The sequence below is a fragment of the Syngnathus scovelli genome, unplaced genomic scaffold (assembly GCF_024217435.2).
Source record: "Syngnathus scovelli strain Florida unplaced genomic scaffold, RoL_Ssco_1.2 HiC_scaffold_27, whole genome shotgun sequence".
NCBI lineage: Eukaryota > Metazoa > Chordata > Actinopteri > Syngnathiformes > Syngnathidae > Syngnathus > Syngnathus scovelli.
The window spans coordinates 51,731-123,307 of NW_026061362.1; the positions used below are offsets into that span (position 1 = coordinate 51,731).

A 71,577-nucleotide genomic window follows, 5' to 3' on the forward strand; every position below is an offset into this window, starting at 1 on the left:
CAAGAGAGATGGTCGTATACGCCTCGCGGCCATCCCAGGCGTGGAGCCCATAATTAGGGTGCACGGTCGCTACTTTCTCCTCCGGAGCAGGGACACACACTACAGGTACTGGAAGGAATGCAGGTGCCTGAGGAGGCTGGGCCCATGTTATGGTGGCTGCAGTCCTGACAGTGGTCTTGGCCGTCGTGGTAGTCTGCCACGTTAGCGGCACCCTTGAGCTTGTGTAGAGTGTAGTACGAATGGGGTTTACTGGTAGGCATTTTTTAAGGTATGTTTTAGGAAAAAATGACATTTGTGTTTATCTACACCATCGTAGCTGCCGCACTCATAGCCAGCGGGTCGCCCGTGTTTGTCAGGTTGCTAGTGGCTGTCAGTGTGGTCGCCATGCTGCTCTCCGTCAACCGAGAAAGGCACGAGTGTGCCACACGGCTCGGGAAGAGCCCCTTTCAACGGCACCATGGGGTAACCCTATACCGCGACCACCTCAAACTGCTGAGGGATGTGCGCCTCAAGAATGTTGTTATTTAACGGCGTCCGGTGGAAGAGCGCCGTCTGGGGGATGATCGGCGTCTACTGGGGGAGCGGCGTCTAGCAGGAGAGCGTCGTGTGGCGGGGGACTTTCTCCTGCGGGGGGACATGCGTCTCTTGGGGCTAGCTATCCGGCGCAGGGACCGTGGGCTGGCAGTGCACCTGAAGACATTTGGCTGAGGCATTTTATATATAAAAAAATTGTATTTGTGAAACAGCACAAAGTGCATCAGATACTTAAGCATGCACAATGGACACAGTATACATTTACCAGTGGCTGTATTCAAATTATGAGATTAGAGGGTACGGCCTAACGCGTACATCTAAGGTAGCGTGCGTTAGGATACCCAATTTCAGGCAGGTGGTGTACGTAGAGTGTCTGGGCGAGCCTGTCGAAGTCAAAAAGCTGTTTATCGACCACGGGTTCAAAGTGTACGAAACACCGCTGGCCTGCAACCTGCATGGCGGTAAGGGTAAAGGCACTTTCTTTGGGGCGCGGGTGTCTGGATACATGGCACTGCGTGCCATACAAGAGCACGTAGAGGCACACACATTTAAGTTGCACGAAACAAAGGTGAGTAAGACCCTAGAGTTAACTGCACGCGCAGGCCTACCCTCAGTGGGGTGGGTGGCCGTACAGCAGCGGTGCGCCGTAGCCAGAACAAAGACCATGGTCGACCACGAGTATCTTGTGGCAAACTGGCAGTCGGACTGTTAGGTACAAAATCAGCAAAAGGATCAGCAGACAAAACCAGTGAGGCAGAATATTGAGTCTTTTCTCGCGAGGAGTGCATTTAGACTTACAGCAATCCGACTACACTAAAAATCTGTTTTACACTCCTCGCTCTTTTTATTTGGAATGCCCTACCCACAGTGTGAGACGATTAGCCCTTAAGGGGGGGGGGGGAAGAGATTGTGGCTTCGTCTCGTAAGAAAAGAAACAAAAAGTAACGCACAAAGTGTTGCGTGCAGATATGGCTATATCAGCAAAACAGTTTAAGCAATATTCCGAGAGATAAAAAGAGAAAGTGACGTTCTTTAAGGAAGATCAGAAGGTTCATGACGCATTGTTTGACGTGTTGTTTTCACGATCTGTTCTGGTGGACGCTGAGCTGTCAGCAGCATCTTGTTTGACACAACCGTCATCTCGCCCCTGACCCAGCCGTAATCCTTCTGTTCTATTGTACAAGATAAGAATAAGCAAGGCAAAGCAGCAAGCATACTGAACAGTAATATTGTGAATAAGTACTCATTAGAGAACGCATGATAACATATATATACAATTTTTCTAACACGGACATTGAGGCCGCCCCCCACATAGAGGGCGTGCCGCCGCCCACCATTTGCTACTTTGACATAGAGGTCAAGTCAGAGTTTGCCAATGTGTTCCCCAGTGACAAGGACGACGAGGTGGTCTTTCAGATAGGTATGGTGCTATGCAAGGGTAGTCAGGTACTCAAGACCGACCTGCTCTCGCTCAGGGGTAACAACTATGACAGCACAGTGTACCAGTATGACACAGAGGCCGACCTCCTGCAGGCGTTTGTTGCGTACCTCAAGGATCACCAGGTGGTTGCAGTGTGCGGCTACAACATAATGGGCTTCGATATACCCTACATGATCAAGAGGTACAGCCGGCTGTCGGCCCTGGGCACACTTAGGCGTGTAGGCTGGGATCCCACCAGACTGGCCCTGGAAAAGACCGTGGGTATGGGGCATGCGAGGATAGCCTACATACAGTGGGAAGGCGTGCTCACCATAGACCTGTTGCCCATAGTGACCATGGATCATAAGCTCGACTCGTATAGTCTCAACTTTGTGGCCAACCACTTTCTTAAGACGGGCAAGGACCCTGTCAAGCCCAAAGACATCTTCAACGCGTACGTCACGGGCAACATGGCCACGGTTGGTAGGTACTGTGTCAAAGACACGTTGCTGTGCCACCAGCTCGCCTGCTACTTCAATACGTGGCTGGCCCTATGTGAGATGGCCTCGGTGTGCAACACGTCCATCATGCAATTATTCACCCAGGGTCAACAGGTGCGCGTGTACTCTCAGATATACAAGCACTGTACGCCGCGCTCGGTGACAGACAAGGTATACGTCATACCCGACGGCAACGAAGCCGAAGCGGTCGGCTCGTACACGGGGGCCTACGTCTACGAGCCCGTGCCGGGTGTGTACAAGAACGTCATACCCCTAGACTTCTCTAGCCTGTATCCAAACATCATCATCAGCAAAAACATATGCTACACCACCATAGTAGAGCACGGCGGCGAGGAGTATGCCTGGGAGGAGCACGAGGGCTGCGAGCATGCCCCGCGGTACGCCGAGAAGGAGGCTTTGGGTCGGGAGATAGGGGCGCAGCAGTGCTCGCTCGCAGCGTTGCCGGCCAAAGCTAAGCAAGAGCGCGCCCGTCTCAGGGATCGCATACAACAGCTCAAAGTACGGTACGCAGCCATGGTGCCCGGCAGCACAAAGTGCAACACGTTCAGCTACAGGTTCACTCGAGAGTTTGAGGGCGTGCTGCCCAAGGTGCTCAGGGGACTGTTGGACAGCAGAGCGACCATACGCCGTCGCATGAAGGACATCAAGGACAGGGACCTGTACATGGTGTTGGAGAAGAGACAGCTGGCGTACAAGATCAGCGCAAACTCCGTGTACGGCACCATGGGCACACAGAGGGGATATCTACCGTTCATGGCCGGGGCTATGACCGTCACGTATTGTGGGCGCAAGCTCATCGAGAGAGCCGCCGAGCTTCTCAGGACCGTGGTGGGGGCCACCATGGTTTACGGCGACACGGACTCGTGCTACGTACAGCCTCCCTCGAGGAGCTGTGGGACCTGGCCATCGACGCCAGCGACACGGTGTCGTCGTTCTTCGATAAGCCCGTGCGTCTCGAGTTCGAGCAGTGCATCTATACAAAGTTCATCATCTTCACAAAGAAGAGGTACGTGTATGTAGCCGCGGCCAGGGACGGCACGACCCGCACAGGCAGCAAGGGCGTCATGCTGTCCAGGCGGGACAGTGCCATGTGCGCCCGTAACATATATGCAGCCGTCATGACCGCCATCCTCCAAGAAGACCCCCGGGCCCACGTCACGGCCAGCGACATGATGACGGCCATCATGGTGCCCGGGGCGCTGCCCGACAATGACTTTGTGCTCACCAAGAGCGTACAGGGCATAGGCGGTGAGTGCAATGACCAGGGCTCGTACCGCATACGCAACCCCAAGAAGGCGCAGGAGGTGGCGCAGCAGAGGTGCCGTTATGGCACAGGGGATGCATACCGTGCCGCCCTCAGAGAGGAGCTTGTCAAACAGATGCCTGCCCAGGCCCAACTCGCTGAGCGCATGAGGCTTCAGGGGCGCGCGGTCGTGTGCGGGGCGCGCGTCGAGTACGTCTTGCTCAGGCACCAGCATGGGGTGCCTGAAGCGCCCCTCGGCGGCAGGATCCTAGACTATGACCACTGGAGCGACACCAAGGATGTGTACCCGTTGGACCGCCTGTACTACATGAAGAGCGTCATAAATGCGTGTGATCAGCTCTTTGTCACGGCCGGCTATGGCGCCGTGTGTAGCAAAGTGTACGCTGCGCATCTGCAGGCTGCGTATGTGCGTAAAGAGCTGCTCAGGCAACAGAGCGTTATATAATAAAATGGCAGACACCGAGCAGCCACTGCGCAAAGAGGCCACACTGTCGTGCAACTCAGTAAAAGAGCAACTACTCAGCGCCATGGGCACTGAGTATAGACTGTCCAACAGTGTGCTGCAAGAGGTCATCGCCCACATAAAGAACCAGTACATTGTGGACCTGTGCGCCCGTATCACCATGGGCCTCGACTATAACAACAGTAAAACTGTTACCGAGAAGCTGCTCAAAGTGATCGGCATCTCAGGGTGGCCAGAGGTCCAGCTACCCATGTACTACGTTAAGTCGGGCACTATCATCAGGCTCATGAAGGACAAGATGCCTGGAGTGCGCATCCAGCAGCAGCACATTTGTGTGTACCTGCATATTGTGGGAGTGCTGCTGAGTCAGCATACCAAGGCCTGCGGCACTATGCTCATCAAGCCCGAGCACATGGCATACGTGCTCAAGAACAACAGGATCGACCCGAGCGCTCTGGTGTAGGCCAACTATGGAAAGTACTGCGCGTACACCTCCTGGTACACCTGCAGGTCGGCCGCACTGTATGGGCAGAATGTGATCCAATCGAACGCGTGTGGGTGTTGCCTTACAAAGGCCCGCACACTGTTCATGGCCACTCGCACAGCGTCCCATATGGGATAGTTGTACACACCTGTAGAGATGGACGGGAACGCTATTGTGCGTAAGTGGTTGTTCATGGCCTCGTACAAAGACTGCACGTAGCAGCCCATCAGTTGCCGGGTTTGCTGCGTGGTTGGGACACTGCCGCGTTTCAGCACAGGGCCTACGGTGTGGATGACAAAATCGGCCGGAAGGTTATAGCCTCTGGTTATTTTTGCCTCCCCAACTCGAATATCATCCAGCTGCTGGCATTCTCTTAGCAGCCCAGAGCCCGCTGCACTATGTATGCACACAATGGCCGCTATGCGCAATGTGGATATGTCACACTGCCTAACTGTAACCCGTGTCGGTTCAATGGGCCAACTGGGGGCGTCGATGACGGTGCTCTCGTAACGTGTGGGCGTCTCGATCATGGTGGTATCTAGTTCAGTCGGGCAACCGTAATAGGGCTCTGGGCAATTGCAGAACATGTGCACGGAAAAGGGCATCCCTTACCTGAATGAGCGAGACATGCCCCTGACTAAGCACGCGTTGTGTGAGATGTTGTTTCACCCGGCCGAACGCACGCTCCAAGAGACAGTTCAGCCTAATGAAAACGACCCACTCCACGATGAGGCTGTGGATCGCGTCCTGGTAAAATACAACATTACTCATCTCCAGTTTATGTGCAGCGATCCGGATATTGTGATCATGGACAGGGGCAGAGCCGTTGACAAAGCGGCCATAATGGCCAGACTCTCGGGCTCACCGCAGACCAGTACCGTTACATCAGCCTCGCATCGGCCCGCGGTGGCCAGCAGCAGCAGCAGCAGCAGCAGCAGCAGCAGCAGCAGCAGCAGCAGCAGCAGCAGCAGCAGCAGCAGCAGCAGCAGCAGCAGCAGCAGCAGCAGCAGCAGCAGCAGCAGCAGCAGCAGCAGCAGCAGCAGCAGCAGCAGCAGCAGCGTCCAACGTATTCCAAGTATGCGTGAGTGCATGAGAACGATGTCTATGAGACAAGTGGTCGCCATGTGCAAAGAACGTAACATCGATGTGAGAAATGAAGATACCGGGCGCCCGTACACCCACGCAGAGCTGTGCAAGAAGCTAACGGGCAGTTCTCCCACCATCACGGTACCCGAAACGGGACTGGTGGTGGACCCGGCGCCCGCAAACAGTCTAGTGTACATTAAGATGCCCCACACTATGCTGCATAACACAGTTCGCGCAGCCCACGGTGTCACGTACAGCTTTGTGGCCGTGCAAGACTCTGTTCCGGGCACTTACAAGCCTGTGGATCCGGAGCACTATGTCGTCTGTCACACTCCTCCGAAGGACATAGCAGTGCAGCTGTCGCCCATCGACAGTTGGGGCCCGGACATCAAGTGGACCGTAAGGCGTCCCTCGCAACCCTAACCTTAACCCGAGGTCCCAGAACACTTTACATTGCTCCTTGCGCCTTTCCCCCGGACATCGTCATCAGTGATCTGATGAAGAAGCTGGACATCCTGGGCGATAACGCCGTAAGTGTATGCCGAACTCCTTATGTTCGCACTCCACGAGACTCGGCGGCTCAAATGTGACTTTTGGAAGGCTTTGCGCTGAAAGAAGCTTGTTGATGTTAGAGATTTGCTCACTCCAACTTATTTTGCAAGAACCACACGGGAGACAAGCAAGTTCTTTTAGACACCTGCAGGTGGAGAGATCACTCGCTACAGGAACGAAATCTAAAAGTCTCCTTCCTGCAAGGGCATATTTATTAGGAGGAACAGAGTGGGGGTGAGAGTGGACAGGTTTGGTGTACCCCCGGCCTCTGATAAGATCAGAGCAGGGGGTGTTTTACACTGTTGTGGGAAACAGAACAACTTTGATTGCTTCCCCTGCAGCTGGTCAATCAAGCAGAGGAAGCAACCACTTCATCTTACTCTGCATTGTGAGGGCAAGACAAGATTGATTTAATCATTATAGTTTACATTCCAACATAATCCTACGATAAAGATAACCTGGAAAACCCTAACATCTCCCTCCTGTTTTATCATATGATTATGTCACCCCAAACAACAAAGACAAGTAAGAAAAAACACATATATATATATATATATATGTATAATGAAGAAAGAAGAATAGTAAAAATAAAAACAACAAACAATGATAGCAACACTTTCCAGTGAAGATGAGGCATTACCTCAATACCCCAGATCAAACTTATTGTGTAAGCGAAAAACCTGCTGGCCAGATGTTATTAGCAGGAAAATTCTTAAACGGCCCCTGTGCCACAGGCGACCAGAATGCTATCAATAAAAAATAAAAATACAAACACAGAAACAGTACATCATTGTATCCATCACTTGCGAAGCATTTTCGATGGTTAAATCATCAAGTTTCTGTAAAACATGCCCAACAGAGCAGCATCTACGCAATCCACGTGTCATTATCGTCATCACATCCGTCATCTCTAAGAAGTTGTATATGAACTTGGGCTACAGTAGAGGACACAAACTTCGACACAGCAGACTTCAAACATGGGATAACGCAGGTCGTAAACGAGCACAACACCACCAGCACAACAAGCACAGGAGACAGCAATTTCAACAGCAGTTGCCACCAGTTGCCAGAGAATAGCCATGAAAAGAAATCAAACTGATGTGGGACCTTGTCTTTAGACATGGCCTACTGTAAGTTCTTCAGCGAATTCATGGCGTCGTTTATGTGGGTGTCATTTTCTCCAGGTATGTATGTGCAACAGGAAGTCCCAATGATGTGGCACACACCACCTTGTGCTGCCGTCAACAAGTCCAGAACCATCCTGTTTTGCAAGACCATCAGTCTAATAGCCTGAATCTCTCTATTTTGTCCATCGTTGACTTGCAGCGAGAGATTCACAAAGGATTGAAAACGATAGTTCAGTGTCTCGATGAAGAGCGATAGTTTCCCAACCCCAATCTGAGGGAAGAGCGCAAGGACAACTTTGTCTCCGGCAGACCACAGTTTATGGTCCCCTGGAACGTTCGCACCCCAGACAGGGTCATGAGGGTCAAAGATTGCAACTGCTCTGCGTCGACGTCCAGATGAGTTGTGTGCTCCTGTCAGCAAATGATGTCGTATCCTGTAGGTGTGGTCTGTCACCCACACTGGTGCACACACTCCTGTCCAGTTGGCGGGCAGCATCGGATAAACCTTGTGACCACAAAGCCACCAGCCCTTCTGTATGAAGTATGTTCCGTTCGATGGTGTAGCCATGTTGGTTGGAGAGCCCTCACCACCTGAAATGGCTCTCTTATCTTGACACTCATCGGTGATGTCCAAAGCTCCCATCCAGTTTCCTCCTGGAGAGCAGTCGTCGTTAATGCAGACGTGGGTCTTGTTACCTTGGATGTAACATGTGTAATTCACTCCAGCTGGTCTCTCTGTGTAGGCCACTTGTGGTATTGTCCGTCCTTTAACAGTCACATTGAGATTTGTCCAGAACAGCTGATCACAGGCACCGTCAGCAAGTCCAGGGCGGTAAGGGTCGGCATCTTTGACTGTGACGGCACGGTGCTGATATCCAACTCCTCCCATAGATGCCATACATTTTGCTTCAGTGACATTCATTGCTCTGGCCTCCAAGCGAACTTGCGTGGAGGAAGGGGGGAGTTTCGAACACACATAGCACGCCTCCCGTGTGTGAGCTCTCACAGTGAACCTGACATACCGGTACCAAGTGTTGGTTTCGTATGGGTTTCTGGGGTCCCATGACCAGTCTTCAAAGTTCTCATCATGTGACCATCGTTTACCACGGGCAACATTGTCATTTGGTCTGTTCAGATGAGTCAATAGACCATAGCACGCTCCAACCACAACGCAGCAGAGGATCCATCTGGCATATGGAGCCCCGTTGCTACTAGGATGGCAGAGACACCGGGACATCCCCTCGCCTAGCGGAGTGGGGATCGATGAATTCTTCACCAACATTGAGACGCCTCACCCTAAACGATGGGGCCCCTTTGTAGTCAGCCTTCCCCACCACTCCGAATTAGGGGTCCAGCACTCTCTGCAACTTGCAGTGGCTGTGGTGAATCCAGCTGGGCCGTTGAGAAATTTTCACCGCCGTGGGAGTAGCAAGCAAAACTTGGAACGGTCCCTCCCACCGCGGGCTGGCCCAGTTCTTTCTTTTGATGACCTTGATGTAGACCCAGTCTCCTGGATTGATGGGGTTGTCGACCTGTGAGGAGGAAAGATCAGGCGGCAGTAAATTTGTCTTTGACACAGTTTGAGCGTCCTGATCATATAATCTGCCAAGGACTGCTCTTCATCTGTTGTTTGCAACTCTCGTAGTTCTTATGGTTCTTATGTTCCTGTTAGCCTGCAATTGTCCAAATCAAAAATGTTTTCTTTTGACTGTCTTTCTTTTGAACCTCTAAATCTCTCGTGTTGCTAACCTATCTACACCAGAATAAAAAAAATTACCACAGTATAACACCAAATGTATTCGAAAATTCATTGTCATAAAGTGTTGTATTATTACTATCTTCCACTATCTGTCCTACTAACTCCCTCCTTTTGAGGCTTGGCAACGCCCATACCTCACACCTTGACAATCTTTTTGGGAGAATGCGTTCTTTACTACATACGATTCCATCATCATTTAATTTGACTTTCTGTCCAAAACGCTTCTCAATTTCCCAGTTCACACATCTTCTACATGTGTTACTGGTTCTCCAGTTTTTTTTCTGTAGTTAATTATCAATCCAAAAGCTACGTGTTTCTTTCTAACATTCAACCTGCTCAAAATCACTCTTTCATCAAAGTCGCTCTACTAATTTTCCATAGTAGTCGCTAACGACTTCAACCATTCAACCTGTACCTTTTCATTCAGGCTATCATTCATCAATGTTCATTTGCATCTCACACACAGTCTCCAAAAAGGAGTCTTTCTATCACATTGGTCCCAATTCATCCAAGCTCACCACACAACATTCATATATCATTTTCAACTCAGGTTTCCTGGTAGAACAATCCACCAACTCAAAAAAAAATTAACTAAAACAAACAATTGGCAAATTAATCTGAATTTTTTCTTTGTTTTTAAATTTGAAGAACTCAATCTCTCAGATTTAGCTTGCATTTAGAATTTTGTATAATCTTATAACACAACCAATCAATTATTCCTATTAAATGTAGCATTGCAAAATCTTAAATTCACAATTTAGCTTCTTCCAATTCTTGAAAGCATGTTCTGTCATTTTTATTTTCTTCGAATTTCTCATGTGGGCTCGACACTTAACATGCACTAGTGTGGATTAGTTTCTGCTTGCAAACAGATTTCTCTCTTTTTCCTCTCATTTTTATCTTTCAAAATAATTTCTGTTCTGCGGTGCAAATTGGATAGACCACAGTCTAGCAATTTTTTTTTTATACTAAAACTTTAGCCAATGTTCATCATTTTAACATATACACACACACATGCAGAGCTCTCGCACGCAAAAGGTAGTTCCCAGCACCAATGATTCGTCACAGGCTGGCCATTTCCTGTGGTCGATCATGAGCTGGTCCCTCCCATGCACACGAGGACAGCACATTCTTATTTTATTTATTTATCTTCTAGAAGCAAGTTGCATTTCTTTACCACTTGATTTCTCAACTTCCTTTCTACTCCATACTTTTTCTTCCACTTCGGCATATATTGCATACAATTAAGAAATCTACTCGCCATGTACTTCTCATCTCCGTCAAGAGGTAGAGATTTACCGTTTTTATTTCCCATCTTAATTCTAGTAATTTTAGGTTTTACAATCTCTTTGTCTCAAAAAATATTATTATTATTATTATTACTATTATTACTTATTTATTTCTTTGAGGATCCTCAATGCAGGTTTAAATTGACCTTTCAACAAATTACTAGCCTGTATTATTGCCGTGGATCAATGCTAGAACTGCTATTTAGTCAATTTATCCTACCAGTCACACTCTCAATTACACAAACTCCAGCGCTTTGTATTTTTCTCATGGCTCGGACAAACCAAAGCCGTATCTCATAGCTCGGACAAACCAAAGCCGAATCTCATAGCTCGGACAAACCAAAGCCGAATCTCATAGCTCGGACAATCCAAAGCCGAATCTCATAGCTCGGACAAACCAAAGCCGAATCTTATAGCTCGGACAAACCAAAGCCGTATCTCATAGCTCGGACAAACCAAAGCCGTATCTCATAGCTCGGACAAACCAAAGCCGAATCTCACGTGCACCTGTGTTTTTTTTTTTTTTTTTTTTTATACGCGTTTCACAACAACACAATCACACAACTTCAGGCCTTTAACTTACTTGTCCCCTGGTTCGTTGCACTGCCGGGTCCCGTCAATCCACCTCTGTCAGACGAAGGCAGACCTAAGATGCTGGCCCAGCGAAGAATTTCCTTCCCAGGTCTTTCTTTACCAGGTCCGGCTAATGGACGCTGGCCCGTCGACGGTGTACAGCGCGTCGTCCTCCGTCAGCCAGATGATGGGTATGAGGGATCCCGGGTTTCGGCACCAAAACGTTAGAGATTTGCTCACTCCAACTTATTTTGCAAGAACCACACGGGAGACAAGCAAGTTCTTTTAGACACCTGCAGGTGGAGAGATCACTCGCTACAGGAATGAAATCTAAAAGTCTCCTTCCTGCAAGGGCATATTTATTAGGAGGAACAGAGTGGGGGTGAGAGTGGACAGGTTTGGTGTACCCCCGGCCTCTGATAAGATCAGAGCAGGGGGTGTTTTACACTGTTGTGGGAAACAGAACAACTTTGATTGCTTCCCCTGCAGCTGGTCAATCAAGCAGAGGAAGCAACCACTTCATCTTACTCTGCATTGTGAGGGCAAGACAAGATTGATTTAATCATTATAGTTTACATTCCAACATAATCCTACGATAAAGATAACCTGGAAAACCCTAACAGTTGACGCTGTGCCTTTGGGCTCTTGCAGAATCTCGCCAACGAGGAGCAGGTGGTCATGATTCACGCCAGGACCCTTCTCACCCTAGCCGAGAAGGTAACGCGCACGTCCACGCACGCTCTCGCATTCTGCTTATGTGACAGCAGCCTTTCCTCAGTGGTTAGAATACATCAAAGTGACCAAGTCAGCACTTCAACAGTAGATGTTGGACATTGAAAGTGAGAAGGTAGACAGACACGCGACATCAGCCAAGGGGAACTCCGGCAATGTGCCCCAACAATTCTGACCTTGAGCTGTGCTAGGATATGTTCTGTAAGCAGAAGGGCTACCTGGATGAAGAGTTGGACTTCAGGAAGCGTTCCATGGACCAGGCTCATAAGGTAAGTCGCCCTCAAATCTCCCGCCGGACCACTGATGGACGAGGATTGCGGCCCAGAGGATCCTGGAGCTGGAGGCCATGTTGTACGAGGCGCTACCGCAGCGGGACTGCCCCGCCACGGACGGCGAAAAAGCCAGCCACGCTGGCGTGAATGACGTGCTGACGGCGGATCAGAGAGAAGAGCTTAGGAGCGCCGTGGACCAATGGAAGCGAGCCCTGATGTGCGAGTTGAGGGAGCGCGACGCTTGCATCCTCCAAGAGAGAATGGATCTGCTGCACAGCGCGCAACAGGTAAGGGCCCAAAGCCAGCCCGGCACTTACTTGCACGCTTACTGGCTTTTGAATGTCACTTTCCATTTGTCCGTCCTAGAGGAACAAAGAGCTGAAAGAATTCATCGAAGCTCAGAAGAGACAAATCAAACAATTGGAGGAGAAGTTTCTGTTTCTCTTTCTATTCTTCTCCTTGGCCTTCATTCTGTGGCCCTAACACCAGCTGGTGAGTGAGCTCCAGCGGCACCGCACTCGACACCTCCGATAAACTGCCAGCCGGTCTCAGACGTTGGCAGACGCTCCGATGCCGACGTATACCCCCCGCCACGGTGACAATCAGAAGGCAGGAAAGGCAAATTCACATGCAGGGCACTCTTGAACCAGAAGAGAGCGCCACAAAAAACGGTTGTTGCCCCAAACGCGCACTAAAAAGGGTCAGAATAACAAGAGTCCCACCGGCCAGCCGGGGCCACCCGTCCATCCATTTCTTCAGGGGGGGAAAAAATTGGAGTCACCGGTGAGTACATTTTGCATTTAGCTCTGCTTTTCTGCTTCTGTCTTCAAGTGTGTGGCATCCTGCGACCAAAGATTCAAGCAACCCCAAAGCGGTTGACCTCAACGTCCCACCACCATGCCGACCAGAGCAGGTGACATGATGCTTTGGACATCCTTCCGTCTCAGATGCCCAAAAGTACTCTTTGCCACATCTGCGGCAATACGGTGTCTTTTCAAAGGTGCAAATAAATCCAGCGTGGGCGGAACACGCACGTCTTCGTTTTTTCCCGCTTTGTTTGTGTGACAGCTGTTGTGAAAATTTTATACAAATAAAGTTGTATAGTACAGGTTTGGCCAAGCCGCAATTCCTGAACCGCATGCGGCTCTTTGCTTGGATTCATGCGGCCCTTTTATGTTCATAGCAACATTTGTGTGTGTGTGTGTGTGGGGGGGGGGGGGTGGTTGTGCGTGTTGGCTTCACTTGAGTTCAATTTGGTATTTTGGTCAAAAGCGCATGTGGTGAAATTCCACAAAGTAGGATGGGCAAACACATTCCAGTAAACTATTAGTGTCAATTGGGCTCTCGAAATGGCAGAGAAAAGATGCACAGCAAAACGGAAATATGTAGATGAACACAGGACGTTTTTATCAGAGTGGGAAAGTTTATATTTTTTGTTGAACGTGATGGCAAACCATTCTGCCTGTTATGTCAGACCTCAGCGCATTTCAAAGATTCAAATCTTCAGCGCCATGCACTTCAGCTCACTCCATGGCTAACATTGATCAGGCGTCGAACCCGCAACATCATGCTTAAGAGGTGGACATGCTAACCAGTGCGCCATTAAAGTCAAAGTCAAAGTCAAAGTCAGCTTTATTGTCAATTTCTCCACATGCCAAAGACACACAAAGAAACCGAAATTTCGTTCCCCCCTATCCCACGGTGACAAGACATGGCTCACAACAGACAAACAAGTAAACAAGTATAACAAAAGCGTGCTGAATAAATAACGAATAAATAACACAACAATAAATAAATAAATAAATAAATAGGAGGAGCAGAAAAAAAAAGGAGCAAGTGCGCGTACAGCAGACATTCCCGAAAATAGCGCAACAGTGCCGCACGCTATGCAGAAGGGGGTAGCGAGTTCAGGGCCCTAACAGCCTGGAGAAAGAAGCTGTTGGCGAGTCTGGTGGTGCGGGAGCGCAGGCTTCTGTACCTCTTCCCAGAGGGCAGAAGGTCAAACAAAGAGTGAGCCGGGTGACTCACATCTTTGGCAATCGAGGTTGCCTTGCGGGCGACATGGGAGGTGTAAATGTCCTTTATTATGTCAACGCATAATAACTAAGTCTACTGATCAAAACAGCGGTTACTATATGACGTCGCTACGTCGTGGTCAAGTGACGCAGACAAGACATCAATGGACGGACCTTCCTCCGAAATTAGAATCCGTGGGCAGAGTTAACTTGTTTAAAAGGGAGTGGGCAGAAGAAATATTTAATTTATTTAAATCTATTTTGAGTGCACACCATTATGCCAATGCATAACAACTGTAAATCTACTAAACAAAACAGCGGTTGCTATATGACATCTGCCACGTTGTGGTCACGTGACAGACGTGACGTCGATGGGCGAAACTTCCACCGGAATTCAAATCCGCGGGGAGAGTTAACTTGTTTAAAAGGGAGTGGGCAGAAGAATTATTTAATTTATTCAAAACCATTTGGAGTGTGCGCCATTATGTCAATGCATAACAACTGTAAGTCTACTAAACAAAACAGCGGTTGCTATATGACGTCTGCCACGTCGTGGTCACGTGACGCGGACGTGACGTCGACGCCTACTTTACATCCCACCGATCACAGGACCCCTCGGCTGCATAACCGCGCCCCCTTCCCAACCAATCGGATTTGCTATACGCGAAAACGACGCCAATGGGCGGGCTCTTCCGCCAGAATTTAAATCCGTGGGCGTGGCTTGCAACAGGAAGTAGGAAAATGGCGATGTTGACAAAGACACAGCGGATGGTAACTTACGACTAACGAGAGAAATATTTTTATTTTCTGCTTGCAACTGGACCGTCCAGAGCGTACACGGTAAGTACAACTCATCGTTTTTAAAAAGAAGTACTTTTGTTGCCCTGAAAAGCGAGTGAGTGTGGCGTTTGGGGGGAACGTCGAATTTCTGCGATTATTTCGACTGGTCAACGGTTGTAAATGATTGCGTTGATTAAAAACTTTATTTAACTCTACTCTTAACTTTGCCGTTTCAGATATGCGAGTATTACACCGCGGAAATGACGTCAATAGGCTGAACTGTCGCCAAAATTCAAATCTGTGGGCGCAATGGCCTTGAGCGAGACAACGGATACATAAACGACGACTATCAACAGAAATATCTTTATTTTCTGCTTGCAAGTGGACCGTCTAGAGCGTACACGGTAAGTACAACTCATTGTGTTTAAAAATATTTACGTTTGTGTAGTTTGCGTTGCGTTACATCTGTGAATGTTGGTTGAGGCTAAATGTTAATGTTTAATTTCCTTCCTTTAGGTTCCACGGTGTTTGTTGGCTGTAAGTTTTCCACTGCAAGAAGAGGCTCGTATCATTGACCAGGAGCGAGCTACAAGTATCATTGACCAGGAGCGAGCTACAATGGTGAGTAGCCATAACATTTATGTTAAACACTTCCTATTTCATGTCTAACAGTACTTGATTTAACAAATAACCATAAATAAATACAGTGTGGGCACTGAAGTTAACATATGTGATTATACTGCCTAATCCGTCACCGAGTATATTGTTGCAAAGTAATATAAGATCCAAAGTTGTAATTCAGAATAGTTTTCAAAAGAAGGCCATTAGAATTATATACAAGTCTGATTACCCTGAACATAATAACAAGCTATTAATTAAATCACAAATTCTTCAATTCAAAGATTTGGTAGATTATCAGACAAATAATGTCTAACAGTAATTGATTTAACACATCACGATAAGTAGATTGAGTGTGGGCACTCTCAAGTTAACATATGTGATTATACTGCCTAATCTGTTACAGAGTATGTTGTTGCCAAGTAATGTAGAATAGATCCAAAGTAGTAATCCAGAATAGTTTTGAAAAGGCCATTAGAATAATAAACAAATCTGATTACCTTGAACATAGTAACAAGCTAAGTGTTTAATATGTCCTATGAAGTCAAAATTGGGCACCATCATGTGGTGAAATTTGGAATTGCATCACATCCAATTTTGCCTGGGAACAAACAGATTAAATAAATCTTAGTTTTGAATAAGCCACTCCTTCTCAAACAAGTAAACTCTGCCCATTTTGCGCAGTAGATGTTCTGTTAATATCTAGTGTTTATACAAAGTCATAATTTAAATTGCTTTCAACCTTCATTCATCGGTTCAACCAACATTACTCGCTCTTATTACCAATTTGTATTGATTTAACTAAGCGTTTAATACTTCCTATCAGGTCTCAAGTCAAGATTTGGCAAAATACAATTTCAGCAAATCCAATTTTGCCAGGGAACAAAAATAGATTAAATAAACTAAATAAGTCTTCTTCCCATTAAATACATCAGAAAAGTTTGTCTTGTAAGCAGTCCTCTTCAAACAAGTAAAGTCTGCCCATTTTGTGCCGTAGATTTTGTGTCTATGCCTAGTATTTATAAAAAATCATAATTTAAACGACTTCTTTCCTTCATTCACTTTGGAAATTTGGAATTGCAGCAAATCGAATTTTGCCAGGGAACAAAAATAGATCAATTAAACTAAATAAGTCTTCTTCCCATTAAATAAATTATAAAAGTATGTCTTGTAACCAGTCCTTTTCAAACAAGTAAAGTCTGCCCATTTTGTGCCGTAGATTTTGTGTTTATGCCTAGTATTTATACAAAATCATAATTTAAAGGACTTCATTCCTTCATTCACTTTGGAAATTTGGAATTGCAGCACATAAAATTTTGCCTGGGAAGAAAAGTAGATTAAATAAATTTAATAAGTCTTACTACTTCCCATTAAATAAATTAAATATGTCTTACTTGTTCCCACTCCTTTTCAAAAAAGTAGTTTAAAACGAGGGCCCTTCACTCAACCTTTAACCTCAACCCCGCACGTCACATTGTGTTGTATCTGTGAATGTTGGTTGTGGCCAAATGATAGTTTTCTTTCATTCGTTTAGGTTCCAAGAAAACTTGATGTAACTCTACTTTTAACTGCCGTTTCAGATAAGCGGGTATTACGTCGCAGTCATGTGCCGCGGATATGACGTAATTGGCGGAACTTCCGCCAAAATTCAAATCTGTTGGCGCGATGGCCGTGAGCCACTGAGCAACGACGATTATCAACAGAAATATCTTTATTTTCTGCTTGCAACTGGACCGTCTAGAGCGTACACGGTAAGTAACACTCATTGTGTTTAAGGAGATTTACGTTTGTGTAGTTTGACTAAAGTTGTCGATGTAGCTAGCGTTCACGGTAATAGCAACGTGTAGCTGAGGCGCTAACCCTAGCAGAAGTGTAGCCGCGTTGCGTTGTACGTGTGAATATTGGTCGAGGCGAAGTGTTAATGTTTAATTTCATTCCTTTAGGTTCCACGGTGTTTGTTGGCTGCAAGTTTTCCACTGCAAGAAGAGGCTCGTATCATTGACCAGGAGCAATCTACAATTGTGAGTAACCATAACATTTATCTTAAACACTTCCTATTTCATGTCTAACAGTACTTGATTTAACAAATAACCATAAATAAATACAGTGTGGGCACTGAAGTTAACATATGTGATTATACTGCCTAATCTGTCACCGAGTATATTGTTGCAAAGTAATATAAGATCCAAAGTTGTAATTCAGAATAGTTTTCAAAAGAAGGCCATTAGAATTATATACAAGTCTGATTACCCTGAACATAATAGCAAGCCATTAATTAAATCACAAATTCTTCAATTCAAAGATTTGGTAGATTATCAGACAAATAATGTCTAACAGTAATTGATTTAACACATCACGATAAGTAGATTGAGTGTGGGCACTCTCAAGTTAACATATGTGATTATACTGCCTAATCTGTTACAGAGTATGTTGTTGCCGAGTAATGTAGAATAGATCCAAAGTAGTAATCCAGAATAGTTTTGAAAAGGCCATTAGAATAATAAACAAATATGATTACCTTGAACATAATAACAAGCTAAGTGTTTAATATGTCCTATGAAGTCAAAATTGGGCACCATCATGTGGTGAAATTTGGAATTGCATCACATCCAATTTTGCCTGGGAACACACAGATTAAATAAATCTTAGTTTTGAATAAGCCACTCCTTCTCAAACAAGTAAACTCTGCCACTGGAGGCAGGCAGTGTCTGTCTGTTGAGGTTTTCACCTTGTTCTTCTCCTGCTGAAGTTCTAACTGGACGTCCATCAGTTTGGCTCTCAGCTCGTCATTGGCGGCCTGAAGGGCGCCCGTTCACTCCGCCTCGGCCCGCCCTGCCGGAGCTCGTTTGGACATCTCTTACTCGAGTCTCGCCCGGTCGTCAGTCAGAGATCACAACATTTGTACCTGGAGAGCACAAACGCAGTGCTGTTTTCCACTGGCTTCGGACTCAACTTCAATCGGTACCGTAACTTACAACATCGTAAACATAGATCTAGCTTGACTTATTCATTGAATAAATGCATTTAGTTCTTCAAAACTGCATCACGCAACATAGCGTGACCGAGACGGCCGTTATCCACCTGCGTGAAGTTATTTGGTGAAATGAATGAGATGTTTATGACACCATCGTTCTGTCTCTATGTAGATGAAGGGAAATAATCGATTGCTGAAGGTCCAAAGGTGTTGTGATAAACAAACATTTTAGTGATTAGTGACATATTTGTGATAAACATATTAGGCAGGATAATCACATATGTTAACTTGACTGCCCACACTCTATTTATTTATGGTTATTTGTTAAATCGAGTACTGTTAGACGTGAAATAGGAAGTGTTTCACATAAATGGACGACGAAAGGGGTACTCACCATTGTAGCTCCTGCTGGTCAATGATACGAGCCTCTTCTTGCAGTGGAAAACATACAGCCAACAAACACCATGGAACCTAAAGGAATGAAATTAAACATTAACATTTAGCCTCAACCAACATTCACAAACGTAAATATTTTTAAACACAATGAGTTGTACTTACCGTGTACGCTCTAGACGGTCCACTTGCAAGCAGAAAATAAAGATATTTCTGTTGATAATCGTCGTGTTTGTATCTGTTGTCTCGCTCAAGGCCATTGCGCCCACAGATTTGAATTTTGGCGAGAGTTCAGCCTATTGACGTCATTTCCGCGGTGTAATACCCGCATATCTGAAACGGCAAAGTTAAGAGTAGAGTTAACGTTTTTAATCAACGCAATCATTTACAACCGTTGACCAGTCGAAATAATCGTCGAAATTTGGCGTCTGTGGCTGGAAGCAGACGCCGAGTTCGACGTTCCTCCCAAACGCCGCACTCCCTCGCTTTTCAGGGCTACACAAAAAAAACATATTTTTCAAAACAATGAGTTGTAATTACCTGTACGCTCTAGACGGTCAAGTTGCAAGCTGAAAACAAAAATATTTGTCTTGTTAGTCGTCGTGTTACTAACCGCTGTGTCTTGTTTGCCAGCATTGCCGCTTTCCTACTTCCTGTTGCAAGTCACGCCCACGGATTATACTTTTGCCGTGAGTTCCGCCTATTGACGTCATGTCCGCGTCACATGACTGCGACATAATATTATCTAAAACTGTTTGTGCGGTATTGTGTTGTTTTGTGCGGTATTGTGTTATTCTGTGCGGCGTCGTGTTGTTCTGTGCGGCGTCGTGTTGTTCAGTGCGGCGTCGTGTTGTTCAGTACGGCATGGTGTAGTTCAGTGCTGCATGGTGTTGTTCAGTGCGGCATGGTGTTGTTCAGTGCGGCATGGTGTTGTTAAGTGCAGCATGGTGTTGTTCAGTGCGGCATGGTGTTGTTCAGTGCGGCATGGTGTTGTTCAGTGCGGCATGGTGCTGTTCAGTGCGGCATGGTGTTGTTCAGTGCAGCATGGTGTTGTTAAGTGCGGCATGGTGTTGTTAAGTGCGGCATGGTGTAGTTCAGTGCGGCATGGTGTAATTCAGTGCGGCATGGTGTTGTTCAGTGCGGCATGGTGTTGTTCAGTGCGGGATGGTGTTGTTCCGTGCGGTATCATGTTGTTCAGTGCGGTATCGTGTTGTTCAGTGCAGTATCGTTGTGTTGTCCGTATTGTGTTGTGTTGTTAGTAATGTGTTGTGTTGTTCGTATTGTGTTGTGTTGTTCGTATTGTGTTGTGTTGTTCGTATTGTGTTGTGTTGTTCGTATTGTGTTGTGTTGTTCATATTGTGTTGTTCGTATTGTGTTGAGTTGTTCGTATTGTGTTGTGTTGTTCGGATTGTGTTGCCTTTAACACTTAGCCTCTAACACTTAGCCTCTAACACTTAGCCTCTAGCACCTAGAAGGTAAATAAATAGGAAGCAAGTGTCACGTGCTGGTGCCACCTGCGACGGGACCACGCCCCCCCTGTCAGTGGAATCACCGTCACCTGCCACGGGTTCATGGACAGCGCTATATCAGCGCCGCAAGCGCAGAACCGAGTGCCAGTCTGTCCCTTGATGCTGCTTCGCTCATCAGTCCCGGAGAAACTTGACTCGCTTGACTATTCGAAACCCCCGCAGAACCGTTTGTCCTCTCCAGCCCGATCGCCGCTCCAGCGCCGGCTGTTCCCATCATCCCCTTCCAATAAAGTCCGTCGTCACGCACTTGGCTGTACTGTCCGATCCTTAACAGTACAGACTGGCCAACACTATGCAGTCAGCGAACGACGAGACGGCATTGAGCCGACTGGAGCGAGCCGAGACCGCCATCAGCAGCCTGTCCGCCGACATCCGGAACCTGATCGAGGTTGGTCAGCAACAACAGCTGCAGCAGCAGGAGATGGCCCAAGCCCTCCAGAGACTGTCGGTGGGTGCGTCCCCGGCTGTCACAGCACCCCAGCACCGCCCGTCTGCCGAGGCCAGGAGGCTCGTGGACGTCCCGGAGCCCCGCCTCGGCAACATCGAGAAGTTCAACGGCGATCCCAAGCACGTGAGGGCGTTTGTGACCAACTGTCGCATAATGTTTGCGTCAGAATCAGCCAAGGTCGGGTTCGTTCTAACCCACCTCACGGGCGAGGCGCGGCTATGGGGTTTGGCAGAGTATGAAAGGATGGCCCCGGCATGCGATTCCTTTGACGCCTTCGCAGAGGAATTGCTCTGCCTGTTCGACCTGGGATCCGCCGCCGAAGACGCCGCCGAGGAACTGGCGACGCTGCGTCAAGGTAGCCGATCGGTCGCGGAGTACGCCCTTAAGTTCCAGACGTTGGCCGGCAGCAGCGGATGGAACGCGCCAGCGCTCGTTAGCACATTCCTAAACGGCCTCGCCGAGTATATGAAAGACGAACTGGTGTCTTACGATCGCCTGCGAACCCTGAAGGGCGCGATGGACTTGGCGGCCCGAGTAGACCGGCGGATCCGGACGCGGCGGCGCGATCGGGAGAGGAGGTCCCCGCGGAATCCGCGTGGCCACATTCCTCCGTCTGCTGGGGACCCGTCAACCACACCACCCGCCGAGCCCATGGATCTGGGAGGGGCTTGGGTTCCCTCGGAGGAGCACCGTCGACGCCTCTCGCTGGGCTTGTGTTTTTACTGTGGGGAGGGGGGCCATCGGGTGGCGGGGTGCCCGTTAAAAGGCCGGAGCTCACGCGGCGCCGGGGGATCCGCGTGAGCTCGACCAGCACCGGCTCTCCCAGTCCCAGCACGCTCACGCTACAGGCACGTGTCCAGCTTGCGGCGGGCGACCAGAACGTGGCGGCCTTGGTGGATTCCGGCGCGGAGGGGAACATCATGGACATTAGCCTGGCGCGTCAGTGGGGTGTCGGCTTCCTCCCGCTGAGCCCGTCCATTCCCGCGCGTGCCATTGATGGCCGTCTGATTGGCGAGGTGGCTTTCGTGACGGAACCGGTTAAGGTAATGCTCTCCGGCAATCACCACGAGACCATCCAGTTTTTTCTTCTTTCCCTCCTAGGACAGCAGCTCATCCTGGGGCACCCTTGGTTGCGGCAGCACAACCCGGTGCTGGACTGGGAGGTGGGGGTGGTACGGCAGTGGAGCGAACGCTGCCATCGAGTGTGCCTGAAGGCGGCCACCAGCCCACTCGGCAGAGCCCTGCCCAGGTACAGTCCCGACATCTCCAATGTCCCAGCAGTTTATCACGAACTCAAGGAGGTTTTAAGTAAAGCCAGGGCCGCTTCTCTTCCTCCACACCGGTCCTACGATTGCGCCATCGACCTGTTGCCCGGCACCTTCCCTCCCAAGGGACGCGTCTACTCCCTGTCCGCTCCTGAGCGCCGGGCTATGGAGGAATACATCCGGGAGTCCCTGGCAGCCGGTATCATACGGCCGTCCTCTTCACCTGCGGGAGCGGGGTTTTTCTTCGTGAAGAAGAAGGAGGGCACGCTCCGCCCGTGTATCGACTACCGGGGAATAAACGAGATCACCGTAAAGAACCGATACCCTCTGCCTCTTCTTTCTTCCGCCTTTGAGAGCCTTCAGGGTGCCACCATCTTCACAAAGCTGGATCTTCGCAACGCCTACCACCTGATCCGCATCCGGGAGGGAGACGAGTGGAAGACGGCTTTCAACACCCCGAGCGGACACTACGAGTACTTGGTGGTTCCGTTTGGGCTCACCAACGCCCCAGCAGTTTTCCAGTCCCTGATAAACGACGTGTTACGAGACATGCTGGACAAATTTGTGTTCGTTTATTTGGACGACATCCTCATCTTCTCCCGCTCGCTTCCTGAGCACATCAAGCATGTTTGGGCGGTGCTGCGACGCCTCCTAGAGAATTCGCTCTACGTGAAGGCAGAGAAGTGCGAGTTCCACGCCTCCTCTGTCAAATTCCTCGGCTACGTGGTGCGTGAGGGATCCATCGAAATGGACCCTGGGAAGGTGGAGGCGGTCACGTCATGGCCTGTTCCCGAGACACGCAAGCGGCTGCAACAATTCTTAGGTTTCGCGAACTTTTAGCGACGTTTTATCCGTGGATACAGCACGGTGGCCGCGCCACTCACCGCCCTTACCAGCCCCGCCTCCCCATACAAATGGACAGAACAGGGGGAACAGGCATTTCAGGAGCTTAAGAGGAGGTTCACATCCGCTCCCATCCTCAGAGTTCCCGATCCCGACAGACAGTTCGTGGTCGAAGTGGACGCCTCGGACGTGGGTGTCGAGGCGGTGTTGTCTCAACGTAGCCGCCAAGACGATCGTCTCCATCCGTGTGCCTTCTTTTCTCGCCGTTTGTCAGCCTCAGAAAGGAAGTATGACATCGGTAATCGTGAGCTCCTCGCCGTCAAGTTGGCTTTGGAGGAGTGGCGACATTGGCTGGAGGGCGCCACCACTCCGTTCATTGTCTGGACCGACCACCGCAACTTGGAGTATCTGAGATCGGCCAAGAGACTGAACGCGAGACAAGCACGGTGGGCTCTGTTCTTTGACCGGTTTGAGTTCTCTCTTTCCTACAGACCGGGTTCCCGTAACGCGAAGGCGGACGCCCTGTCGCGTTTGTTTCCTGGTGGGGAGGAGGGACAGGGTCCGCCTCCCACTATCCTCCCGAGCTCGGTTCGGGTGGCGGCTCTCACATGGGAGATCGAACGCCAAGTGGAAACCGCATCACGCGATCAACCCGGCCCCAGCAACTGCCCGGAGGGTCGCCTGTTCGTCCCTGAAGGCCTGCGATTGGCCGTGCTGCAATGGGCGCACGACTCACGCCTGGCCTGTCATCCCGGCGCTGCACGCACGAGGTACGTGGTGGCACAGCGTTTCTGGTGGCCCACCTGGCAAGTGGACACCAGCGATTACGTCAGAGCCTGCTCAATCTGTAACCGCTAAAAGACGTCTACTCGTCCTCCGGCCGGGCTGCTTCAACCCTTGCCGGTTCGCCAGCGTCCCTGGTCTCACCTGTCAATTGACTTTGTCACAGGCCTCCCCCCCTCAGAGGGAAACACGGTGGTCCTCACGGTGGTAGACCGTTTTAGCAAGATGACGCATTTCATCCCTCTGCCTAAGCTCCCATCTGCGAAGCAGACGGCGTCCATCATGGTGCGGGAGGTGTTTCGTCACCACGGTCTTCCACAAGACATCGTGTCAGACCGAGGACCTCAATTCGCGTCCACCTTCTGGATGGAGTTCTGCCGACTCCTCGACGCCACGGCCAGCCTCTCCTCGGGGTTTCACCCTCAGTCCAACGGTCAAGCGGAGCGCCTGAACCAGGAACTGGGCAGGGCTCTCCGATGCATGGCCGCCGGGGACCAGCGCGGGTGGGTTCAACAGCTTTCCTGGGTAGAGTATGCTCACAATTCCCTTCCCACCTCGACTTTCGCCTTTCCACTGCGTCTTCGGGTACCAGCAACCCTTGTTCGCCCACCAGGAGCGTGGTGCGGCGTGCCCGTCGGCCCAGGCTTGTGTCCGCCGTTGTCATCGTGCCTGGGCGAGGGGCCGGGTCACTCTTCTCCGCTCTGTTTCAGGCTACGCCCGCCAGGCGAACAAGCACCGGACGCCGGCTCCGGAGTACAGAGTGGGGCAGCGTGTGTGGCTCTCGACGCGGGATTTGCCGCTGCGAGCGGGATCCCGCAAACTGGCGCCCCGCTTTGTTGGACCGTTCCCTATCCAGAAGGTGATTGGCCCGGCCGCAGTCCGTCTGCTCCTTCCAGACTCCATGAAGGTTCATCCCACGTTCCACGTGTCCCGTGTGCGGCCCATCCATGAGAGCGCGTTGGCGCCGGCGCCCGTTCCGCCGCCGCCGCCCCAGCTCGTCGATGGGGGCCCGGCTTACGCTGTCCGCTCCCTGCTCCGATCGCGGCGGCGTGGTCGGGGCCTACAATATCTCGTGGACTGGGAGGGTTATGACGACGCGCACCGCTCCTGGGTTCCGAGCCGCTGGATACTCGACCGTTCGCTCATCACGGAGTTCCATCGCTGTCATCCGGACCAACCGGGTCCTCGGCGCGGGCGCCCGAGGAGGGACGAGGGGACCAGGGGTGAGGGTCCGGGGAGGTCTTGCCCACCGGTACCGGGTTCTTCTGCCCCCGCGCCCGTCGAGCCTGCGTCTGGCGAGGTGTCGGACGTTTCAGCGGTGTGCTGACCCCTCCACCTGGCCGCCCGGGGTATTGCCTTCCTTTTTTTTTTGTTGTTGTTGTTTTGTTGTTTTCGGTTCCTGGGGACGTCGGGAGCCGTCCCTTGTGGGGGGGGTTCTGTCACGTGCTGGTGCCACCTGCGACGGGACCACGCCCCCCCTGTCAGTGGAATCACCGTCACCTGCCACGGATTCATGGACAGCGCTATATCAGCGCTGCAAGCGCAGAACCGAGTGCCAGTCTGTCCCTTGATGCTGCTTCGCTCATCAGTCCCGGAGAAACTTGACTCGCTTGACTATTCGAAACCCCCGCAGAACCGTTTGTCCTCTCCAGCCCGATCGCCGCTCCAGCGCCGGCTGTTCCCCTCATCCCCTTCCAATAAAGTCCGTCGTCCCGCACTTGGCTGTACTGTCCGATCCTTAACAGGAAGGACTCACCGATGACGTCTTTGCCCACGTCCAAGCGTTGTACTTTGTATTTTCATCCTTCTGACAGTGGAAAACATATAGCCAACAAACACCGTGGAACCTAAACGAATGAAAGAAAACTATCATTTGGCCACAACCAACATTCACAGATACAACACAATGTGACGTGCGGGGTTGAGGTTAAAGGTTGAGTGAAGGGCCCTCGTTTTAAACAACTTTTTTGAAAAGGATTGGGAACAAGTAAGACGTATTTAATTTATTTAATGGGAAGTAGTAAGAGCTATTGAATTTAATCTATGTATTATATTCTATTGTATTGTATTCTGTTGTATTCTTTTGGATTGTATTCACACTAACCCTACTAAAACTTCAGCCCACAAAAACTCGCCTCTGGCGCCTAGCCTCTGGCACTTAGCCTCTAACACTTAGCCTTTAACATTTAGCCTTTAACACTTAGCCTAGAAGGTGAATAAATAGGGTTAAAGGTTGAGTGAAGGGCCCTCGTTTTAAACTACTTTTTTGAAAAGGAGTGGGAACAAGTAAGACGTATTTAATTTATTTAATGGGAAGTAGTAAGACTTATTAAATTTATTTAATCTACTTTTCTTCCCAGGCAAAATTTGATGTGCTGCAATTCCAAATTTCCAAAGTGAATGAAGGAATGAAATCCTTTAAATTATGATTTTGTATAAATACTAGGCATAAACACAAAATCTACGGCACAAAATGGGCAGACTTTACTTGTTTGAAAAGGACTGGTTACAAGACATACTTTTATAATTTATTTAATGGGAAGAAGACTTATTTAGTTTAATTGATCTATTTTTGTTCCCTGGCAAAATTCGATTTTGCTTGATTGACCAGCTGCAGGGGAAGCAATCAAAGTTGTTCTGTTTCCCACAACAGTGTAAAACACCCCCTGCTCTGATCTTATCAGAGGCCGGGGGTACACCAAACCTGTCCACTCTCACCCCCACTCTGTTCCTCCTAATAAATATGCCCTTGCAGGAAGGAGACTTTTAGATTTCATTCCTGTAGCGAGTGATCTCTCCACCTGCAGGTGTCTAAAAGAACTTGCTTGTCTCCCGTGTGGTTCTTGCAAAATAAGTTGGAGTGAGCAAATCTCTAACGTTTTGGTGCCGAAACCCGGGATCCCTCATACCCATCATCTGGCTGACGGAGGACGACGCGCTGTACACCGTCGACGGGCCAGCGTCCATTAGCCGGACCTGGTAAAGAAAGACCTGGGAAGGAAATTCTTCGCTGGGCCAGCATCTTAGGTCTGCCTTCGTCTGACAGAGGTGGATTGACGGGACCCGGCAGTGCAACGAACCAGGGGACAAGTAAGTTAAAGGCCTGAAGTTGTGTGATTGTGTTGTTGTGAAACGCGTATAAAAAAAAAAAAAAAAAAAAAAACACAGGTGCACGTGAGATTCGGCTTTGGTTTGTCCGAGCTATGAGATACGGCTTTGGTTTGTCCGAGCTATGAGATACGGCTTTGGTTTGTCCGAGCTATAAGATTCGGCTTTGGTTTGTCCGAGCTATGAGATTCGGCTTTGGATTGTCCGAGCTATGAGATTCGGCTTTGGTTTGTCCGAGCTATGAGATTCGGCTTTGGTTTGTCCGAGCTATGAGATACGGCTTTGGTTTGTCCGAGCCATGAGAAAAATACAAAGCGCTGGAGTTTGTGTAATTGAGAGTGTGACTGGTAGGATAAATTGACTAAATAGCAGTTCTAGCATTGATCCACGGCAATAATACAGGCTAGTAATTTGTTGAAAGGTCAATTTAAACCTGCATTGAGGATCCTCAAAGAAATAAATAAGTAATAATAGTAATAATAATAATAATAATATTTTTTGAGACAAAGAGATTGTAAAACCTAAAATTACTAGAATTAAGATGGGAAATAAAAACGGTAAATCTCTACCTCTTGACGGAGATGAGAAGTACATGGCGAGTAGATTTCTTAATTGTATGCAATATATGCCGAAGTGGAAGAAAAAGTATGGAGTAGAAAGGAAGTTGAGAAATCAAGTGGTAAAGAAATGCAACTTGCTTCTAGAAGATAAATAAATAAAATAAGAATGTGCTGTCCTCGTGTGCATGGGAGGGACCAGCTCATGATCGACCACAGGAAATGGCCAGCCTGTGACGAATCATTGGTGCTGGGAACTACCTTTTGCGTGCGAGAGCTCTGCATGTGTGTGTGTATATGTTAAAATGATGAACATTGGCTAAAGTTTTAAAGTTTTTCAGCGTCGCAGGACCCGCGAACGTCGCCAGACATCCAAGCCAGCTGCGTCGGACCCGCGATCGTCCCTGGCTCCGCTCCCTCTGCTGCGGCGCGTGATGGCTCTTGCCGCCGCGCACAGCCCCGCCTTCCGAATGTCGCCGATCACTGTACGGACTTTGTGAGTGGCCGCCGATCGCGGTACAGACTTCCCAAGGCGCCGCCCCAGTGCGGTTGTGTTTCCCCGAGTTTCCGCGGAGTGCGGTTCTGTTTCCCCAAGTCGCCGCCCGTGTGCTGTTGTGTTCCCCAAGTCGCCGCCCGAGCGCGGTTCTGTTCCCGAAGTCACCGCCAGAGTGCGGCTCTGTCCCCTAGGTCACCGCCAGAGTGCGGCTCTGTCCCCTAGGTCACCGCCAGAGTGCGGATCTGTCCCCGCAGTCACCGCCCGAGTGCGGATCTGTCCCCGCAGTCACCGCCCGAGTGCGGTTCTGTCCCCGCAGTCGCCGCCAGAGTGCGGATCTGTCCCCGCAGTCGCCGCCAGAGTGCGGTTCTGTCCCCGCAGTCGCCGCCAGAGTGCGGATCTGTCCCCGCAGTCGCCGCCAGAGTGCGGATCTGTCCCCGCAGTCGCCGCCAGAGTGCGGATCTGTCCCCGCAGTCGCCGCCAGAGTGCGGATCTGTCCCCGCAGTCGCCGCCAGAGTGCGGATCTGTCCCCGCAGTCGCCGCCAGAGTGCGGATCTGTCCCCGCAGTCACCGCCAGAGTGCGGATCTGTCCCCGCAGTTGCCGCCAGAGTGCGGATCTGTCCCCGCAGTCGCCGCCAGAGTGCGGATCTGTTCCCCGAAGTCGCCGCCAGAGTGCGGTTCGGTTCCCCCAAGTCACCGCCCGAGTGCGGTTCGGTTCCCCAAGTCGCCGCCCGAGTGCGGTGCGGTTCGGTTCCCCAAGTCGCCGCCCGAGTGCGGTGCGGTTCGGTTCCCCAAGTCGCCGCCCGAGTGCGGTGCGGTTCGGTTCCCCAAGTCGCCGCCCGAGTGCGGCGCGGTTCGGTTCCCCAAGTCGCCGCCCGAGTGCGGCGCGGTTCGGTTCCCCATGTCGCCGCCCGAGTGCGGCGCGGTTCGGTTCCCCAAGTCGCCGCCCGAGTGCGGCGCGGTTCGGTTCCCCTAGTTTTTTTTTTTTTTGGGACGTCGGGAGACGTCCCTTGTGGGGGGGGTTCTGTCACGTCTCGCCCCCAACTGCTCCACTATGTGTCTGTCTTGGTTTCTGTCTGTGTATTCGCCCCTCCCCTCCTGTGTGCCCATGATCAGTGTGATTGTTCCCACCTGCCTCTCGTTACCTGTCGTGTATAAAAGTCCTGTCTGCCCCTCTCTCCCTGTCGGATCATTGGTTTTGGTTTTGGTTGCTGTCGTTCGGTGTTGGCGTGCTGTCTTGGTGCCGTCGTGTCCTGCTGTCTTCTTGTTTCACGTCCTGGTCAGTCAAGTTATTGTTTAGGTCATGTCAGTTTACCGAGTCTGTATTTTGAGTTGCTTCGGTGGACCCTGGTCCGGGCTGCACTTGGTCGTCCTGCTCCATGCTCCACACCCGACCGTGACATATTTTCCTCTTTCAATTTGATGATACACTAGACATGAATACCTGTTTAGATTTGAAATCTTATCCATTAGGCCAGATAGCCATACAGGAAATTCTGACAAGTGATAGCAGTGCAATGATTTTTGAGCATACACAGTAAATCTACAGCCTAGATTCAAGTGGAGTTAACTGACTGGATCAGAAGATTAAGGGGTTCAAGTCCCTTCGTTGTCAATTTAATGAATGTCAAGAGGAAAGTAGCCTAGTGGATAATGTGTCTAACATTAAATAATAGTTTTTATTTTGTTTCTGCATTACCCAATACATCTCCTTCACATTGTGACACATTCTCCCATTATCTGTCTGTGTTAGGTAGAGAAAAAGATTTTAAAGGAAAGGTACCGTAATTTCTGGACTATAAGCCGCGACTTTTTCCAAAATTTTGAACCCTGCGGCTTATAGTCAGGTGCGGCTTATATAAGATTTTTTTAGTGATTTTTGTGATGACTTGATCACTTTTATGCACTCGTAAAAACGCTGTGGACCACTGTTGTGCGGTATCTTGAAAAAAAAAAAAAACAACAACAAAAATACTATTTTGAAACACTACTATGGCTGCTGCTTATTCTGGCTGTGTTGCTTGTGACTATTATGAGCTTTAGTAGGAATGCACGCTAGGTGACCTGCGTCAAAGGGCTCCAAACCCTTTCTCTTAGAGATTACACAAAGCAGTGGCGCTGTTTGGACCATCTGCATTGTATTAAAACCCAATCAATTAGCATTTAAATTCAATTCTTCTGACATTTTGCTCACCAAAAACAAGTTGTAATGAATGTGAACTTTTAATGCATTTTATTCAGAAGGTTACTTTGAACCCTGAGGCTTAAATGGCGGCGAGGCGTATTTATGGATTTTTACGGCTTTCTGTGTACTGTCTTTCTTTGTAAAAAAACTCATGTGCACGTGCGGCTTATAGTCCGGTGCGGCTTATGTAAGAAAAAAACTAAAATATCCCTGAATTTTAGCTGGTGCGGCTTATAGTCCGGTGCGGCTTATAGTCCAGAAATTACGGTAAGTATTGTTGTGTTGTGTTTTGTTGTATTGTGTGTTGTCATTACCGTATTTTCTGGACTATAAGTCACGTTTCTTTTCATAGTTTGGGTGGGGGGGCGACTTATACTGAGGAGCAACTTATACGTGATTTTTTGTCACAAATTTTCAAAATAAAAAAAAAAAACGAAAAATGGATAAACGAACCGTGATGTAGCAAGGGATTACTGTAGTTTGAACTGCAAGTGACATCAGCGGCGCGGCGGTTGTTTACTTAAAGGACAAAGGATTCGATCACGGGATGACGAAGATGACGAAGGGCCCCATGTACTACCGGCATCTTTAGTGGCTTTGCTTGTAAGTGACACAGAGGACGGAGAGTTTTTTTTTCCCAATGATCATCACACACACATCTGGGTGTGGTGAGATTTGTCCTCTGCATTCAACCCATCCCCGTGTGATTTTGATCCATCCCCTGGGGGAGAGGGGAGCAGTGAGCAGCAGCGGTGCCGCGCTCGGGAATCATTTGGTGATCTAACACCCAATTCCACCCCTTAATGTTGAGTGCCAAGCAGGGAGGCAATTGGTCCCATTTTTATAGGTATGACCCGGCCGGGGTTTGAACCCACAACCTTCCAGTCTCAGGGCGGACACTCTACCACTAGTTTGAAGGATTTAATGATTTGGAGTGACACAGAAGGTTTGAAAAACTATTATATGTTTCACGCACACCCGGTCCTATTCTATGGAGCTCTCTTCGACCTCTGTGGCTGGAAGTGCCACCTCCAGGGATGGAAGTCCACGCTGCCACACGCCTGGAAGTCGATGCCGGTGCTTGGGGCTGTGTGGCGGTGAACTGTTTATGTTATTGTTATTTGATATATTTGTCATTTTCAAAACTTGTTCAGGAAAAAAAATATTATTCAGTGGTAATGTTGGACGTTTTCAATAAATACAAATTCATACAGTTTTAGGGTTCTCAGGTTAAAAAAGGCAATGCATGCACGGGGGCCCCCAGGGCTGCGTGCTTAGTCCATTGCTCTTCACCCTGCTGACGCATGACTGCACTGCGACCTACAGCGACAACCGCATAGTGAAGTTTGCTGACGACACGACTCTGGTGGGTCTCATCACGAAGGGCGACGAGACTCGGTACAGGTCGGAAGTTGACCTTCTGACCATGTGGTGCAGGGACAACAACCTCCTGCTGAACGTCAATAAGACCAAGGAAATCGTTGTTGACTTCCGGAAGGGTCACACAACACACCTGCCGCTGATCATCGACGGTGCTGTGGTGGAGTGGGTGAGCTGCACCAAGTTCCTGGGGGTGCACATCAGTGAGGACCTCTCCTGGTCCGCAAACACCTCGTCACTGGCAAAGAAAGCTCAGCGCCGCTTGTACTTCCTGCGGAAGCTCAGGCGTGCATGTGCTCCTCAGGCAGTCCTGTCTACATTCTACCGTGGCACCATTGAGAGCGTCCTCACCAGTTGCATCGCTGTCTGGGGTGGTAACTGCACTGAACAGAACTTGAAGGCCCTGCAGCGCATAGTGAATACGGCTGGTAAGATTATTGGTGCTTCGCTCCCCTCCCTGAAGGACATTTACACCTCCCATCTCGCCCGCAAGGCAACCTCGATTGCCAGAGATGTGAGTCACCCGGCTCACTCTTTGTTTGACCTTCTGCCCTCTGGGAAGAGGTATAGGAGCCTGCGCTCCCGCACCACCAGACTCGCCAACAGCTTCTTTCTCCAGGCTGTTAGGGCCCTGAACTCGCTACCCCCTTCTGCGTAGCGTGCGGCACTGTTGCGCTATTTTCTGGAATGTCTGCTGTACGCACACTTGCTCCTTTTTTTGCTCCTCTTATTTATTTATTTGTTGTGTTATTTATTCATTATTTATTCAGCACGCTTTTGTTATACTTGTTTACTTGTTTGTCTGTTGTGGGCCATGTCTTGTCACCATGGGATAGGGGGGAACGAAATTTCGGTTTCTTTGTATGTCTTCGGCATGTGGACAAATTGACAATAAAGCTGACTTTGACTTTGACTTTGACTTAAACAGTTCTACGAATCCTGTTTCATCCACTGAGTGTGTATGTGTGCCACACGTTTTTAGCAATTAAGCCCGTGACTGAAAATGGCGTGTGCGGTAAAGACGTCGGCCCATGATCAAGAAGGTGGTTCACCCCATGTGAGGCTCAGCCATTGCACTACGGTTGTGCTGACCTCTGCAAATTCCCCTACTGTGTGAATCTTGACTGCATTATTTCTGGTAGTGGGGGACTGTGTTCGCGCTCTCCTCTGGTCTTTCTGATGAAAACAAAAATTAAGCGCAGTAGTATGCACATGGAGTTTAAGTCTGCGATGCTGTGACACACTGAACACTTTTGATTATGTAATTAACTGTACTCTGGAACTGTGTGTCAGGGTTCTCCAGATTATTCTTATCGTATGATTATGTTGGAATGCAGCCTGTAATAAATAACCTAGCTAGATTAGTTTTATGCTTATGTTGGAATGCAACCTGTGATAAATCACCTAGCGTGTCCCATCCTACACAAAGTCGTAAAACACCCCTTGCTATGTTTTGACTAGAGGTCAAGGGCTTTCTCTATTCAGTCCACTCTTACCCCCACCCTGTTTCTCTTAATAAAAATGCTCTTGCAGGAGGCGAGAGTCAGACCTCCATTCGAACATCGCTGTACGCACAGCGACGAATGGACTCTCCACCTGCAGGTGTCTAAAGGGACTTACTCGTCTCCCGTGTGGTTCTTGCAAAATAAGTTGGACTGAGCGAATCTCTAACACTGCATTTGCTCGTTAAACTGTATTCACCAAATTAGCAAATGCAAAATTCAAAGTCAAAGTCAAAGTCTCCTTTATTGTCAATTCCTCCGCATGTCAAGACACACAAAGAGATCGAAATTACGTTTCTCACTATCCCAGGGTGACAAGACAGAGTTCACAACGCACATACAAGTAAACAACACAGGAAAAATAACATAAGAAGTCAACATCAATGAACAATAAGCGTGATAGCACGCTAGCCGCTCCCGATGCACAGCAGAGTCCGGTAAGATGACAGTCAACCAGGCCACTGTGAACACGAGCACACAGCAGGCACGCACTGTCCGGTTCGTGGATCCTATCAGGCGAACGCAACCCATCTTGTCGTCCCGCGAACGAACGTACGCCAGGAGAATGGAAGGCACGGATGGGCGAGCTGGGTTGGCCGCAAGCCTGGCCCGACGTCTCCGCGCTGGCCCCTCTTCCGCTGCCTCGCAGACCCGCTGCCGACGCATCCCAACAATGCTCCAGGACGGAGCAGTCCGAGCTCAGGACGCAGTCCAACCGGGGGAGGAAGAGCAGGCCAGTCCGGCATCGCTCCATGACGAAGCAGTCCGAGCGCTAACACCAGCAGCAAATCTCTCCGCACCAAAGTCCAGAACGCCATAAAACCCACTTCCGCCGATGTTGAGCAGAACATGCCCGCCGCACTAGTAGCACGACGTATCACACGAGACGAATACACACAAAACTGCCAGACAAACACTCAGTAAACACTCACAAAACACCGAACGGGACAGAGAGTGGCCGCTGCGTGTGCACGCGCCGCCATCTTGAACGGTAGTCTCTTTTCATTTCAATATGTAATTACCACGTTCCTGACTCGTCATATGATATGAACGTATCAAAACCTTTTTGTCGGCTGTAGGTCTGTCTTTTTAAGAATGCGCCCGATTGTTGTTCCTCATACATCACAAGTATGGATTTCTAGAAAACAACTTTTACTTTCTAAAGTAAAATGACAGAAATATTTTCTAATGTCAAATATCAAACGCCACCAACGCAGTGGAGGTGAATTACACTCCAAACCATGCCAGCAACGTCAAAAGCCTCAATTATTTGCGACACAAGGGAGACATAGAGCATTTCCGAAGTTTGAAAAATCATTTGAGAAATTACGATCGTATTTTGTTTCCCGATTTGTGTTGAATAAAGTTATGAAATTACAAATTTTCAAATAAAACACAGGGATGGGATCATTTCCCGTTCTCTCAGACCAAAAGTACACGTACCAAGACATACAACTGTTTTTACCATCAATAATCAAAATAGACGCCCAATATAATTGAAAGAACGAGCGCCATCAGTGTTCGATCAGATACCTACAATCCTGTGCGCCAACAATGTTTAAAGTAAGTGAGACATTAATGAACACAAAATACTCGTTTAAACATTCTATTTTGCTTGAGTCCTTGTAAGTATAGTAAATCCATCAACTTCTATTGTTTGTATTAGAAGGAATGGTTGCTGCAATTTGAGTGTGAGACCGCCTGTGAATTTAGTGAGACCAGCAGTGGGGTGGCCCGTTTTGACTCAGATTTTCAGATCACTCGTTTCTCTTCAGATCGAATAAATCTTTCGCCTTTTACTAAAGATTTCTGTGGAGAGGAACAATAAAGAGTATACCATTTCCGTGGAGAGGAACAATAAGAGTATATCTCAATTTGTTGATGCTCTGCGAAAGAATATCAATATTGCAACGGATAGCCGCCTATATCATACTCCGTGCAACAATCATACGTTCACATAATTTATACCGGCACGTGTGAACATGTTCACATAAACAGAGAAATTATGCCGAGTGCAGACAGACAATCACGTTTAAAACCTCGTTTATCATCCATCCATTTATCCATCCTATTCCGCTTATCCGGGTTGGGTCGAGGGGGAGACAGCTTTAGGAGGGACTCCCAGGCTTCCCTCTCCCCAGCCACTTCATCCAACTCAACCCGGGGAATCCCAAGGCGTTCCCAGGCCAGCCGAGAGACATAGTCTTTCCAGCACGTCCTGGATCGCCCGCGAGGTCTCCTACCGGTGGGACATGTCCGGAACACTTCCAAAGGGAGGCGTCCAGGAGGCATCCTGATGAGATGCCTGAGCCACCTCATCTGGCTCCTCTCACCGTAGAAGAGCAGCGGCTCTACTCCGAGTCCCTCCCGGATGACCAAGCTTCTCAAGGGAGAGCCCGGACACCCTGCAGAGGAAACTCATTTCGGCCGCTTGTATTCTGGATCTCGTTCTTTCGGTCACGACCCAAAGCTCGTGACCATAGTTGAGGGTAGGAGCGTAGATCGACCGGTAAATTGAGAGCTTTGCCTTTTGTCTCAGCTCTCTCTTCACCACGACGGATTAGTACAGAGTTCGCATTACTGCCGACGCTGCACCAAACCGCCTGTCGATCTCGCGCTCCATCCTGCTCTCACTCGTGAACAAGACCCAAAGATACTTGAACTCCTCCACTTGGGGCAGGATCTCATCCCCGATCCGGAGAGGGCATCCCACCCTTTTCCGACCGAGGACCATGGCCTCGGATTTGGAGGTGCTGACCCTCATCCCGACCACTTCACACTCGGCTGCGAACCACCCCAGTGAGAGCTGGAGATCACGGCTTGAAGAAGCCAACAGCACCACGTCATCTGCAAAAAGCAGAGACGCAATGCTGAGGTCCCAGAACTGGACCCCCTCAACGCCTTGGCTGCGTGTAGAAATTCTGTCCATAACCATTATGAACAGAATCGGTGACAAAGGGCAGCCTTGGCAGAGTCCAGCCCTCACTGGGAAAGAATCTGACTTACTGCCAGAAATGCGGACCAAACTCTGGTATTGGTGATACAGGGACCAAACCGCCCTTATCAGTTGGCTCAGCACCCCGTACTCCCGAAGCACCCTCCACAAAACTTCCCGAAGGACACGATTGAACCCCTTCTCCAAGTCCACAAAACACATGTGGACAGGTTGGGCGAACTCCCATGCCCCCTCGAGGATCCTGCCCAGGGTGTAGAGCTGGTCCACTGTTCCATGGCCAGGACAAAAGCCACACTGCTCCTCCTTAATCCGAGGTTCGACCTCCCGACAGACCATCATCTCCAGCACCCCTGAATAGACCTTACCAGGGAGGCTGAGGAGTGTGATTCCCCTATAGTTGGAACACAACCTCCGGTCTCCCGTCTTAAAGAGGGGAACCACCACCCCAGTCTGCCAATCCAGAGGCACCGTCCCCGATGTCCACGCAATGCTGTAGAGGCGTGTCAGCCATGATAGTCCCACAACATCCAGAGCCTTTAAAAACTCTGGGCGGATCTCATCCACCCCCGGGGCCATGCCCCAGAGGACTTTTTTGATTACCTCAGTGAGTTCGACCCCAGAGATTGGAGAGTCCACCTCAGAGTCTCCAGGCCCTGTTTCCACAATGGAAGGCGTGTCGGTGGAATTGAGGAGGTCTTCAAAGTACTCTCCCCACCGACTCACGACGTCCCGTGTCGAGGTCAGCAGCACGTCATCTCCAGTGTAAACAGTGTTGACGGTGCACTGGTTCCCCCTCCTGAGACGCCGGATGGTGGACCAGAATTTCCTCGAAGCCATCCGGAAGTCATTCTCCATGGCCTCGCCAAACTCCTCCCACGCCCAGCTCGGGCTCCTTTTCAGTCAGAGAGGCGATATTCCATGTCCCAAGAGTCAGCTTCTGCAGCCAGGGATCGGTCCGCCAAGGTCCCTGCCTTTTTCCGCCGCCCATTTTGCACTGCACCCGACCCCTTTGGCCCCTCCGGCAGGTGGTGAGCCCATGGGAAGGGGGACCCATGTTTCCTTTTCGGGCTGTGCCCAGCCGGGCCCCGTGGGCGAAGGCCTGGCCACCAGACGCTCGCCTTCGAGCCCCACCTCCACGCCTGGCTCCAGATGTGGGGCCCGGTGACCCGCGTCCGGGCGAGGGAAAACAAAATCCATTTATGTTTTTCTTCATAAGGGGCTTGTGAGAGCCGTGCTTTGTCTGGCCCTTCACCTAGGATCCGTTTGCCATGGATGACCCTACCAGGGGCATGAAGCCCCAGACAAGATGGCTGCTAGGATCATTGGGGCGTGCAAACCCCTCCTCCACGGTAAAGTGATGACTAACGAAGGGGCTTCGTTTATCAATGCAGTTTAACTTCTGGTGGGACCCATTTGAATTGGCACATGCCAGTCTATTGTAATTTGGCAAAAAATATTGTTTTTAAATAAAAAAACAATAACCAACCCTGTCAATTGCACAAGCACTCCTCTTTACTGTTCACAAGCACAATCACAAGTACAAGTCGTCTTCATCCATAAGCACATGAGTCTTTCCTTGTTAAAACACAGCAGCCCTACAAAAAATGTTCCATCAACTTTTAGTGTCTTAATAGACAATGATGGTATTTATTTAAATATTGAAACAAAATATCTACCTCCTTCAATGTTACACGTGAATGCACATACAGAGAGAAGTTTTATTCATTTTGATAAGGCTACATGAAGCAAAATATAAAGGTGAATACACACTGTTTTCGTGCACCATTTTAGCCCAATTCCATCATTTCCTTGTCTGTCTGTGCCTCCTTACCAGCAAATTTCTGGAAGTCCACATGGCGTCTTTGATGGCAGCAAAAGTGAGCCACTGCAAAGTCTTCTTGCTTGATTTTCAACGGGCTCACCCCATAGAGTACAAGGTTCAAGATTCAAGATTCAAGAGTTTTTTATTCGCCATGTTTGAGCGTGCCAAACAAGGAATTTGACTTCGGTAAATCACAGCCTCTGTTCAACATTTAGGTGACTAACAACAACATGTGAAAAATGAAAGATATTCTCAAACATCCCCTGATCTTAAACTGATCTTAAACTCCCAAGAGGGCAAGGAAAAACTCATAACTCCAGCTAGGGGAAATGAGAAACCTTGAGAAGAGACCACAGATGGGAGGGTCCCTCTTCGAGGATGACCAGGCTGCAATGGATGCAGAGAGGACACATAGTACAAACAGTGTAAACAAAAAAGGTGTGGAAAGCGGGATGTTATTGCACAGTAATGACTCTGAGACTCTAAGAGTGGTGTGAGTTCATCAGAGCGACAGCCTGGGGGAAGAAGCTGTCTCTGTGTCTGCTGGTTTTAGTGTACAGAGCTCTATAACGGCGTCCGGAGGGGAGTAGTTCAAACAGGCTGCAACCTGGGTGCGAAGGGTCTGTTGAGATGTTGATGTCTGCATTCAACACTTCCCTTGCCGGGAACTGCAGGTCGCCCACAGGTATACGGCAGCCATGAACTACCTGAGCAGGTGCCACACTGACTCCTGGGCGCCACAGCCAGGTCGGGGGCACGTTGAGAGCGCTGATATGCCCCGGGAGTGCATAACGGACCTGACTGGGAGGCCATCATGGGCCACCATCCACGACAGGTCCCAACAAGTTTGTTTCGAGAGGGCGGGGTGGTTGACGTTGTGCCAAACTGTTGTGGGCTCGCCGAATGCGGGTCCGAGCACTGGACAAACCACTTCCCGCTGTACGACAGAGATCATAGATCTGTGACTTGTTAAAATGTCACTATTTTCTTGCTCTAATTTAAAGTTCTTCAAAAACTTTTTGGTGAAGAAATAAGAAGGTGGCGCGTTAAAAGACACAGGAATTCATTGGTCGATGGGTATTAGCTTTAGTTTCCGGAGGTATGTGTCACGTCTCGCCCTGCTCCACTATGTGTCTGTCTTGGTTTCTGTCTGTGTGCTCGCCCCTCCCCTCCTGTGTGCCCATGATCAGTGTGATTGTTCCCACCTGCCTCTCGTTACCTGTCGTGTATAAAAGTCCTGTCTGCCCCTCTCTCCCTGTCGGATCATTGGTTTTGGTCATTGGTTTTGGTCATTGGTTTTGGTTCCTGTCGTTCGGTGTGTCGTCCTGTCTTGGTGCCGTCATGTCCTGCTGTCTTCTTGTTCCACGTCCCGGTCAGTCAGTCAAGTTATTGTTTAAGTCATGTCAGTTTACCGAGTCTGTATTTTGAGTTGCTTCAATAAACCCTGGTCCGAGCTGCACTTGGTCGTCCTGCTCCATGCTCCACCACCCGACCGTGACAGTATGAGCCCATCCAGAATCGTGTCATTGCTTGGCTTTTCGATGCATTTGGTGTAACGAGCGCGCTTCGCAGGTGCAGGGCAACATATCTGCTTCCGAGGAAGAGTTTTAAGTTCGGGACTCCTTCTCCTCTATTTTTTTTTTCTTTTTCTTCATGGTGTCCCTCTTCAGTCCCTCTGACTTGGATTTCCAGGTGAAGTAAAAAATGGCTCGGTCCAATTCTAAAAGCAACTTACTTGCTGGGATGAAAACAGAACTGATTAGTAAAAGCAAGGGTAAAATCACCACTTTTATGGTTAAATTTCTCTCTTCTACGGTCAGCTCTCTTAATCCCCCAAACCCAAGAACAGATACTACACTTTATCTTAGCCAAAAGGCAGAGAAGCGATGGAGTATGCGAGTGAGGGACTCGCTTACAGGCTTCCCCGTCTACCCATTCTCACCAACGGTTTGTTAGAATAGGCCTCTTTGGCACATGTGATTAGCTAGGGAGCTTGAGCTATGCCATTATATCGCTGTAACACTTCTCTTGCTTTATTAGCTTTCTCTACTCTATGAAACCCTTTGCACATATGTAGAAGTCGCTCTCGGTTAAGATGACAAGGTCACACATTATCACACAGGCTAGGCAGTCGCCTCCTTGCAGGAAGGCGGCCAGAGTAGTATAAGAGCAGGAACCTTGGCGCTGGGAGAGGAACCTTCTTCTGCATCTCGCAGAAAGGGCTCCACAGCTGTGCATCAATCATTTTGGCATACATTAAATAGTTAAACTGTGAAGGCTTTCTCTTGGTAATTACTGTTAGCATATCGAGCATTAAAGATAAAGAACTGGGAACAAACCTAACAGGTTACAGTACGGAACAGAGTGCTGCTCTAATGGGCACTAAAAAATCGGCAAACTTGTCTGATGACTTATTTGTTCACTCTTCTTCATCCGCAGTAATGCATGTAGTAGTTCACGAGGCATATATGTGTCCCCTTTGACCAGTCTCTATCCAAATACACAGTGTAGATACCTATTAAAATGGTAGATCCGATGAACATGAAAGGCAAATGAGAATTTGCCAAGAACTTTCCAGGGTCATCATATGTACAACGGCTGCGCCAAAAGGAGTCAGGCCAGAAGAATACAGCGGAACTAACACAAGATTTGAACGCACGCCTTAGTAGAGACTGAGAGCCTAAATCCAGCGCTTCAGCGACACTACCTACCAACTGCAGTTTCAACATTGAATTTTGTTGACATTTCTAATAAAATGTGAAAGTGGATAAAAAGTTGGTTTCTCCACCAGCATCCAGGTTAGTGCTGCCCGACTGAGCTTTGTTCATAATGTAATGAGTGACAGTCAGAATCCAGTTACGAGTTGGAACCGAATGCTTGTTAGCCGATTAGAGGACTTGATGAATTGCTAGCACTGAGCAGCAGAGTGGCGCAGCGGGAGCGTGCTGGGCCCATAACCCAGAGGTGGATAGATCAAAACCATCCTCTGCTGTTTGTCTGGTTTGGACCTTCTTTCAAGTCATGCTTTTGAGAAAAAATGTCGTGCGCATTATCTTTTCCACACGTTGGTTGTGCTGCACCTGGAGGCAGGGCTCGAAGGCGAGCGTCTGGTGGCCGGGCCTTCGCCCATGGGGCCCGGCCGGGCACAACCCGAAAAGGAAACGTTGGTCCCCCTTCCCATGGGCTCACCACCTGTGCGAGGGGCCAAAGGGGTCGAGTGCAGTGTGAGCTGGGCGGTGGCCAAAGGCAGGGACCTTGGCGGTCTGATCCCCGGCTGCAGAAGCTAGCTCTTGGGACATGGAATATCACCTCTCTGGCTGGAAAGGAGCCCGAGCTGGTGTGCGAGGCAGAAAAATTCTGACTAGATATAGTCGGACTAGCCTCCACGCACAGTTTGGGTTCCGGTAGAAGCCCTCTCGAGAGGGGCTAGACTCTCTTCCACTCTGGAGTTGCCCACGGTGAGATGTGTCGAGCAGATGTGGTGGGTATACTTATTGCCCCCCCGGCTGGGCGTCTGCACATTGGGGTTCACCCCAGTGAACGAGAGGGTAGCTTCCCTCCGCCTTCAGGTGGGGGGACGGGTCCTGACTGTTGTTTGTGTCTATGCCCACCCTTCTTGGAGTCCCTGGAGGAAGTGCTGGAGAGCGCTCCTTCTGGGGACTCCATCGTTCTACTGGGTGACTTCAATGCTCACGTGGGCAATGGCACCAGGACTTTGTAGTTGTGTCATCAGATTTTCGGCCGCATGTTTTGGACACTCGGGAGAAAAGAGGGGCGGAGCTGTCAACTGATCACCACCTGTTGGTGGGTTGGCTCCGATGGTGGGGGAAGATGCTGGTCCGACCTGGAAGACCCAAACACTCTGTGAGGGTCTGCTGGGAACGTCTGGCAGAATCTCCTGTCAGGAAGAGCTTCAACTCCCACCTCCGGCAGAGCTTTTCCCACGTCCCGGGGGAGGCGGGGGTCATTGAATTTATATAACTCGACCTCTACGTTTTAAGCTTGATGAGCCAAAATATCAGATCTTGCTCTTGTTTCCTACCGTTTTAGCCTATTTGTTTTATCCAAATCTGTTCAATCTCTGATTATAATCTGTAGCCCTACGTATTTTTCAAATTTTTATTTATTTATTTATCAAATCTCCTCAGTTCTGTCAAACTCAGTGCACAATGAACCTCCCTTCCACTTTGAACCAAGCTTCACCAAATTTGGGAACGCCGTAGCAAGGAGTGCGATTTGGTTGTCGGACACTCCAAGTCCATATCTTTTTGCCGCACTTCACCCTCTCAAGTTGGTGTTCTTTTGTTGTTGCTTCAGAGCGACCCCATCCATCACTCTTGAATGAGTCCATTGTTCAAATGAGTCAATTTTCATCATTGTGAGTTCCTCCGCTTTTCACTGTCTTTTCTCGTCCCCGAGGATGTTGTCTGTCCTCCGGAGTGTACTTGTCCTCCTCCAAGCACAACAGCAGTCTTTTCTTGTCCTTCGCCAAAGGTCAAAGGTGCTTCAGAGCCAGGCACCATTTTGTAGTTGTTCACGGCTGCAGGCGAAGTCTCGGATTGGGTTTCAGGGACTCTGACACTGAGAATGACAGGCTGGGACATCAAACTTGTAAGACTATTTCCAAATGTAGCTGCTTCCATCAATTTGCTGGTAACGTTTATTTACCAAACTTCAAATTCTCCTAATAACAGCGGTCTCGGTTTTATATCGTAAATCCTGCAACTCATCCTATTTTTGAGCTACATTTTATCTATAGTTCCAATTTAATCGGACAGTATGTTGTCTTCAGTATCATTATTGAAAATCAACTCATCGAGGTCTGCTTTCCACATCAAGCCCTGATCTGTATGTCTTGACCTCTCACATGTTATTGTCATGCTTGCTCAAAAATGTGACTTAGAGTATGGTGCTGTGAATTCTCAATCTCCCCAATGAAATTGGATCCCACCTCGTAGTTCTTATCGTTCTCATGTTCCTGTTAGCCTGCAATTGTCCAAATCAAAAATGTTTTCTTTTAACTGTCTTTCTTTTGAACCTCTAAATCTCTCGTGTTGCTAACCTATCTACACCAGAACAAAAAAATTACCACAATATAACACCAAATGTATTCGAAAATTCATTGTCATAACGTGTTGTATTATTACTATCTTCCACTATCTGTCCTACTCACTCCCCCCTTTTTGAGGCTTGGCAACGCCCATGCCTCACACCTTGACAAACTTTTTGGGAGAATGCGTTCTTTACTACATACGATTCCATCATCATTTAAGTTGACTTTCTTTCCAAAACGCTTCTCAATTTCTCAGTTCACACATCTTCTGCATGTGTTACTGGTTCTCCAGTTTTTTTTCTTCTAGTTAATTATCAATCCAAAAGTTACGTGTTTCTTTCTAACATTCAACCTGCTCAAAATCATTCTTTCATCAAAGTCGCTCTACTAATTTTCCATAGTAGTCGCCAACGACTTCAACCATTCAACCTTTCATTCAGGCAATCATTCATCAATGCTCATCATATGTATCTCACACAGTCTCCAAAAAGGAGTCTTCCTATCACATTGGTCCCAATTCATCCAAGCTCACCACACAACATTCATATATCATTTTCAACTCAGGTTTCCTGGTAGAACAATCCACCAATTCAAAAAAACTTAACTAAAACAAACAATTGGCAAATTAATCTGAATTTTTTCTTTGTTTTTAAATTTGAAGAACTCAATCTCTCAGATTTAGCTTGCAATTAGAATTTTGCATAATCTTATAACACAACCAATCAATTATTCCTATTAAATGTAGCATTGCAAAATCTTAAATTCACAATTTAGCTTCTTCCAATTCCTGAAAGCATGTTCTGTCATTTTTTTTTTTTTTTTTTTTTTTTCTTCGAATTTCTCATGTGGGCTCGACACTTAACATGCACTAATGTGGATTAGTTTCTGCTTGCAAACAGATTTCTCTCTTTTTCCTCTCATTTTTATCTTTCAAAATCATTTCTGTTCTGCGGTGCACAGTCCACAGTCTAGCAAAAATTTTTTTTTTTTTTTTTTTTTTTTTATACTAAAACTTTAGCCAATGTTCATCATTTTAACATACGCACACACATGCACAGCTCTCGCACGCAAAAGGTAGTTCCCAGCACCAATGATTCGTCACAGGCTGGCCATTTCCTGTGGTCGATCATGAGCTGGTCCCTCCCATGCACACGAGGACAGCACATTCTAATTTTATTTATTTATCTTCTAGAAGCAAGTTGCATTTCTTTACCACTTGAACTCTCAACTTCCTTTCTACTCCATACTTTCTCTTCCACTTCGGCATATATTGCATACAATTAAGAAATCTACTTGCCATGAACTTCTCGTTTTAAAGAAGAGCAGAGCAAGAGATTTACCGTTTTTATTTCCCATATTAATTCTAGTAGTTTTAGGTTATACAATCTCTTTGTCTCAAAAATATTATTATTATTATTATTACTATTATTACTTATTTATTTCTTTAACTATTGCTTTGAGGATCCTCAATGCAGGTTTAAATTGACCTTTCAACAAATTACTAGCCTGTTTTTTTGCCATGGATCAACGCTAGAACTGCTTCTTAGTCAATTTATCCTACCAGTCACACACTCAATCACACTAACTCCAGCGCTTTTTTAGGCCTCATGGCTCGGACAAACCAAAGCCGTATCTCATAGCTCGGATAAACCAAAGCCGAATCTCATAGCTCGGACAAACCAAAGCCGAATCTCATAGCTCGGACAAACCAAAGCCGAATCTCATAGCTCGGACAAACCAAAGCCGAATCTCATAGCTCGGACAAACCAAAGCCGTATCTTTAGCGCTTTAACTTACTTGTCCCCTGGTTCGTTGCACCGCCGGATCCCGTCAATCCACCTCTGTCAGACGAAGGCAGACCTAAGATGCTGGCCCAGCGAAGAATTCTCTTCCCAGGACTTTCTTTTCCAGGTCCTCCTAATGGACGCTGGCTTGTCGACAATGCAGCACGTCCTCCTTCGCCGGTCAGATGGTGGGTATGAGGATCCCGGGTCACGGCACCAAAATGTTAGAGATTTGCTCACTCCAACTTATTTTGCAAGAACCAAACAGAAGACAAGCAAGTTCTTTTAGACACCTGCAGGTGGAGAGTCCATTCGTCGCTGTCTGAACAGCGATTATCGAATGAAGTCTAAAAATCTCCTCCCTGCAAGGACATATTTATTAGGAGGAACAGAGTGGGGGTGAGTGGACAGGTTTGGTGAACCCCCGGGCTCTGATAAGATCAGAGCAGGGGGTGTTTTACACTGTTGTGGGAAACAGAACAACTTTGATTGCTTCCCCTGCAAGGTGTTGGTGCATAATTTGACAAACAATAGTGGATCCGACGATATGAGAAAGACCTCTTTGATGCGTCATCAGCAAGCGGCCAAAGTTATCCGATTTCGTGCGACACGTGAGCTCATAGGCGTGGTCTTATCCCCGCCGAATTTAAAGTTTGGTGTGGACGAGCATCATTTTGGAGAAGACAAGACAAGACAACCCATCGCTCGGACCAACGGGGTCGAAGCGCGTCAAAAAGCTGTTTTCGAGAATGGTTAAAGGTAAGTCATTTTACTACATTTCTCACAATAATAATAACAAATAATAATAATGATAAATAATAATAATAGGTTATTTTATAAAACAAGATGTATTGTTTACAGACAACATCGTTTTTGCCGATGTCCACGCATCTTTTGACGACGATTTTAGCGACGTTTACCTAACACAATCAGACTACGGTGAGTCAATCGCGCATCTAAGATAGTTCATATAGAGGGTATTAGTTGCTGATTTTATTTTTTGTATGCGTCAGATCTCCTGGCCGCTGCCACTAGAAAAAACAATCGGCCGACACAAGCTGCCTCCGACCGCCATATTGGAGCAGTCGAAACGTCCGACCGCCATATTGGAGCAGTCGAAACGTCAGCGCCAGCGCGACCGGCGGCATCAGAGTCACGTGCTACTGTTGAAACCAATCCAATCTCAACCCGCACCGTTCAGCCGGAATCAGCGACGGACTCAGAACTAGTTGAAGCTCTGTCTACTTACGAGGGCTTGAAGCATCATCAAGAGTCGACAAACAAAGTTAGAAGCATTTCCTTCTATGTTATCATTCGACTTGCTATTTTTGATAATATAAAGGGTTAACCGTTTTTTTTTTTTTTGTTTTTTTATAGCCACTTCCAGGTGAGCGTCGTGACACGAGAGACAGGAAGAGGCGGGGGAGGAGGAGAGGGCACCCCTTCTACAACACGCACCACTCAACCAGCAGGGGGTCTCTAAAGTGTCGTGGTAACTGTGTCTACAAAAGACGGTTACAAGAGTGTTTTAAGATTATACGTGCTCTTACAGATTTAGCCGAATCAAAATAGGTTTGTGTTGTTTCTGTTGTGTTTTGTAAAAGAAAATATAATGGATCATCCAAACCTTACGTCAACGGAGTCAGATTTCTTAGCAAACATTTCTGAAATAGATTTACCGTCATTTAGCGGGCCAAGCCAAAGAAGTGACACACCAGAGCTAGATTTATCAAACGTTAACAATACGTCTACGAGTCAAATAACAGATTTGCTCAACAATGTGACCGCGGCTTTGTCAGAGGGGGAGAGACCAGACAGTCCTGCTATTCTCACTCATTTACAGGCTGTCATAGATGAATTGAACAATCAAAGTATGAATGAAGGTCGACAGAGTCCGACACAAATCCCGTCACAATTGCTAAACATGATAGCGGAATTAAACAACCAAGCTAATGGCAACAACGGGCGTATCAGTCCTGACATTCCTGTGCAGTTGCTAAACATGATCCAAAATCTAAATACACAGCCTCTGGTTGACCCGTTGACCGCTAACACTGTCGATTCATCATCGTTTGCTGTTGACGATGTTCAGCCGATATTTCAGCCTAACAACTGCTCTGTTATAATTGATCACGAAATAGACGTTATTGACAACAACACACCAGCATTTCAACACACGCCCCAGCAATCTAACAACGGTTCTGTATTAGCTGACCAACACGGCGGTTCTATTGTAATCAATAGGCCACATTTCAATAATGTAGAGGTAAGGCGACGGTTAAATATACCATCGCAACAGAACATTAATGATTTTGCAACCTTCTACCTCCAGATTGAAGATAAAATAGATGATGTCGTGCAAGAGGTAGCTAGCAGGGCACAAACAGGTGATGTAATTCAGATAGAGCTCGCGGCTGGTAACGATAGAGCTCACATCTACCAGCAAACTAGTGATATAAACTCTATCAGAGATAATGTATCAAACTTGCTTGAACGTTTAGCCCAATCAAACACAGAGCTTCTGGCTGATGAGGGCTTAGAGCTCATTGTACAAATAGTCACACCATTGCGTGGTGGTGGTGGAATGCGTCGAAGGCTGTTGAACACTACCAACAGAGAGATTTTGAGGTTGAAAAAACGACACCTACACATACCTCGTAATACAGACAATAAATTGTGTTTCGCTCTCTCACTAACCTATCTGCTAAACGACACACTCACGACAAAACAGGCCACAAGACAAGCGCGACTCTTACATGAGAGTGTAGGATTGGATTGTCAAACACCTGTGAGTCTGGGCGATGTCCATAAATTTGAGAAAGTCCTCAAACGGAAAATAACTGTAATGTATCGAAAAGAGGACTGCCGCCCCATGACCTTTTTCGACACGCGTTACCCCAAAACAGATAACGACACTTTATTTGTCTTAAATCTTGAGGGCCATTTTTACGGCGTGAAAGCGATTGAGGCCTTTGTCGGCCACGCATTTTTTTGCAGGCATTGTTACAAAGGGCATGAGAATTGGCAACAGCACCATTGTGAAGGACACTGTGGCGTTTGTCTTGATCCAGGCTGTAAACAGCGACGGTTTAAACATGTCATCTGCCCCGACTGTAACAAATCTTGTCGTAATGAGGAATGCTTTACCAAACATAAAGAGTCTCGATCAATGAATCGTGTCAGCAACTGCACTTCATACAAAAAATGCTTGGAGTGCGGTCTTCAATATTATGTGAGAGCTGATGGTACCGGTGCTAAACATCGTTGCCCCGTTAAAAAATGCACAGTGTGTGATGAGATCATAAATCAAGATGACGCATTGTTGAACCCTCACATGTGCTACATTCAGCCCATCAAACCACAACCACCGTGCAAAAATGTAGTCTACTACGATTTCGAAACTTATGTAGATTCAGACGGTTTACACAAACCTTTTCTCATCTGTTGCGAATCAAATAATGGACTGGCGAAGCATTGGTATGGCACAGATTGTGTTGATGAATTTCTCAGATTTTTCCGAATGCCACGGTTTAAACAAACTACGTTTGTTGCACATAATGCGAGAGGTTTTGATTCATACATACTGATAAGGAGAATGCTTGAATTAGGTCTCAAACTCGACATTCTGATGCAAGGGAGTAAAGTTCTATCATTTGTCGATTTAGACACAAAATCACGATTTATAGACTCTCTCTCATTCTTGACGATGCCTCTAAGCGCAATGCCTAAGGCCCTGGGGTTTGAAGACAAATCAAAGGGTTACTTCCCACACAAATTCAGCTCTTTAGAGCATCTAAACTACGTAGGGTCTCACCCTGACCCCACGTACTACGGCACCGAGCGAATGTCACCCTCCCAACGATCAAAGTTTGACGAGTGGTATGCCAAAGAAGCTAGCAATGTGTTTGATTTTGCTAAACAGGCAATAGCCTACTGCGAGAATGATGTTGATCTGTTAATGCAAGGGTGTGAAAAATTCAGGAGTGAGTTTTTTGAGGCCACCGGAACAGATCCATTCAATGCGGTAACAATTGCGTCGGCGTGCATGAAAGTTTTTCGAGCTAATTTTCTGACTCCTCAAACACTAGCCATTACACCATCAGACAACTAAATGCGTCAGTACAAAGCTTTCTCGCACGATTCTATTCAGTACATGCAATGGATCATGCACAGCCAAAATATCCAAATTAGACATGCGTTGAACGGTGGTGAAGTTAGGATAGACAACTACTTTGTAGATGGTTATTGTGAAATCGGGGGCGTAAAAATAGTGTTTGAGTATTTTGGTTGTTATCACCACGGCTGCGCAGAATGCTTCGACCTCTCTAAAATATGCCCGACAACCAAACGCCCTTTTCAGGAGAGGTTTGATAAAACACAAAAGAAAATTCAGGATCTACAGCTTAGACAGGATGTGTACCTTGTAATTATGTGGGAGCATGAATGGTTGCAAATGAAAAAGATGGACATAGAGGTGAAGGAATTCCTTAAAAAAAACAAATTTCCTACACCGCTCAAGCCGAGGCAGGCTCTTTTTGGGGGCCGAACAAACGCATTCGTTTTAAAATACATGGCAGAGCCAGACGAGCGTGTGTTGTATGTTGATGTGACATCATTATATCCTTTCATCAACAGTACAGCCACATACCCAATCGATCATCCAACGATTATCCACGGTGATTTTAAAGACCCTAGGTCGTATTTTGGTTTCATCAGCGCCACAGTCAACCCACCCCGTGGTTTATATTTTCCCGTTCTACCGTTCAAAACAGCTAAAGGTAAACTCGTCTTCACACTGTGCCGCACATGTGCCGAGTGTAACAACCAGCAGACGGCTTGTACACATAGTGATGAGCAAAGATCGTTAACAGGTGTTTGGACAACCCCTGAATTTGTTAAGGCACTCGATCTCGGGTACACGGTTGCGGAAATTACAGAAGTGTGGCATTACACAAGAACGAGCGACACAATTTTCCGTGATTACATGCGAACATTTCTAAAAGGTAAACAAGAATCTTCAGGTTACCCGCCTCACGTGGTCAACCAAGCTGACAGAGAAAGATACATAGAAGGGTATGCCATTCATCAGGGTATCCAACTCGATCCTTCCAAAATTGCTGTAAACCCTGGCAAAAGGCAAGTGTCAAAACTCTGTCTTAACAATCTGTGGGGAAAACTCGCGCAACGTGACAACATGACAAACACAAAAATTGTGACAAAATCAGAGGATTTTTTTGAACTTTTGTTTTCAGGTCTGTACAATGTGAAATTCTTCCATTTTATCAATGAGAAGCTCTCAATTGTGCAGTATTGTATCAACATAAACAACGAGATCCCCGCCTCAAAAACATCAAACGTGGCTGCAGCGTGTTTCACAACAGCCTATGCACGCCTAAAAATGTACAGCTATTTAGAAATTTTACAGAGGCGTGTCCTTTACACAGATACAGACAGCCTCGTGTACACTGTGAAGCCAGGTGAAAGTGTTCTCCCGCTAGGTGATTATCTGGGTGATTTGACAGATGAGCTTTCGAAAGACAGCATTTTAGAATTTGTCTCAGCCGGCCCCAAAACATACGCTTATAAAACACGAGGGTCATCTCAGACGGTCATGAAGGTAAAGGGTATCACACAAAATCACGAAAGCGGTCAGAGCATCAATCTCGACAGCATGCTCAGTTTGGTTCAAGGCTACCTCGATACAGCAGGTGCGACCTCAGATGTGCTTTACGCGCCCCAGCATAATATCGTTCGCGATAAGAGAGGGTTTCATCTCAGAAACGTGTCATTTTCCAAGCGGCTTCGTGTGGTGTATGATAAAAGAAGGCTGCTAGAGCGAGGCACCACTGAACCGTTTGGCTACTGATATTTCTATCTATCCATACGTGTGTCTGTGTGTGGAAATGGCTTTTAATCAGATTGAATTCGACCCCAGATTAGAACTCCCTTTTTCATCTCTAGTAGCAGGGCCTTCGGGTTGTGGCAAGACTTTCTTTGTAAAAAATGTATTGCAAAATCCTGAACATGTTCTGAGAAAAAAACCTGATAATATTGTCTGGGTTTATACTTCATACCAGCCAATGTACGATGAGCTCAAAAACCTGAATAAAGACATTGTTTTTATCAAGGGGCTGCCTGAATCTTTTGACGACGAGAAGCTGTTCCCGCCACAGCAGCACCATCTGTTGATTCTGGATGACGTCATCTTCCAAGCTTCGGATAACCCTGAAGTGGTTCGAATATTCACCCAATATAGACATCATAAAAATTTAAGCGTTATAATGCTAACGCAGAATGTATTCCATCAGGGGAAATTTAGCCGGACTATTAGTTTGAACAGTAATTATTTGATTTTGTTCAAAAACCCCCGCGATAAACTGCAGGTGAGTGTCCTGGCGAATCAAATTTCTCCCAGCAACCGGAAGTTTTTCCTGGAATGCTTTGAAGATGCTACAAGAGAGCCGCATGGGTATTTACTGGTAGATTTGACACCTTCATGCCCAGAACAATATAGACTACGTACAGGTGTACTACATAACCAGTGGCCTGTCGTTTATATACCCAAACAATAAAGCGATGACGAAGCTTTTAAAAACAAACGCACCGTTACTCAAATCTCTGTTTACATCCAAGCCGGCCAAACGTAAGCATTTGCTACTCGGGGCCTCTGAGTAGCAAATGCTAGTTTGGTGAAAGCATTATGTGAGATTGCTCTAAATCTTCTTAAAGGACATGTACCCTTAAAATCAAAACTTTACAAGAGACTTAAAAAGCAAAAGAAAAATATCCGCTTTTTGGCTGATAAGAAAAATACTTTGAAGAAGAAAAGAGCTGTGTTAGTTCAGAAAGGTGGTTTTATTTTACCGTTACTGGCCGCTTTCGCACCTGTTCTCGGGAGTGTCATTAGTGGCTTTATGAACAAAGCATAAAATGAGTTTGAAAACGGCTCAGAAAATGTTCCTGATTTCGCCTTATCAGCTCGAGAGGCTGAATCGACCAGCGCCGACCATCCGTGATACAGCAGAGCATTCTTTGGATGAAGAGATGAAACAGGTTTTGGATAATAAAAATTTAAATCAATATGAAAAGATCAAAATTTATCAGACCTTAATGCAGCGTTACTTGGGGTTGGTCAAACAAAAAGACTCCGAGCAAATTCCTATTACGATTCGCCACGAAGACAATGAGAGGGGTGAAATAAAGGCCGCTGATGAGAGCGCAACTGATGATATTCTGGACGCCATAGGTCCACGTTTCCGACGCAATGCCAACTATGTGCTGAAAAGACTATCGGCAGAAGATGTAAGCTGGACGCCGTTAAGTGAATTTGTTTTTAGAGGAAAAACTATCAAAGGCTCCCATATGAGCGATCTGTTGAGACATTTGTGTACGAGTGGGAAAAAAATCAACGAGAAGCCGGTAGGATGGAGTGAATTTCTCCGAACGCTAGCACGGTTAAACTTGCCGGAAACAAGCATCTCCAACCCCTTGGCTCGCGCAGATTTTAAACGTTTAAAATACGCTACAGGTGAAGATGGGGATGTTTCTTATGTAGAAGATGTAAACATGATGAATAAAAAAAAAAGAAAGAGGACATCACCGGTAGTAAAATGGGTTAGTTATTAGATGACACTATTGTTGTTAGTGGAAAAAACAACGCATGACTCTGTAACTCTCTTTAACAATGTTTATTGAATAAAAGAGATTTTATAAAACATTAACATGGTTTCAGACAATGACATTTTTTAAATTTATGCAACGAACATGATGTTTGCCCGCCGCACATCCGGTCTGGTCTTCGACATTTTTTGACAAACTCTCTAACCATCGCGTCGTTATGGAGAGGGTCGGAATTGTAATGAGTCAGCACTTCACGATAAGTGTGCCCCCATCCGCGTTGGGTTAAATAATACACACAGTGTTGACCGCAGGTGTCTGTGAGCTCGTGCTGCAACTGCCCGTTCTGATAGTCGATCCGTTTAGAATGCTTCTTCAAAAATCTGTATATACTGGCCGGGTAGTACGACCCATTCGGTGGTAGCCCAAAAGGATCAAAGAATGTGGCCGAGCCGTCCGATTCTAAAGTCAAAGCGAGCCAGTGCTCTCCGGGTAAATGTCTTGGATGCGTATTGACGATGTAATGTTTCGGAGGCGTGTCTCTGACGTCACCTAGCTCATCCGATGCGAAAACGCCTCCAAATAAGGTTCTCTGCATCCGGGTCATAATCATGTCCAATTCACGGCCGTTCATAGCGTTAATAATAGTCCATCAATACTTCCCTCTTAGCATTAATCTCTATAAGCGAATCATAAACCGCGTATACAATGAGGGTTGCTGTATGCGGTAATGGGGTTCTGAAGCGCAAATCGAGTCTCAGCACCCCGCTATTGATCGGCGTTAACGCGCCTGAGTCATCCACCTGACTTAAATTGAAAACAAAAAGTGAATAGCCCTGAGTAAAATCCTGTTGGTTTATACAGAGAGGTAAATCTTTTAGAAAACGCCCCGTTGCTGTGTATAAATTATGAAATTCACGTGTACATAGTCCAGCTTCGAAATTGGGCTGAAAAGGTTTGGCAGGTATTTGTCGACCTTCGTGGCTGAGAGCTAAATACTCTATGTTATAATGCAAAAAATTAAACGGGTTTAAATCTCTCCGTCCCATAAAACTGTTGTGGTTTACGAGAGCTAATACAATTTGCTTGGGGATGTGTCCGAGGAAGAGATTATCCTGCTGACAGATTCTACAGTTTTGCGGGATACTGAAGGTTTTCATGTTCACGCGACTGACGGGATAGAGGGCATTACCTTTTTGTAATGCGGCGGCGTGACCTATAGCCACAGCCGGTGAGATTGATACTTTTTTCACAAACAGGGATGCTCCTAGTATTTTGAGACACGAATCACTGTCTGGAGCGCTCATGAGACAGAAATCATCAGAAGCTCTAGTTAACTTTAGACGCAGATCCACATTATTCAGTAGATGGCGTTCGGAAAAGAAAATATCTCCATGAAGCGGTCCCATAAGATGAAATTCACGTGAGCCTGCAATCTGTTGTGCGCGCCGCACAAAACCAGCGTTAGCCACGCCCTCTTCGAAAGAAATGGAGTCCATGCGCCCCCTAGAGTCTTTTGCGAACATTCCTGCTGTGAATTGTGACTCCAAAGAATCGTTTAAAAAGTTTAACAGCAGCTCGATGATGGATCTGTAGGCGTGCGTGGCGCTAGATTGTGAGATTAACCGTCCACCCAACGAAATATCTAATTGACTAAAAATTGTGTTTATAGGAAAATTCACGATGCCGACTTGTTCTTGCGGTGGAATATTTGTCCCATCCCTACGCGTCACCTTTGCACGGAGATGTAGTAAAGTGTCGGATAAATCTAAATATTTTGAGCCGTCCCCGGGTATATAAAATTCTATTGGGCCTTGGTCCACGATTGCTGTTAACGGTTGGAATTCGACATATGAGCTATCTTCTATGGAGAGTTGCGTCAGGGGCGCACTAAACAGATCCAAACTTGATAGCGTCGCCTCTTGACTTTTAAAATGTAGAAGGGCCATTTTTTAAGAGAAAATATCTGTCTTGCTTCTTCTCCGCTTTTTTCTGACAACTGATCTGAGACGGGTGGAGCGTCTTTTCCTTTTAACGCTTCTTTTTCTCCGCCCCCCAGGATGGAGCGTCCCACGTGACAATACAGCAAGCCCGGAACCTTCTTGCTCGGGGCCTTGTTTCTGGTGGATTCTTTGAATGACGCGCCCCGCTACATCCGTTGCTATGTTTTTAGCGGCTGCTTGAAGATGCGGCTTCGCCAAGTTAAACCCGCTTTTAAACATAGGCATCACGAAACGAAATAATTTTGCAAAAATAGACCCAATCCCTCGTCCGTACTGCACAGGGCTGCCCGAAAAACCCTGAAAACAACCCCCCACTTGTGTTTCATAATAATCAACAAAACGATACAAGTCGGGATGCATTGACGATGACGTCATTTTTTTTTTTTTTTTTTTTTTTTTTTAAATTTATTATTATTTAGATCTAAAATGCAGAGTGAGAATAACCTTCCCGTATTCGAAATCTATCGGGTTGTTCTGGTCTGTTCGTAGGTAAACCGAAATGGTTTCAATATGGCCCCGGCACACATCTAAATAGTAAACCGGATTAAAAGTTTTGTTTACAACTTCACCGTATCCGCCTTCCAGAGGCAGAGTTCGTAACATGGGGGCGTACGCGTCACCAACTGTCTGATGATGTATAATGTCGGTGTAGATGAACATGAAATATGATCCGGCGCGTATATCGGCAGGATGTTGTGCGTTGACGCCTTCCGGTTTGAGTGACAACCAATTATCTGGCGCCATTCCGATAATGTACGCCAGGGGGCTCTTGAACATAACTCTCAATCCTTCTTCGCCCGAAAACATGAACCTCTGTTTGTGCTGATCAAATCGGACGTCAATCTTTTTGTTACTCGCTTTCGTTAATAGAGTTTGAATGTCCAAAGCTAACGAGTCATAATTTTGATAAACACCTCCCCTTGTTTTGAGCAAATGTCGAATTTCTGATGAGTCGTCTTGGAACGTATCACCTCTAGGGGGCGGATTTTTAGGTTGTTTTAGGTAAAAGTTCCGTTTTTTCTCAGGAATGTTGGGTATTGTGTTGATGTAGGAAATCTCGCATAAACCGACCTCCCACGAGCCTTTTAAATCGATATGTTGAGCTAGTTCGGTTTTGAATTCTGTGAGCGTGTTTGAGCTAAAAAGATGAACACTGGCATTTGACGCTAATGTGATGTAGAATTCTCTCTGATGGTCACCCATCTTGTAATTTCCACAGAATGGCCGCTTTAGAGACCGTCAGATGGTTTTAATACTCTTTGTGGGTACCCAACTGTCGAATTTGGCTGGCCAGCCCACCCAGTGGACGAGGGACTCGCGTTTACCTGCCACAGTACGTGATTTAAGAATTTTCTGTATGCGAAAAATTTTATTTTTTTTAATTTTTACTTTTTGTAATTCCTCTTTGTAGAAGCTGCCTTGCACGGGCATACCATCCAAGTCCGATATTTTATAGACGGGAGGAACGCGGTGGAGACGCTGTCTTATTCTGAAAATTTCATCCGTGTAACTTTGTAAATAACCTTTTTCAAAATTCCCTTTTATTTTGGAAATTCGCACAGTGTCACCCGGTGCGAACCGGAACTTGCATCCCCGTTGAAAAGGATTTCTTGAGTAGAGGTTAGTGAAAACGATATTCTTATTCTCTTCGTTTACAGCGTTAGGTGTCATTTTTATACTGCTGTGAAAACTGTTGTTATAACTGACAATAAAATCCTGAATTACATCGACGTATCGTTGTGTGTTCTTAGCAGTGAAATACCTCCACATCCGCGTTTTTAACGTTTTGTTGAACCTTTCAATCGTTTGGGCTTTGGTGTCCGAGGCGGTGGAAAAATGTGTAATATTGTGCTTTCTCATTAATTTCTGGAAATGTTTGTTAAAAAACTCCACCCCTTTATCTGTTTGAAGGCGTAATGGTGAACCGCTAACTGTCAGGATATCTTCAAATGCTTTGGTGACCTGGGTACCCGTTTTCGTTTTCAGAACACGTACATATGCACGTTTCGAGAATATATCGATTGCGGTTAGTAAATATTTATATCCATCGTTGTAGCGTGCTAGTGATTGCATATCGCACAAATCTGCTTGGAATTGTCTCATAGGACCTCGAACAAAAACTTTATTTCTAGGAAAAGTTATTCTGGCTGGTTTGTGTAAAGTGTACGCATCCTGATCGGATAAAAAAGCTTTTACTTTTCTTATGTTAGTGTTTTTACAGCTATTAATCGCCTCCCTGTGCAGCCGTTTCTCGCCGCCAAAACTAGCTGGATTTTTAGCGCAATAGTAGAGTCTCTGAAGACACCTGTCGCCACCCATTGTTAGGTAAATTCTGATGGATATCAGATTGTGACGCTGTTAATAAAGCAAACAGGTCTGATATCTCGCGATTTTGAATAAACACAGAGAAACAGTCACTTTTACGGTCACAATAGTTTATTACAGAAAAAATCAAGCTACTTCTTAAAAAAAACATTACTAATAAACACAAACAAGTGTAAAACATGGTAAAAAAAAGTTTTTCTATAAATCCTAAGGTTTGACACAGCGCATGAGTTTACAGAGCTTTTCGGCCTCGTCGACGCACTTAATAGAGATGAGCAATTCAAAGACCACGGCTGGAGCTTTATCCTCGGTGAAAGTGGCCACCAGCATCTCGGTTACGTCCATAAAGTTCTTATCTTGCAGCTTGTTTTCTGCCAGCTTTATGTTACCGCGGCGGCTCACCAGAGCGTTAACAAACTTTTTGAAGTTTTCCTTGGACAGGTCTTCCAGCGCGTCCATCACGAGGCCCTTTTTAGAGGGCATTATTTCAAATTTTTAGCGGGGGATTAAGTCGAGGTTAGTAAACGCACGAGATGAGAGGTTCGAACGCACTGTTGCTTTGGGCGGACTTCGCTCTCGATTTGGCTTTATTTATTTATTTATTTTTTTTCTTACCTCTATGTGGGCGTGACTCTCGATTTGGCTTTTTTTTTTTTTTTCCCCCCCTCTCCCCCCAAAAACTATCAGGATTCTTAGCTGAAGACATCTCTCACCATTGAATAAACATAGAGAAACGGTCACAATAGTTTATTACAGAAAAAATCAAACTACTTCTTAAAAAACATTACTAATAAACACAAACAAGTGTAAAACATGGTAAAAAAAAGTTTTTCTATAAATCCTAAGGTTTGACATAACGCATGAATGAAGATAACATAGATGGTGTTACTTTGGACCCTATTAGAGTTTTAAACTTCTTTAGCTGCCCCCCTGTTAAATCTAAAAGTACTGTTAGGAAAGTCATCAATTGATTCCACATTTTTATTACAAAACCTCCCATTGTGTTTTTCCAAACGTTCTAAATAATAGAGTGACTTCGTTGCGATTCAGAACAGTACCACCAGCTTCTTGTTTTATCGCACGGAGCCGTGTGAAGATCTTGCCTTCATGAGCTAGGTCATGTAGAATGGCAGAAACAGAATTGCGGATGTTTATAAGCGTTGCAGAGCTTTTAAAATAGAAAAACATTGTCGACAACGTGTGTAGCAAGTCAGCATTGCACAATTCACCCGTCACTGCTTCATAATTCGCATAGAAATAAAAGTTTCGATCCTCAACATATAGGCACGTATGATGCATTTGGCTAAGATCATCAAGAGCACATCCGTCACAGTTAGATTTAGCATGTTTCATTAAGGCATCATACAAAAGATGAACCAGCATCAGCTTCAGGCGTGTGTAGTCTTCAATCACCAACCATTTAAGAGGCTCTATTGTCATATTATACTCTGCGTCTTGTTGTGTGTTGATTCTCAAAGGTGTCGAGGTCATCGGAGTGTCAACGATCGTGTCGTCAGCCTCCGTGTCCATCTGTGTGTTGATTCTCAAAGGTGTCGAGGTCATCGGAGGAACGACCCCAAACTCAAGGACCATCGGAGTGTCAACGATCGTGTCGTCAGCCTCCGTGTCCATCTGTGTGTTGATTCTCGCAGGCGCCGGGGCCCTCGGAGGAACGGCCCCAAACTCAAGGGCCATCGTGTCGTCAACCTCCTCAAAATCAGCGGGCAGGTGCGATTCTGCCTCTCTGAGTAAGACTCTAATGTCGGTAGCAGACAAGCTTGGCAAATCCATACCATTTTCAGGATAGCGTGCGCAGGCGCCATCAAACAATTCAATGGCTCGTGACGTGGACCATGGTTCATGCTGCTCCTCCTGCTGCCGCTGCTGCTGCTGCTCCCCCGAGGTTTCAGGGGTTTCAAACACGTCGAAAGTTGATGACAAAGCTCCATAGAGAGAATCGGTTTGCAGATCGTCGAGTCGAATCGGGGAGGCGCATTCGTTCGGATCAGAAGGTGGCAGCGGAAGAATCTCAAATCTTTCAGCCCATGTCTCAGGCCCCACTGGCGTCGGTCTTGGCGACGCTAGGAAAGCTGTGTTCCCATCGTCAGCATCTGACTCTGCATCCGAGTTGTCAGGGGTTGACCAGAACGTGATCCCCGTAGGTGTAGAACGTGGTAAAAGTCTTCTGGCAAGCATTTTTTGGGCCATCTTCTTGCTCTTGTGTGTGCGTGTGTGAAAGAGACGTTTGCAAGCCCGCTCTTATACAATTTAGATAGTTATGCTAATGACTATAACTCCACCTTCCTGTGACAGCAGGTGAGAAAAAGAGGGGGGTAGGAGGAGGAACAGAGTCTTGTGTGTTGAAGAGGGCCAGGGTTTAAACTTAATTTTTTAGTAAGGGTTAATCTAAAGCCAGTTTACGTTTCACTCCGACGACGTTTGTCCAGACACGGCTTGATAGAAAAAGCCTCGTAATACTCTCCCCATATGCTTGCATCGTTCCATACCATTCTGTCAACGGTATATTCAAAATTGTCTGGAAAAGGCCACATTCGCTGCTGAATGCTTCAAGTTTTAAAAACAAAAAATCCATTACCTCCCCTTCTTCTGACCCATCAACAGTTTGAGGAGAAACTTTCAGCCGGAAAAAACATCTCCCGCCGGCTGTGATTTTTGAAATCCAAGTTGCATTCAGCTCACCTTCTGACCCGTATTCATTGTGAAATTCAGTCAAAACCTCTGGCAGGAGTTGATTTAAAACACCCCAATCATTTGAGTTCAGAGTACCAAATGCGTGGGCCTGCACATAGTTGCTGTTGCTTGATCCAGAGCTCTCTTGGTTTCTCATAAAGAAAGACAACTCACCAGTCTCGTAAAAAAATTTAAATCCCCATTGAGTCTCTGGTGTTAGATACCAGCTCCGCTCAAGTTTTTCTGTAGGCCTTTGTTGCATACGTCTCAGATACATCTGTTTCTTCCTAGGGGCATCTAGCAAACCATCAGGGCCTCTGCGGCAAAGATGAATACTGACCGGCGTTTCTGCTATCATGATCTGAGCTTCAGGTTTGCAGTTTAACACCACAGCTTTAGCTCTTTTTTCTATGAACTATCAGCACGATACTCTCGCGTAAATATACGAACAACAAGTCCAGCCCCTCTCTCAAACCACACCTCTGTGTATCACGTGTTTGTTTTTTTTCATTTTTTAAATCAGGATATGTTTTAAACTTATACAACCTTCATAAAAAAAACAGACGCCTTCGTCTGTCTCCCTCCAAAGTTAAACGGTTCTACCTGGACCCAGTAATGCCGACTCCACTATTGTTTGTCAAATTACATTAGAGATAACTTGTGACTTGTAGCCGTGTGATTTTCTCAACAAAACCCCCCTTGATCCTCCAAAACCCCCTTGATCCTCTAAAGCAATGTTTACCAAATTACATGCGTCTCCCGCTTTCAGATAACTTTGGCTGAGCTATTGTTTCTCAAATTATATGCGACTCTCTTGAAGCCAACTTTGCCACCTCTAATGACTTTGCCACCTCTAATGACGCCTCTCTAACCCCCTCCTCCTCTTCCTCTTCTCAACAGAAAGGCTCTCTTCAAGCTCACACGTACGGGCCGGAAGCAAAGGTAGCTCAGAGGGCTGTTAGCAAAGCTAGCTCAGGTGCTGCACCTGTCTTGATTCATAAAAATACATGCCCATACATATCCACATCTTAAAAATGGCGCCAGCAAACCAAAATGGCGACAGTCAAAGATGGCGCCGTCATGACTGGCGCCATCTTGATGCCCCCAAGGGTGATTTATGACCCCCAATAAAAAAAAAAGCCATAAATCTTAACATCAATAGGTCATAAAATTTTATTACCTCCTAACTCATTTGCATATGAATAGACATCAAAGCCTGCCGCCTTATTCTTCTCTCTCACGTTTTCTGAAATGTGCTCCTCCCGTCACTCTGGTTGGGTGCACATAGTAAAAAGTGCTCTTGGCAGCTAGAGAGTGCCGCGTTTACCACTGCGCATGAAGAAATAACCACCTGCAACGTTTGGTTTAGGTTTTAGGTGCATTTTTAATTTTATTGCTTAAATCGCATTTTCTCGACGAGCTGAGCATGTTTTCTGAAATGTGCTCTTCCCGTCACTCTGGTTGGGTGCGCATAGTAAAAAGTGCTCTTGGCAGCTAGATAGTGCCGCGTTGACCGCTGCGCATGAAGAAATAACCACCTGCAACGTTTGGTTTAGGTTTTAGGTGCATTTTTAATTTTATTGCTTGAATCGCATTTTCTCGACGAGCTGAGCACGTTTTCTGAAATGTGCTTCTCCCGTCACTCTGGTTGGGTGCGCATAGTAAAAAGTGCTCTTGGCAGCTAGAGAGTGCCGCGTTGACCACTGCGCATTTAGAAATGACCATCTGCAAAGTTTGGTTTAGGTTTTGGGTGCATTTTTAATTTTATTGCTTAAATCGCATTTTCTCGACGAGCTGAGCACGTTTTCTGAAATGTGCTCCTCCCGTCACTCTGGTTGGGTGCGCATAGTAAAAAGTGCTCTTGTCAGCTAGAGAGTGCCGCGTTGACCACTGCGCATGAAGAAATAACCACCTGCAACGTTTGGTTTAGGTTTTGGGTGCATTTTTAATTTTCTTGCTTAAATCGCATTTTCTCGACGAGCTGAGCACGTTTTCTGAAATGTGCTCCTCCCGTCACTCTGGTTGGGTGCGCATAGTAAAAAGTCCTCTTGGCAGCTAGAGATTGCCGTGTTTACCACTGCGCATGAAGAAATAACCACCTGCAACGTTTGGTTTAGGTTTTAGGTGCATTTTTAACTTTATTGCTTAAATCGCATTTTCTCGACGAGCTGAGCACGTTTTCTGAAATGTGCTCCTCCCGTCACTCTGGTTGGGTGCGCATAGTAAAAAGTGCTCTTGGCAGCTAGAGAGTGCCGCGTTGACCACTGCGCATGAAGAAATAACCACCTGCAACGTTTGGTTTAGGTTTTAGGTGCATTTTTAATTTTATTGCTTAAATCGCATTTTCTCGACGAACTGAGCACGTTTTCTGAAATGTGCTCCTCCCGTCACTCTGGTTGGGTGCGCATAGTAAAAAGTGCTCTTGGCAGCTAGAGAGTGCCGCGTTGACCACTGCACATGAAGAAATAACCACCTGCAAGTTTGGTTTAGGTTTTAGGTGCATTTTTAATTTTATTGCTTAAATCGCATTTTCTCGACGAGGTGAGCACGTTTTCTGAAATGTGCTCCTCCCGTCACTCTGGTTGGGTGCGCATAGTAAAAAGTGCTCTTGGCGGCTAGAGAGTGCCGCGTTGACCACTGCGCATGAAGAAATAACCACCTGCAACGTTTGGTTTAGGTTTTGGGTGCATTTTTAATTTTATTGCTTAAATCGCATTTACTCGACGAGCTGAGCACGTTTTCTGAAATGTGCTCCTCCCGTCACTCTGGTCGGGTGCGCATAGTAAAAAGTGCTCTTGGCAGCTAGAGAGTGCTGCGTTGACTGCTGCACATGAAGAAATAACCACCCCCAACGTTTGGTTTAGGTTTTAGGTGCATTTTTAATTTTATTGCTTAAATCGCATTTTCTCGACGAGCTGAGCACGTTTTCTGAAATGTGCTCCTCCCGTCACTCTGGTTGGGTGCGCATAGTAAAAAGTGCTCTTGGCAGCTAGAGAGTGCCGCGTTAACCACTGCGCATGAAGAAATAACCACCTGCAACGTTTGGTTTAGGTTTTGGGTGCATTTTTAATTTTATTGCTTAAATCGCATTTTCTCGACGAGCTGAGCACGTTTTCTGAAATGCGCTCCTCCCGTCACTCTGGTTGGGTGCGCATAGTAAAAAGTGCTCTTGGCAGCTAGAGAGTGCCGCGTTGACTGCTGCACATGAAGAAATAACCACCCCCAACGTTTGGTTTAGGTTTTAGGTGCATTTTTAATTTTATTGCTTAAATCGCATTTTCTCGACGAGCTGAGCACGTTTTCTGAAATGTGCTCCTCCCGTCACTCTGGTTGGGTGCGCATAGTAAAAAGTGCTCTTGGCAGCTTTAGTGCCGCGTTGACCACTGCGCATGAAGAAATAACCACCTGCAACGTTTGTTTTAGGTTTTGGGTGCATTTTTAATTTTATTGCTTAAATCGCATTTTCTCGTCGAGCTGAGCACGTTTTCTGAAATGTGCTCCTCCCGTCACTCTGGTTGGGTGCGCATAGTAAAAAGTGCTCTTGGCAGCTAGAGAGTGCCGCGTTGACCACTGCGCATGAAGAAATGACCATCTGCAACGTTTGGTTTAGGTTTTAGGTGCATTTTTAATTTTATTGCTTAAATGGCATTTTCTCGACGAGCTGAGCACGTTTTCTGAAATGTGCTCCTCCCGTCACTCTGGTTGGGTGCGCATAGTAAAAAGTGCTCTTGGCAGCTAGAGAGTCCCGCGTCGACCACTGCGCATGAAGAAATAACCACCTGCAACGTTTGGTTTAGGTTTTGGGTGCATTTTTTTATTTTATTGCTTAAATCGCATTTTCTCGACGAGCTGAGCACGTTTTCTGAAATGTGCTCCTCCCGTCACTCTGGTTGGGTGCGCATAGTAAAAAGTGCTCTTGGCAGCTAGAGAGTGCCGCGCTGACCACTGCGCATGAAGAAATAACCGCCTGCAACGTTTGGTTTAGGTTTGGGGTGCATTTTTAATTTTATTGCTTAAATCGCATTTTCTCGACGAGCTGAGCACGTTTTCTGAAATGTGCTCCTCCTGTCACTCTGGTTGGGTGCGCATAGTAAAAAGTGCTCTTGGCAGCTAGAGAGTGCCGCGTTGACTGCTGCGCATGAAGAAATAACCACCTGCAACGTTTGGTTTAGGTTTTAGGTGCATTTTTAATTTTATTGCTTAAATCGCATTTTCTCGACGAGCTGAGCACGTTTTCTGAAATGTGCTCCTCCCGTCACTCTGGTTGGGTGCGCATAGTAAAAAGTGCTCTTGGCAGCTAGAGAGTGCCGCGTTGACCACTGCGCATGAAGAAATAACCGCCTGCAACGTTTGGTTTAGGTTTTAGGTGCATTTTTAATTTTATCGCTTAAATCGCATTTTCTCGACGAGCTGAGCACGTTTTCTGAAATGTGCTCCTCCCGTCACTCTTGTTGGGTGCGCATAGTAAAAAGTGCTCTTGGCAGCTAGAGAGTGCCGCGTTGACCACTGCGCATGAATAACCGCCTGCAACGTTTGGTTTAGGTTTTAGGTGCATTTTTAATTTTATTGCTTAAATCGCATTTTCTCGACGAGCTGAGCACGTTTTCTGAAATGTGCTCCTTCCGTCACTCTGGTTGGGTGCGCATAGTAAAAAGTGCTCTTGGCAGCTAGAGAGTGCCGCGTTGACCACTACGCATGAAGAAATGACCATTTGCAACGTTTGGTTTAGGTTTTAGGTGCATTTTTAATTTTATTGCTTAAATCGCATTTTCTCGACGAGCTGAGCACGTTTTCTGAAATGTGCTCCTCCCGTCACTCTGGTTGGGTGCGCATAGTAAAAAGTGCTCTTGGCAGCTAGAGAGTGCCGCGTTGACCACTGCGCATGAAGAAATAACCACCTGCAACGTTTGGTTTAGGTTTTAGGTGCATTTTTAATTTTATTGCTTAAATCGCATTTTCTCGACGAGCTGAGCCCGTTTTCTGAAATGTGCTCCTCCTGTAACTCTGGTTGGGTGCGCATAGTAAAAAGTGCTCTTGGCAGCTAGAGAGTGCCGCGTTGACCACTGCGCATGAAGAAATAACCACCTGAAACGTTTGGTTTAGGTTTTGGGTGCATTTTTAATTTTATTGCTTAAATCGCATTTTCTGGACGAGCTGAGCACGTTTTCTGAAATGTGCTCCTCCCGTCACTCTGGTTGGGTGCGCATAGTAAAAAGTGCTCTTGGCAGCTAGAGAGTGCCGCGTTGACCACTGCGCATGAAGAAATAACCACCTGCAACGTTTGGTTTAGGTTTTAGGTGCATTTTTAATTTTATTGCTTAAATCACATTTTCTCGACGAGTTGAGCACGTTTTCTGAAATGTGCTCCTCCCGTCACTCTGGTTGGGTGCGCATAGTAAAAAGTGCTCTTGGCAGCTAGAGAGTGCCGCGTTGACCACTGCGCATGAAGAAATAACCACCTGCAACGTTTGGTTTAGGTTTTAGGTGCATTTTTAATTTTATTGCTTAAATCGCATTTTCTCGACGAGCTGAGCCCGTTTTCTGAAATGTGCTCCTCCTGTAACTCTGGTTGGGTGCGCATAGTAAAAAGTGCTCTTGGCAGCTAGAGAGTGCCGCGTTGACCACTGCGCATGAAGAAATAACCACCTGAAACGTTTGGTTTAGGTTTTGGGTGCATTTTTAATTTTATTGCTTAAATCGCATTTTCTGGACGAGCTGAGCACGTTTTCTGAAATGTGCTCCTCCCGTCACTCTGGTTGGGTGCGCATAGTAAAAAGTGCTCTTGGCAGCTAGAGAGTGCCGCGTTGACCACTGTGCATGAAGACATAACCACCTGCAACGTTCGGTTTAGGTTTTAGGTGCATTTTTAATTTTATTGCTTAAATCGCATTTTCTCGACGAGCTGAGCACGTTTTCTGAAATGTGCTCCTCCCGTCACTCTGGTTGGGTGCGCATAGTAAAAAGTGCTCTTGGCAGCTAGAGAGTGCCGCGTTGACCACTGCACATGAAGAAATAACCACCTGCAAGTTTGGTTTAGGTTTTAGGTGCATTTTTAATTTTATTGCTTAAATCGCATTTTCTCGACAAGCTGAGCACGTTTTCTGGAATGTGCTCCTCCCGTCACTCTTGTTGGGTGCGCATAATAAAAAGTGCTCTTGGCAGCTAGAGAGTGCCGCGTTGACCACTGCGCAAGAAGAAATAACCACCTGCAACGTTTGGTTTAGGTTTTAGGTGCATTTTTAATTTTATTGCTTAAATCGCATTTTCTCGACGAGCTGAGCACGTTTTCTGAAATGTGCTCCTCCCGTCACTCTGGTTGGGTGCGCATAGTAAAAAGTGCTCTTGGCAGCTAGAGAGTGCCGCGTTGACCACTGTGCATGAAGAAATAACCACCTGCAACGTTTGGTTTAGGTTTTGGGTGCATTTTTAATTTTATTGCTTAAATCGCATTTTCTGGACAAGCTGAGCACGTTTTCTGAAATGTGCTCCTCCCGTCACTCTGGTTGGGTGCGCATAGTAAAAAGTGCTCTTGGCAGGTAGAGAGTGCCGCGTTGACCACTGCGCATGAAGAAATGACCATCTGCAACGTTTGGTTTAGGTTTTAGGTGCATTTTTAATTTTATTGCTTAAATCGCATTTTCTCGACGAGCTGAGCACGTTTTCTGAAATGTGCTCCTTCCGTCACTCTGGTTGGGTGCGCATAGTAAAAAGTGCTCTTGGCAGCTAGAGAGTGCCGCGTTGACCACTGCGCATGAAGAAATAACCACCTGCAACGTTTGGTTTAGGTTTTGGGTGCATCTTTAATTTTATTGCTTAAATCGCATTTTCTGGACGAGCTGAGCACGTTTTCTGAAATGTGCTCCTCCCGTCACTCTGGTCGGGTGCGCATAGTAAAAAGTGCTCTTGGCAGGTAGAGAGTGCCGCGTTGACCACTGCGCATGAAGAAATGACCATCTGCAACGTTTGGTTTAGGTTTTAGGTGCATTTTTAATTTTATTGCTTAAATCGCATTTTCTGGACGAGCTGAGCACGTTTTCTGAAATGTGCTCCTCCCGTCACTCTGGTTGGGTGCGCATAGTAAAAAGTGCTCTTGGCAGCTAGAGAGTGCCGCGTTGACCACTGCGCATGAAGAAATAACCACCTGCAACGTTTGGTTTAGGTTTTAGGTGCATTTTTAATTTTATTGCTTAAATTGCATTTTCTCGACGAGCTGAGCACGTTTTCTGAAATGTGCTCCTCCCGTCACTCTGGTTGGGTGCGCATAGTAAAAAGTGCTCTTGGCAGCTAGAGAGTGCCGCGTTGACCACTGCGCATGAAGAAATAACCGCCTGGAACGTTTGGTTTAGGTTTTGGGTGCATTTTTAATTTCATTGCTTAAATCGCATTTTCTCGTCGAGCTGAGCACGTTTTCTGAAATGTGCTCCTCCCGTCACTCTGGTTGGGTGCGCATAGTAAAAAGTGCTCTTGGCAGCTAGAGAGTGCCGCGTTGACCACTGCGCATGAAGAAATGACCATCTGCAACGTTTGGTTTAGGTTTTGGGTGCATTTTTAATTTTATTGCTTAAATCGCATTTTCTCGACGAGCTGAAACCGTTTTCTGAAATGTGCTCCTCCCGTCACTCTGGTTGGGTGCGCATAGTAAAAAGTGCTCTTGGCAGCTAGAGAGTGCCGCGTTGACCACTGCGCATGAAGAAATGACCATCTGCAACGTTTGGTTTAGGTTTTGGGTGCATTTTTAATTTTATTGCTTAAATCGCATTTTCTCGTCGAACTGAGCACGTTTTCAGAAATGTGCTCCTCCCGTCACTCTGGTTGGGTGCGCATAGTAAAAAGTGCTCTTGGCAGGTAGAGAGTGCCGCGTTGACCACTGCGCATGAAGAAATGACCATCTGCAACGTTTGGTTTAGGTTTTAGGTGCATTTTTAATTTTATTGCTTAAATCGCATTTTCTGGACGAGCTGAGCACGTTTTCTGAAATGTGCTCCTCCCGTCACTCTGGTTGGGTGCGCATAGTAAAAAGTGCTCTTGGCAGCTAGAGACTGCCGCGTTGACCATTGCGCATGAAGAAATAACCACCTGCAACGTTTGGTTTAGGTTTTAGGTGCATTTTTAATTTTATTGCTTAAATTGCATTTTCTCGACGAGCTGAGCACGTTTTCTGAAATGTGCTCCTCCCGTCACTCTGGTTGGGTGCGCATAGTAAAAAGTGCTCTTGGCAGCTAGAGAGTGCCGCGTTGACCACTGCGCATGAAGAAATAACCACCCGCAACGTTTGGTTTAGGTTTTAGGTGCATTTTTAATTTTATTGCTTAAATCGTATTTTCTCGACGAGCTGAGCACGTTTTCTGAAATGTGCTCCTTCCGTCACTCTGGTTGGGTGCGCATAGTAAAAAGTGCTCTTGGCAGCTAGAGAGTGCCGCGTTGACCACTGCGCATGAAGAAATAACCACCTGCAACGTTTGGTTTAGGTTTTGGGTGCATTTTTAATTTTATTGCTTAAATCGCATTTTCTGGACGAGCTGAGCACGTTTTCTGAAATGTGCTCCTCCCGTCACTCTGGTTGGGTGCGCATAGTAAAAAGTGCTCTTGGCAGCTAGAGAGTGCCGCGTTGACCACTGCGCATGAAGAAATAACCACCCCCAACGTTTGGTTTAGGTTTTAGGTGCATTTTTAATTTTATTGCTTAAATCGCATTTTCTCGACGAGCTGAGCACGTTTTCTGAAATGTGCTCCTTCCGTCACTCTGGTTGGGTGCGCATAGTAAAAAGTGCTCTTGGCAGCTAGAGAGTGCCGCGTTGACCACTACGCATGGAGAAATGACCATTTGCAACGTTTGGTTTAGGTTTTAGGTGCATTTTTAATTTTATTGATTAAATTGCATTTTCTCGACGAGCTGAGCACGTTTTCTGAAATGTGCTCCTCCCGTCACTCTGGTTGGGTGCGCATAGTAAAAAGTGCTCTTGGCAGCTAGAGAGTGCCGCGTTGACCACTGCGCATGAAGAAATAACCACCTGCAACGTTTGGTTTAGGTTTTGGGTGCATTTTTAATTTTATTGCTTAAATCGCATTTTCTCGTCGAGCTGAGCACGTTTTCTGAAATGTGCTCCTCCCGTCACTCTGGTTGGGTGCGCATAGTAAAAAGTGCTCTTGGCAGCTAGAGAGTGCCGCGTTTACTGCTGCGCATGAAGAAATAACCACCTGCAACATTTGGTTTAAGTTTTAGGTGCATTTTTAATTTTATTGCTTAAATCGCATTTTCTCGACGAGCTGAGCACGTTTTCTGAAATGTGCTCCTCCCGTCACTTTGGTTGGGTGCGCATAGTAAAAAGTGCTCTTGGCAGCTAGAGAGTGCCGCGTTGACCACTGCGCATTTAGAAATGACCATCTGCAAAGTTTGGTTTAGGGTTTGGGTGCATTTTTGATTTTATTGCTTAAATCGCATTTTCTCGACGAGCCGAGCACGTTTTCTGAAATGTGCTCCTCCCGTCACTCTGGTTGGGTGCGCATAGTAAAAAGTGCTCTTGGCAGCTAGAGAGTGCCGCGTTGACTGTTTCACATGAAGAAATAACCACCCCCAACGTTTGGTTTAGGTTTTAGGTGCATTTTTAATTTTATTGCTTAAATCGCATTTTCTCGACGAGCTGAGCACGTTTTCTGAAATGTGCTCCTCCCGTCACTCTGGTTGGGTGCGCATATTAAAAAGTGCTCTTGGCAGCTAGAGAGTGCCGCGTTGACCACTGCGCATGAAGAAATGACCATCTGCAACGTTTGGTTTAGGTTTTAGGTGCATTTTTAATTTTATTGCTTAAATCACATTTTCTCGACGAGCTGAGCACGTTTTCTGAAATGTGCTCCTCCCGTCACTCTGGTTGGGTGCGCATAGTAAAAAGTACTCTTGGCAGCTAGAGAGTGCCGCGTTGACCACTGCGCATGAAGAAATAACCACCTGCAACGTGTGGTTTAGGTTTTAGGTGCATTTTTAATTTTATTGCTTAAATCGCATTTTCTCGACGAGCTGAGCACGTTTTCTGAAATGTGCTCCTCCCGTCACTCTGGTTGGGTGCGCATAGTAAAAAGTGCTCTTGGCAGCTAGAGAGTGCCGCGTTTACCACTGCGCATGAAGAAATAACCACCTGCAACGTTTGGTTTAGGTTTTAGGTGCATTTTTAATTGTATTGCTTAAATCGCATTTTCTCGACGAGCTGAGCATGTTTTCTGAAATGTGCTCCTCCCGTCACTCTGGTTGGGTGCGCATAGTAAAAAGTGTTCTTGGCAGCTAGAGAGTGCCGCGTTGACCACTGCGCATGAAGAAATAACCACCTGCAACGTTTGGTTTAGGTTTTAGGTGCATTTTTTATTTTATTGCTTTAATCGCATTTTCTCGACGAGCTGAGCACGTTTTCTGAAATGTGCTCCTCCCGTCACTCTGGTTGGGTGCGCATAGTAAAAAGTGCTCTTGGCAGCTAGAGAGTGCCGCGTTGACCACTGCGCATGAAGAAATAACCACCTGCAACGTTTGGTTTAGGTTTTAGGTGCATTTTTAATTTTATTGCTTAATCGCATTTTCACGACGAGCTGAGCACGTTTTCTGAAATGTGCTCCTCCCGTCACTCTGGTTGGGTGCGCATAGTAAAAAGTGCTCTTGGCAGCTAGAGAGTGCCGCGTTGACCACTGCGCATGAAGAAATAACCACCTGCAACGTTTGGTTTAGGTTTTGGGTGCATTTTTAATTTTATTGCTTAAATCGCATTTTCTGGACGAGCTGCGCACGTTTTCTGAAATGTGCTCCTCCCGTCACTCTGGTCGGGTGCGCATAGTAAAAAGTGGTCTTGGCAGCTAGAGAGTGCCGCGTTGACCACTGCGCATTAAGAAATAACCACCTGCAACGTTTGGTTTAGGTTTTAGGTGCATTTTTAATTTTATTGCTTAAATCGCATTTTCTCGACGAGCTGAGCACGTTTTCTGAAATGTGCTCCTCCCGTCACTCTGGTTGGGTGCGCATAGTAAAAAGTGCTCTTGGCAGCTAGAGAGTGCCGCGTTGACCATTGCGCATGAAGAAATAACCACCTGCAAGTTTGGTTTAGGTTTTAGGTGCATTTTTAATTTTATTGCTTAAATTGCATTTTCTCGACGAGCTGAGCACGTTTTCTGAAATGTGCTCCTCCCGTCACTCTGGTATGGGTGCGCATAGTAAAAAGTGCTCTTGGCAGCTAGAGAGTGCCGCGTTGACTGCTGCACATGAAGAAATAACCACCCCCAACGTTTGGTTTAGGTTTTAGGTGCATTTTTAATTTTATTGCTTAAATCGCATTTTCTCGACGAGCTGAGCACGTTTTCTGAAATGTGCTCCTCCCGTCACTCTGGTTGGGTGCCCATAGTAAAAAGTGCTCTTGGCAGCTAGAGAGTGCCACGTTGACCACTGCGCATGAAGAAATAACCACCTGCAACGTTTGTTTTAGGTTTTAGGTGCATTTTTAATTTTATTGCTTAAATCGCATTTTCTCGACGAGCTGAGCACGTTTTCTGAAATGTACTCCTCCCGTCACTCTGGTTGGGTGCGCATGGTAAAAAGTGCTCTTGGCAGTTAGAGAGTGCCGCGTTGACCACTGCGCATGAAGAAATAACCACCTGCAACGTTTGGTTTAGGTTTTAGGTGCATTTTTAATTTTATTGCTTAAATAGCATTTTCTCGACGAGCTGAGCACGTTTTCTGAAATGTGCTCCTCCCGTCACTCTGGTTGCGTGCGCATAGGAAAAAGTGCTCTTGGCAGCTAGAGAGTGCCGCGTTGACCACTGCGCATGAAGAAATAACCACCTGCAACGTTTGGTCTAGGTTTTAGGTGCATTTTTAATTTTATTGCTTAAATCGCATTTACTATGCGCACCCAACCAGAGTGACGGGAGGAGCACATTTCAGAAAACGTGCTCAGCTCGTCGAGAAAATGCGATTTAAGCAATAAAATTAAAAATGCACCCAAAACCTAAATCAAACGTTCCAGGTGGTTATTTGTTCATGCGCAGTGGTCAACGCGGCACTCTCTAGCTGCCAAGAGCACTTTTTACTATGCGCACCCAACCAGAGTGACGGGAGGAGCACATTTCAGAAAACGTGCTCAGCTCGTCGAGAAAATGCGATTTAAGTAATAAAATTAAAAATGCACCTAAAACCTAAACCAAACTTGCAGGTGGTTATTTCTTCATTCGCAATGGTCAAAGCGGCACTCTCTAGCTGCCAAGAGCACTTTTTACTATGCGCACCCAACCAGAGTGACGGGAGGAGCACATTTCAGAAAACGTGCTCAGCTCGTCGAGAAAATGCGATTTAAGCAATAAAATTAAAAATGCACCTAAAACCTAAACCAAACGTTGCAGATGGT

At 46.8% G+C, this 71,577-nt stretch overlaps 1 protein-coding gene, 1 long non-coding RNA gene, 1 other non-coding gene and 2 pseudogenes across 3 annotated transcripts; 4 read left to right on the forward strand and 1 right to left on the reverse strand.

Annotated features, from left to right (window-relative positions):
* Positions 1–11,837: 11,837 nt before the first annotated feature.
* LOC137839923 (janus kinase and microtubule-interacting protein 3-like) lies at positions 11,838–12,568 on the forward strand. The gene is made up of 4 exons (XM_068649745.1): positions 11,838–11,919; positions 11,996–12,073; positions 12,130–12,363; positions 12,443–12,568. Exons 1-4 carry the CDS (start codon positions 11,896–11,898, stop codon positions 12,557–12,559), a joined length of 453 nt encoding a protein of 150 aa, XP_068505846.1. The 5' UTR covers positions 11,838–11,895; the 3' UTR covers positions 12,560–12,568.
* A 19,883-nt stretch (positions 12,569–32,451) lies between these two features.
* On the forward strand, positions 32,452–32,617 carry LOC125993226 (U1 spliceosomal RNA). Its single transcript, XR_007490069.1, has one exon. It is a non-coding gene; the product is annotated as a U1 spliceosomal RNA (small nuclear RNA).
* A 2,089-nt stretch (positions 32,618–34,706) lies between these two features.
* Positions 34,707–34,791, forward strand: LOC125993240 (U5 spliceosomal RNA; annotated as a pseudogene).
* A 4,616-nt stretch (positions 34,792–39,407) lies between these two features.
* Positions 39,408–39,615, reverse strand: LOC125993236 (U2 spliceosomal RNA; annotated as a pseudogene).
* Positions 39,616–45,125: 5,510 nt separating this feature from the next.
* On the forward strand, positions 45,126–50,691 carry LOC125993155 (uncharacterized). Its single transcript, XR_011086336.1, has 4 exons — positions 45,126–45,323; positions 45,426–45,503; positions 45,578–45,849; positions 45,942–50,691. It is a non-coding gene; the product is annotated as an uncharacterized lncRNA (long non-coding RNA).
* Positions 50,692–71,577: the final 20,886 nt, after the last annotated feature.

Coding starts and splice junctions, on each gene's coding strand:
- LOC137839923 (XM_068649745.1), top strand. CDS start 11,896: ATGTTGGACATTGAAAGTGAGAAG. Junction 12,074..12,129: donor CCATGGACCAGGCTCATAAG/GTAAGTCGCCCT, acceptor ATTGCGGCCCAG/AGGATCCTGGAGCTGGAGGC. Junction 12,364..12,442: donor TGCTGCACAGCGCGCAACAG/GTAAGGGCCCAA, acceptor TGTCCGTCCTAG/AGGAACAAAGAGCTGAAAGA.